This window comes from Chiloscyllium punctatum, chromosome 33, assembly GCF_047496795.1.
Source record: "Chiloscyllium punctatum isolate Juve2018m chromosome 33, sChiPun1.3, whole genome shotgun sequence".
In the NCBI taxonomy this organism is placed as follows: domain Eukaryota; kingdom Metazoa; phylum Chordata; class Chondrichthyes; order Orectolobiformes; family Hemiscylliidae; genus Chiloscyllium; species Chiloscyllium punctatum.
This window is the reverse complement of record NC_092771.1, coordinates 53,406,844-53,478,932: the sequence shown is the minus strand read 5'-3', so window position 1 is coordinate 53,478,932 and position 72,089 is coordinate 53,406,844.

Genomic DNA, 72,089 nt, shown 5'->3' with positions numbered 1-72,089 from the left:
AATGTTCCTCATTGTAAATCATGCCTTCTAATTTAGTGTCATCTGCAAACTTACTAACCTTGCACTGTGCACTCTGGTCCAAATCATAGATAACAAACAGTAATAGGCCCAGGAACGACCACTGAGGCACTCCACTGGTCACAGGTCTCCAGTCCGACAAGCATACCTCCACCATAGCCATTTGCTTCATAACGTCAAGACAATTGTGTCGCCAATTTGCCAGTTTACATTGGAGTCCATGCTATCTGACCTTCCAGAGCGGCTTCCATGTGGAACCTGATCAAAGACCGTACTGAAATCCATATAGACTATGTCCACCACCATGCCCTCTTCAACCTTCCCGGTCACTTCCTTAAAAACTCTAACAAAATTTGTAAGGCATGATCTGCCACGCACAAATCAATGCTGACTGCTCCAAGTCAAACTCTATCTTTCCAAATGCATGCATATCTTATATATCCGAACCTTCTCAAGTGTTTTCCGAAACAGACGTGAAGCTTACTGGTCTATATTTCCCAGGTTTTTCATGGCAGCCCTTCTTGAATAAGGGCACATTTGTTACCGCCCAGTCTTCTGGGTCCTTGGCCCATGAACTCTCTTCTCTCGCCTCTTGCAGTGCTGTTGGATATATCTCTCAGGCCCAAGAGATTTACCTGACTTTATGCATTCTAATATGTGCATCAGCAAATCTACTGTGATATGGACTGTACCAAGATATCACAAATAACCTCCCAAAGGTCACAGGCCTACATGTCTTTCTTCATGGTAAAGACAGAGTGGAAACTGAGTCCTTCACCCATCTCTTGACGTTTTACAAATGCGAGCCAATATTGTTTTTTAAGACGTCCTATTCTCTCTCTGGTTGTTCTTTTTCTTTCCTATACTGAATTTGGATTAACACTATTCTGCTCAGCCAATGCTATCTCATACCTCCTTTTCGCCTTGCTGATTTCCTTCTTCAGTCAACTCCTGTATCCCCTGTGTACCTCCATGGATTCCCTTTGTCCCAGCTGCCTGCACCTGAGCCACGCCTACTTTTTTTTCTGCTCAGAGCCGCAATATCTCTTGTCATCCAGGGTTCTCTCTTCCAGCCTCACGTCCCCTTCATCCTCACAGGAACATATAGACCTTGAACTCGAGCTATCTCACTTTTGAAGCTCTCCAAATTCCCCGGGATCCTTATACCTCTAAACAAACTACTTCCATGAACCCCTGCAATCCTCTGTCTAATTCCAACAAAATACGTCTTGCCCCAGTTTAGAACTTGAGACTGTGGAATAATTTTCTCCCTACCATAACTATCTTAAAATTAATACAGCTCTAGTCCCTTCCCGAGTAGAACCCTCCACATGCTGCTTGTGGATGCTTTCCTGAACACACTTATCAAATAACGTTCCATCTAAATTCTTAATCATCTGGAAGTCCCAGTCTATGTTAGGAAAATTAAAATCACCAATTATGACAACCCTATTGCTCCTGCAAGTCTCGCCAGTCTCCATGCATATTTGTTTCTCTAATTCCCATTGATTATTTGGAAGCTTATAGTGCAACCACTATAACATCACCATCCCCCTCTTACTATTTTTCACCGTTCACAAAACCTCATTGGATATTAACTCAGTTATTTCAACTTTAAATACTTGAGTGATATGCGCCTTAATCAGAACTATTGGTATTTAAATTGTTTCCATTTACATCTCTGCCTCGCAGTGATTTTCATATTCGCAGCACCCCTTGTCAAGGTACAGTGGAGATATGGAGCTGTAAATGGTTGTGAACTGCACATCCTGTCACTTTCAGCATTGGTTACATGTTTCCCCACACTGGGAAGCGATCTAATACAGTGTTACTGAACAATGCAATAGCCTGGGTTTATATATGAATGAACCAGTGCGGACTGCATAGCTCCACACGCTGGACATTTCGCCCAGGATTATAGATCCAGCTTTGGTGTGGGCTGCACAGAGTTGCATTCTGGATATTGCTGTTTGCATTCAGCTATACGCTCGCCGGATCTACACCGTGCTCCATCCTGAACGTATAATGGATGGGGTGGTTTTGTGAGTTGGATTGAGAATGTGAGCGAACTAAACATCTGGCAATACCCTTATTTTGTGTTTTCATTCTTGTGATTGGACCCTTCAAATGCTGACTCATCCCTAGACCTGACCCTCCGGATGAGTCGTGGTGACTGTTGTTACAGCATCTGTGTCGACAACATGACCAACAAATGGAGCAGAGGCTGCAGAGAGGGGAGTATCCGTATAATGGAATAACGAAATCACAATCAGATCAGCCGTGGTCTTAGTGAATGGTGGGGCAGGATTGAATGGACCACTAATGCAACTAATTCAAATATTTCTGTTTTTTCTAAGCAAACTCTCCTTCTCTCCAAGTATCCCATACTGATGGGGAGTGAGTCACCTCCTGCTGTCCTTGCATAACAGGATGCTGGGCCTCACTAACCTCCAGATTTCCCTGTGCCCCAGTTTCGAGCTCTGAGTGACTCCCTCCTGTCCCTGTGCCCCAATCTCAAGCAGGTGAATGACTGCGTCATGTTATGTGTCCCAATCTTGGGCAGCTGAGTGACTGCCTCCTGATCCAAGCTTTGCGATAGTAGATGTCCTCCTCCTGCTACTGACTAACAGGCTCCTATAGCTCTGTGCTCACCTGCTGCTCCTGTGGAATGGAGTTGAGGGCCTGAATGGCCTCTTCACAATCCTTTCAGCTTCTTTTGACTAAAAGCCTTTCTCCTGTTTCTGTGAAACACCATCAAAATCTGAATGATGTATTTTTGTATTTTACTCTCAGTAATTGATTAATTCAGAAGCTGAATAGCCTCCTCCTGTTAACATGTGTTATACACTCAAGAGGCAATCGAGTCTCAGAGATGTACAGCACGGAAAAAGACTTTACGGTCTGTACGTCCATACCGGCCAAATATCCTAAATAAAACTCGTCCCCCTTGCCAGCACTTGGCCCATCTCCCTCTAAACACTTCCCATGCATGTATCCATCCAAATGCCTTTTAAATGGTGTAACTGTACCTGCCTCCACCACCTCTTTTGGCTGTTCAATCCATACACACAGCAGTCTCTGTGTGAGAATGTTGTCGCTCATTTCCCTTTTTTAAATCTTTTCCCTCTCACCTTAAACCTTTGTCTTCTAATTTTGGACTCGCCTATCTTGGGAAAAGACGTTGACTGTTTACCTTATCTATGCCCTCATGATTTTATATACCTCTTTAAGGTCCCCCCTCAGCCTCAACACTTGAAAATAGCCCCAGCCTATTCACACTGTCCACACTATTCACACTATTCTAACCCTCCAACACCTGCGACATTCTTTTAAATCTCTTCCGCACCTTTTCAAGTTTGACAACATCTTTCCGACAGCAGGGAGACGAGGAATAAAGACAATATAACAAAAGTGGCCAAACCAATGTCCTGTACAGATGCAACATGTCATGCAAACTTTGGGAGAAGATTTGTAGCTCGGGTGCACATTGTTGTGGTTCTGTTCGTTGAGCTGGGAATTTGTCTTGCAAACATTTCGTCCCCTGTCTAGGTGACAGCCTCAGTGCTTGGGAGTCTCCTGTGAAGCGCTTCTGCGATGTTTCCTCCAGCATTTATAGTGGCATGTCTCTGCCGCTTCCGGTTGTCAGTTCCAGCTGTCCGCTGTCGTGGCAGGTATATTGGGTCCAGGTCGATGTGTTTGTTGATAGAATCTGTGGATGAGTGCCATACCTCGAGGAATTCCCTGGCTGTTCTCTGTTTGGCTTGCCCTATAATTGTCGTTTTGTCCCAGTCGAATTCATGTTGCTTGTCATCTGCGTGTGTGGCTACAAAGGATAGCTGGTCGTGTCGTTTCGTGGCTAGTTGGTGTTCATGTATACGGATCGTTAGCTGTCTTCCTGTTTGTCCTATGTAGTGTTTTGTGCAGTCCTTGCATGGGATTTTGTACACTACATTAGTTTTGCTCATGTTGGGTATCGGGTCCTTCATTCTGCTGTGTTGTTATCTGAGAGTGGCTGTTGGTTTGTGTGCTGTTATGAGTCCTCGTGGTCGCAGTAGTCTGGCTGTCAGTTCAGAAATGCTCCTGATGCATGGACAACCGGAAGCGGCAGAGACAGGCCACTATAAATGCCGGAGGAAACATCACAGAAGCGCTTCACAGGAGGTTCCCAAGCACTGAGGATATCATCTAGACAGGGGGAGGAAACGTTTGCAAGACAAATTCCAAGCTTGGCGAACAGAACTACAACAATGTCATGCAAATGCTTAGACTCAAACCATGTACCAATAAAGGGAAGATCACCAAGTGCCTTCTTCACTGCAATGTCTACCTGTGACGGCAAATTCAAGGAACGGAGAACCTGCACCACCAGGTGACACAGTAGCTCAGTGACTAGCATTGATGTTTCAGAGCGCAGCGATCTGGGTTTAATTCCGTCCTTGAATGACTGCCTGTGTGGTGTTTGCACATTCTTCCCGTGTCTGCATGAGTCTCCTCCGGATGTTACGTTTTCGTCGGACAATATAAAGATATACAGATAAGGGTAGATCGGCCATGCTAAATTGCGTATAATACCCAGGAATATGTAGGCGAGGTGGATTTGCCATGGAAAATGCAGGCTCAGAGGGATAGGGGATACTGTTTAGAGGTTCGGTGTGGCCTCGATGGGCCGAATAGGCTGTTTCCTCACTGTAGGGATTCGATACTTTCTGTGGAGTTCTCCTTGATTGGCAACTTTCGACAGGACCCTACCTACATGTATTGCCTTGATTTTTCTTGCCAAAATGGAATACCGAACATTTAACTAAAATAAACTCCATCTGCCACTCCTCGGTTCACCTAAGCAAAGTCCCATTATAGTCTGAGAGATCATTCTTCACTGTCGACTACACCCACCGATTTGGTATTATCTACAAACTTACTGACCATACTTCATATACTCAAATATAAATGATTTGTATCAGTGACAAAAGGCATCGGACTCACTATTGATCTTTGCGGCACGTCACTGGTCACAGGTCTCCAAGTTCAATGAACAAATGTCATCGTCACACCTTGTCTCCAATATTCAAGAAAATTTTGGATCTAAATGGCGAGCTCTTCCTGGATTCCAGGCAGTCTTACGTTGCTAACCAGTCTACCATGTTTTCTTAAATAATGACACTATGCTATCAGCTCTCCAGTCTTTTGACACCTCACCTGGGAAATCAATGTGACAAATATGTCAGCAAAATGCTGACCAATCTCTTTCCTAGCTTCATGCAAACATCTGGAATACAACCGCTCAGGTCCCAGGGATTTGTTCACCTTTATGTGTTTTAAAATGTCCAACGCCTCCTTGTATTATAAACACTTTCAAGGTATCACTATATATTTCTTCATTCTCTCTGGTAACCTCCTCAACATTATTTACTGAGGAGAAATACTTGTTTAGTATCCCTGCAATCTCCTGTGGTTCGACACATAGGTAGTCTTACTGATCTTTAAGGGGCCCTATTCTCTCCCTAGTTAATCTTTTGCCATTAAAGGATTTGTATAATTTCTTCAATGCCTCGTTAACCCTATTTTTAAAGCCATCCCTTGTCCACATTTTTCTGGCCTGATTACCCCATTGACTATACACTTACTGCCCTTACACACCTCTCGGGATTCACTTGATCTCAGCTCTGTTTACCTGATATATGCCTCCTTCCTTACCTTGATCCGAGCATCAATATATCTAGCCATCTAGCACTCCCTGCACCCACCAGCCTTGCCCCTCTCACTAATGGTAACACGTCGGCTCTGGAGTCACTGAAACCAAGTTTTGAAGGCCTTGCGTTTTCCCACCATCCCTTTACCTGTGAATAGGGTACCCCAATTAGCCTTTCACAGGGCTCACCTAACACTTTCAAAATTGGCCTTGTTCAAAGTTAGAACTTTAATGTTTACATCAGGTCTTTCCTATTCCAAAACTAATTTAAAACTAATATCTATGCGTAACAGACTTGGAAGTTAAATAAACACTTCCTGCCCCTCTGTAACAGGCTCGAGAGACTGAATGGGCTCCTCGTGGCCCTCTGTAATAGACTGGAAAGGCTGAATGGCCTCCTTCTGTCCCTGTGTAACAGACCCAAGACATTAAATGACACAGCAACCCGTGGATTACGAGCAGCCATTAAACTGTAGCTGATGGAGTTCCATCCTTTCTCAGTTACAGAAACACAAACAATAAAATTTACTCCAGGTGCCCTCTCAGTAACACTTCATACAGCTACAGCGACACATCCCTTTTTCCACATATTTCCACAACATCTTTTCAGTTAATTAACTGTCTGTTTCTGTCATTAATGTGATTCTCTCTGCCCCTTTGTATCTTTCCCTGGCCTTCGGTTTTGGCTCCCCAGTGTATCGAGTGCTGGCATTGTGTAGCTCAGAAATAATGAAATGGTGTGTGTCAGGCTGTTGTTCACTTCCTGGTATGTCCCATGTGATGGTTCATGGAGAGGCGTGTTTCAGAAGTTATGTGACACATCCTTGTAACTTGGTCTGTACCTGTGGTTGTCCCTCTCAGGTGATCTTGCGATCAGTAACACGAAGTAGCCCACTGAGTAACGGACCAGGCATCTAAATTGCCTGAAAACGCTGTCACGTTTTTTAATAAAAGGTTGTTTTCTTTTATTTAGTAAGAGATCTTAAAGGCCAAACTTCCTACTGAAAACGGCTCAAGCAAATAACTTCCGGGCCTACAGTTTTTTAAAAAATAAATAATAGTAGCAATGGCCAGCTCGCACAGACCTGGCTTTCAAATTTGTTTTATTGTAGCTATAACAATCAATGCCTGGGGTCCCAGAAGGGTCGTAAGTTTTAGTAAATTATCCCTAGCTGCTATTCTCTCTGGAACCTCACTTGATGCTGATTCCTCCTGGATTGGAGAACTGTATGAAGTATGCATGTCTGAATGATCCTTTTTTCCAAGGGGTGTGTATGGGATGTTGGTACATTGGCAGAAGGTTCTGTATCCATTTATCAGTTAAGATTTCCAATAGTCAAGTTATTCTAAATTCATCTTCATTTTGTATGGATTTTCATTAGAGTGTTTAAATATATTGTGTTTTGCTTAATGGTGAGTGGTTTGACTAGTAGAATCACATCGAGAACACCCAACTCACATCTACCTTTAAAATAAGGAAAGGTTGGCATCCAAGCTACCTTCTTAAACTTGTTTGAGGCAGTCTGGTTGGTCTATAGCAAACTGGGGACTCTTGTCTGGTTCTAAATCGATAATACCAAATTGGGTTTAGAATTTGCAAACAGGCCATTCGACCCAACAAGTCCACACCGACCCTCCGAGGAGTAACCTACCCAGACCCGTTCTTGTCCCCTATTATTACACATTTACCCCGACTAAGGCACCTAACCCACACATCCCTGAAAACTATGAACAACTTATCATGGCAAATTCACCTGACATGCACATCTTTGGATTGTGGGATGAAACCAAAGCATCCAGAATAAACTCATGCAGACACTGGAGATTATACGCCAGGAGGCTATTGGGTTCAAAGGTCGCGTATGATAGTCGTTAGTGTCTTTTATTCCGGATGTTGAATTTGCTTGGTTTAAACAGTGTTTTGTGTATAAAGATTCAGTCACTAAGTGCTCTCTGGGTGTGCAAAAGTGAAGGTGGGGTTTTACAAAAGGTAATGAAGGCAAATCTTTAGGAACTGACAGACAAGCTGGAGTTGGGGTTGCGATTGTCTGTGAGAAAATGAGAGGTAATTACAGCTATAGCTCGGCAATTACATTTGGTAGATCCGCCATCAGACTCTTTGGAAATGGCTGGAAGTCAATTTCAAATGAGGCACTTTGAACATGAGAAGGAATTGAAAGAGCTTGAATTATGATTAAAAGTAGAAATAAAAGAAAGGGAAATGAAGAAGCAAGAGAGAAAAAGAGAGAAGAAGAGCACCGAGTTTCAACTTAAAAAGTTAGCAATTAGAGAAGAAAGTTGACATAGAAGGCGGAGATGAAGGTAGACGGTCGACCGGTTGAGGAGTGTAGTGAGGTTGAACAACCCTATTATACCCAATGGTCTAATTGGGTTCTGTTTAAATACATCCAGGCATTATCTAAATTTTATGAGAAGGATGGGGCAGCCTTTTGTATTTCATTTGAGAGAGTGGCTAAACAAATGCAGTGATCAGTGACCATGTCGATTTAATTTATCCAAACAAAGCTGGTAGTTATTTGCATCCCTATCGGAGGAGGTATCTGGGGAGTATGAGGATGTGAAGAAAGCCATCTGAAGTGTATATGAGCTTGTGCCAGAAGCTGACAGACAGCGTTTCAGGAATCTAAAAAAGGGTCCCTGGTTAAACGCCACATTGAGTTTGAAAGGATCAAACAAAGTAATTTTGAAAAGTGGGGAAGAGTATTAAAAACAGAGCAAACCTATGGCACTCTTAGAAAGATTCTTATTTTGGGGAAGTTCAATAATTCACTTCCTGTAGTCGTGAGAACTCGTGTAGATGAGCAGAGTGTTAAAACGGCATGATTGGAAAATGAAATGGCTTATGATGATGATTGTGTTCAGAAATTAAAGATTCTGTGATAGATTGAGAAGAATGTACGAGATTTTCTTAAAACATTGACCTGTGAGAGTAAGGTTTACTGGCATAGGCCAGGAGTAGCAGGTAAAGAGGTTACAGCATTAAGAGGTAGAGAAGCATGTAATTCTTTTATGCTGAGACATGAGGAGCTATGTCTTTCAGAGGGACTATTGGAGAGATGAGAAGTGCTCCATTATGTAACGTGTGGTTGGAGTGTCCTGTGAAAACATCAACAGATTTATTCCACAATGGGGAAGGAGGCCTTGAGTTTGGTGTTGGTGTTAGAACATTGCAGCATTTAAATTGCGAATAACGTGCCTGAGACAAATCTCAGAGAGACAGATCTCCGAGTCACTGATCGTGATTCCTTAAAGTTTTTGGAGAAGTTTAGGAAGAAAAATACCAGTCTGTTTCGATTGAGCTTGATATTGCTGCCAATCAATTAGAAAATATACAGGTGACAGGAAAAGAAAAAGTAAGTTTTGACACGTTGTGGAGACTTGGATGAAGAAAGACAAAGGCATTCTGTGGCAGGAGTAAAATGACTGAAATCGAAACTGCTTGTGAGCATTTGTATGCTCAGAGTAAATGTAATATATATGCATTTCAGTCTACTAATAGAGGAAGGTTGGGAGGTCGAAAGTGAATCCACTGTTTAAACCAAGTGAAGAGAAGTTTTCAAGGCAGAGGTGCAGAACTGCTGTCTAAAAACCTTTAAGTAAATAACTGAGAAAGTCTTTAGATTTCATTAAAGCGGTGGTAACAATGGAAGGGCAGTGGCCAGCTCTCCCAGACCAGAGTTTCTCATTTTGTTTTTAGCTGCAGCATTCAAAAGCAGCTTCCTCCTAGATTGGAAAACTGCTGTGAGGATCTGTATTTGAATTTATCTTTGGGCAAAGCGGTGTAAACCAAGAAGGTACGGTATCTATTGTTTGTGTAATTGTTCCAACATATAAGCTCTCCCAAAATATTCTTTTCTTTGATTGTATTTTAAATAAAGCATTTGAATAGATTACATTTTGCTTTATTTCGAGTGGTTTGACCAGTCACAACATATCTGCAAGGCACACTTCACATCTTTATTCAATATAAGGAAAGGTTTGGGTCCATGCAGCCATCTTAAAATATTTTGCGGGGATCTGGTCTGGTCCATAACACTTGTAGCCGAGAAGTCTGTGACTGACTCATGTTATTGAAAAGTTAGTGAAGGGGCTGGGGATGGTTTGCTGGAGGTTGTGCTGTAAGTTGCCTCAGACATTCAGGGAGACCTGAAGATTTGTTGACCCAACTCTGGATGGAACATGGGGACTGTAGTTACAGCATCTGGGTCTGCAACATGAACAACAAATGGAGCAGAGGCTGCAGAGAGTGGAAGCTCTGGATCACCACTGTGAGTAAGTGATGGGAAAGGGATCTGCTGTTTCCATCCAGGGATTTCCAGGCACAGCTTCCCAAGCTCCACTTAATTCAGGAACAGAATGTGAAGAGATCCTCATTGAACAAGTAGCTGGTAACAGAATGGTGTCACGTCATTCAACATGACCTGCAGCTTCATATCAGAGGGAGGACAGTGCTGCCAGTGGCCGTTAGGTTCACAGTTTCATTCAGCTTCTATGATCCGGAACTTTCCAGGCAGATGTGGGTGAGATATCCATCATCTCCCTGTATCTCAACATCAATGTCACCATTCAGTGATGGAGGATTTTTATGGTGGATGAGGTAAATACATTGTTTCTCCCACAGCAGGGAGCTGCTGGTTGTATCCTTATTTTCCCAGTACAGTGGGCTTCCAGTTGGTGTATATGGCATCATCAGAGTATGCATGTCAATGGGGAGAGGTAAAGGAACTGAAGGAGCTCTCTCTCCATTAATGTTATAGTGTGCCCAAGTACAGTACATCATGTTGGTGAATACCCCTGTCCTGAAAGCAGCCACAGTTCCTTCATTCAGAAGCAGGCAGCCATTCCCATCGTCCATTTAGAAAGGAATGAATGCATCTTGGAGGAAGACCGTCCCTTTGATACACATTTCAAAACATCATCGCATCACGAACCAACCACATCAAAATATTGCATGGCGTCACTTGGCGCACCAAGGAGCAGACGATCAAGGATGGAGCAAAACCTCCCATGTCTGAACGGGTCTTAGTGAACCCCCGAGTACACAGCATCATTAAGTCCTGTAATACCTCTCTATTTCAGTAACATACTGCCTTCCATTATTTTTGTAAATGAAATTAAAGTTTATATCATGTTATATTCCACCTGTTTATGTTAAACGATTATCCATTACTTTTGCCATTCTGTATATATTTGCAGACTCTCCACCCTCTCTTGATAATATAATCGCTTCCTTATCACAGCGAAATCACCAAACTCAGTATCAGTACATCTGTTCCATCCCACTGAACATTATTATAGATTGTAGATAGTTGAAGACCCAGCAGTGGTCGCTATATGACTCACTAGTTGACGACCTGCCCAACTGATTAAGACTGGCTTATCTGGAGTGTCTGATTCCTGTTTGATAACGAGTCCTCCCCATTCCTGTGTAACACATTAAAAGGGCTGAATAAGAACGAGGAGCATCAGTCGGCTATTCAGCTCCTAGAGACTGCTCCACTATTGAATACAATCATGGCTGATGTCATCTCTGCTCCACCATTGAATACAAACACGGCTGATGTCATCTCTTCTCCGCCATTGAATACAATCATGGCTGATGTCATTTCTGTTGTGCTATTGAATACAAAGTTTGGGAGAAGATTTGTAGCTCAGGTGGTCGTTGTTGTGGTTCTGTTTGCCGAGCTGGGAATTTGTGTTGCAGACGTTTCGTCCCCTGTCTAGGTGACATCCTCAGTGCTTGGGAGCCTCCTGTGAAGCGCTTCTGTGATCTTTCCTCCAGCATTTACGGTGGTTTGTATCTGCCGCCTCCGGTTGTCAGTTCCAGCTGCCCGCTGTAGTGGCTGGTATATTGGGTCCAGGTCGATGTGCTTATTGATTGAATCTGTGGATGAATGCCATGCCTCTTGGAATTACCTGGCTGTTCTCTGTTTGGCTTATCCTATAATAGTCGTGTTGTTCCAGTTGAACTCATGTTGCTTGTCATCTGCGTGTGTGCCGACTAAGGATGTCGTTTCGTGGCTATTTGGTGTTCATGGATGCGGATCGTTAGCTGTCTTTCACTTTGTCCTATGTAGTGTTTTGTGCAGTCCTTGCATGGAATTTTGTACAAGACATTGGTTTTGCTGGGTATCTGGTCCTTCGTTCTGGTGAGTTGTTGTCTGAGAGTGGCTGTTGGTCTGTTTGCTGTCGTGAGTCCTAATGGTCGCAATAGTCTGGCTGTCAGTTCAGAAATGTTTTTGATGAATGGTAGTGTGGCTAGTCCTTTGAGTTGTGGCATGTCCTCGTTCCGTTGTCTTTCCCTTAGGCATCTTTTGATGAAATTGCGTGGGTATCCTTTTTTGGCGAATATATTGTATAGGTGTTCTTCTTCTTCTTTTTGCAGTTCTGGTGTGCTGCAGTGTGTTGTGGCCATTTTGAGCAGTGTCTTGATGCAACTTCTTTTGTGTGTGATGGGGTGGTTGCTTTCGTAGTTCAGGACTTGGTCTGTGTGTGTGGCTTTCCTGTATACCTTTGTGGTGAATTCTCCATAAGGTGTTCTCTGTACCATCATGTCTAGGAATGGGAGTTGGTTGTCCTTTTCTTCCTCTCTAGTGAATCGGATTCCTGTGAGTGCGGCGTTGATGATCTGGTGTGTGTTCTCTATTTCTGTGTATTTAATGATTACAAAGGTGTCACCCACATATCTGACCCAGAGTTTGGGTTGAATTTGCGGTCAGACTGTTTGTTATAATCTTTGCATTACAGCTTCTGCTATGGGTCCAGAGATGGGTGAGCCCATGGGTGTGCCTTTGATTTGTTCATATATTTGGTTGTTGAATGTGAAGTGTGTTGTGAGGCACAGGTCCAGTAGTTTGAGTATGCCGTATTTTTTGATAGGTTCACAGTCTTGTTGTCTGTTCTGTATGTCCAGCAGGTTGGCTATTGTTTCTCTGGCTAGGATTTTGTCGATAGAGGTGAACAGTGCCGTTACATCGAATGAGACCATGGTTTCTTCCTTGTCTAGGTGTATATTTCTGATGATGTCCAAGAATTCCCGTGTTGACTGTGTAGAGTGTCTGGATCCGCTGATCAGGTGTTTCAGTTTCTGCTGTAGTTTTTTTATCCAGTTTGTGTGATGGTATCCCTGGTAGTGATACTATGTGTCTGAGTGGGATGTCTCGTTTGTGCACTTTATGTATTCCACAGAATCTGGGGGTGTTGTTGCTTTCAGGTTTCATTCTTTGTAGGTCAAACCTGGTTATCGCTCTGTGTTTTTGTAGGTTCCTCAGTGTGTTGTTTAGCCTATTGGTGTGCTGTGGGATGGGGTCAAACTCCCTCTTTTGGTAGGTGCTGGTATCTGCAAGTAGTTGTTGCGCTTTTTGAATGTACTCTGCTTTGTCCATGATGACCGTCATTCTGACTTTGTCTGCTGGTAGTATGATTTCGTTCTTATCGTTTCTTAGCGCTTTTAGCGCTTCCCTCTCCTTGGTGTTGAGGTTAAGTGATTGTCTTTTCCTTGTTATCAGGGGTACGATACTTTGTCTCACTGTTTGCTGTGTCTTTTCTGTCAGTCCATTTTTCCTGACTGTGCATTCTCGTGCTGTTAGGACGTCTGCTGTCTAGGCGTCCCTGTGGTTGTCGTTGAGCCCATTGGCCAGTATTGTTTTTTCCGTGTCTGGGAGCTGTCTGTGGGAGAGGTTTCTAACCCAGGAGTGTGTTGTGGTGTCCTCTCTGTTGTGTGTTATTTTGGCCATTTTTTTAAGTGCCGATTTTAAGCACATCGACCTGAACCCAATATACCGACCACTGCAGCTGACTGACAACCAGAAGTGGCAGATAGAAACCACTATAAATGCCGGAGGAAACATCACAGAACCGCTTCACAGGAGGATCCCAAGCGTTGAGGATGTCAACTAGACAGGGGATGAAACGTCTGCAACACAAATTTTCAGCTCAGCGAACAGAACCACAACAACTATTGAATACAATCATGGCTGATGTCATCTCTGCTCCGCCATTGAATATAATCATGGCTCATGTCATCGCGGCCTCTGTTCCACTTTCCTGCCATCTCTCAATCCTAAAACTCTGGTTTCTTGCTATAGATTGCGCCACTGTTAATGTCCTCTGAAAATAGCATTTTCTATCCCGTGAACCGAGTAATAATATCGAACGCAAATAATTGAGGCATGAGTACTGAAATCTATGGCACCCCACAAGTTGCATTTGCCAAAAGAAAATGTCAGATTTATTCCATCTGACTGAATTTTATTGGTTAACCAATCCTCCATCCAAGCTAATAAATTACTCTTAAACCGATGTTGTCTGATCTTGCCACTTACTCTTTGGAGAAGCGACATATCCAATGCTTTCAGAAAGACGAGACATTTCATCTCCAGGAATCCTACTATCCACGTTGTTAGTCACATCCTTAAGTAACTCAAGCAAACAGTTCATACTCGGTTTATCCTTGTAAAACCACATTGACTCTGATTGATTGTGGTTTAACATTGCAAATGTCCTCAACAACGGATTCCAATAATATGCCTTAAATTACAATATTTTTATCGTTACGTTTTACTCACTAATGTATACAGTTATTACAAGTTCTTCCCTTTTGAGACCCTTTACGTTTTCTTTGAATTCCTGTTTAATGGGCATGCGTTTTTAAGAGATCTGCTCCAATTGCTGGGTAAGAACCATGTGTGGCTGAATGGACTCATCATTCTGCTGGTGTACAAACTCGAGGTGCTGACGTCTTTCTGGTTTTCCAATAACCTCATCTCTATGGCCAGAATGACCTCCTCCTGTTGATGTGTGAGAGGGTTGGGAAGTTATGGAATTTTCCTGTTGCTGTGTAACATTTTGAGGGGATGATGGGTCTTCTCATACATCTCCATAACAGGCTGGAGGTACTGAACAGTCTCCTCATGCATCCCTGAGATGGGAATGAGGGAGTGATTGGTTTTCTTCTGTTCTCGCACAACAGACAAGTATCTGAATTACCTCCAACTTTCTTATTAAAAACTGCCTCAGATCCAATTCCCCTACAAAGGATCAGAGGGGCGGAATGACCTCCTGTTATCCCAGTGTAACAAATCTCCAGTCACTGTGTGGCTTCTTCCAGTTCCTGTGTAAGAGACTTGAGGAGGCTGAACGGACTGATCCTCTTGCTGTGTAACAGGAAACTGGTGCAGCATGGCCTATTCTGAGTCCAGTGTTTTGACTCGAGAGGCTGATTCGCCTCCTCCTGTAACCTTACATCAGGCTCCAGGGCTGAATACCCTTGTCCTGTTCTGGTGTAAAAGGGTCAAAGGCGTGAATATCCTTCTGCTGTTCCTGTGTATCAAGCTGGAGAAGTGGAATGGATTCCTCCATTTATTGTGTAATTGGCTTCTATTGCTGACTCCTTCCGGTGTTCGATGTAAGAATATGATCATCTTTCATTCTTCTAAACTGAACCTGATCATCCTTTCCTTATGGGTTAATACCTTCATTACAGGAATCAGTTCAGGGAACCATCTCTGAGCAGCTTCCAATGTAACAATATCCTTTCGTCAGTGAGGAGATTAAATCTGTACACACTACTCGAGATGTGATCTCACTAAAACCCTGTACAGCAGCAGCAACACTTCATCAGCCTGCTGTATTGTTCCCACCTAGGTTAGAGCATTCTCAGGTGAAATACACAGCATTGTTGAAAGATCATTGTCCTCCTCTACAGCATAACAGAAGATCTGAAGAATCGCTTAAATGATGTGGCGAGATGATTTAACATTAATTTACCCAGATCCCACGTCGCTCAAATTCTACAGAATCTGATAAGGTGGAGCTCAGAAACAGCAAGGAGAAGCAAACATTGATGGGAGTTATATATCAATGTGAAAGTTGCAATACAAATGCTGGATATGTTATAAAACAGGAAAATAAGATATTATACACGTCTGTGGCTACTGCAGGAATAATGTACTGTTTAAATTATATCTAAGCTGTGTTAACCCAACTGAATGCTAATGCTGGGAAAAATGGATTTCATGAGTATGTGTTAGATGGCTTGTATTAACAGTATGTCAGTCACCAAGTTCGAGATCAGGCTATTTAGGAATTGTTGTTGAATGATCAGGAGAGCTCATTGAAAACTTTGCTGTAAAGGACATTTTGGAAACAGGGACCACAATACATTTGTTTTCTTTTATGATGTTTGAGTGCACGACAATTTTTGTTTTATTTGAAGTAACCGTTATAAATCTGAGTCATGCAAGCCATGAAGGTGTGAGGAGGAAGTGGAGACTACAGATGCTGGAGATCAGAGTCGAAAAGAATGGTGCTGGAAAAGCATAGACAGGCAGCATACTAGGAGCAGGAGCATAGATGTTTTGGGCATAAGCCCTTCGTCAGGAATGAGGCTTGTGGCCCAAGGGGGCGGAGAGATAAATGAGAAGGGAGTGTGGTAGGGGAGAGATAGCTGGGAATGTGATAGGTAGATGAAGGTGGGCTGAAAGTGAAAGGTGATGAACGGAGACAGAATGCCTCATCTACTGCACCCATTACACCCAATGTGGTCTTCTCTAATTTGAAGAGACAGGACGCTAAATTGTGCATCATCTCAGAGAATGTCCCTCGGGCAACCACATTGACCAACTCCACAGTCTTGTGGCTGAGCACTTTAACTCCCCTTCCCACTCTGCCAAGGACATGAGGGTTCTGTGCCTGCTCCATCTCCACTCCCTAACCACCAGAAGTCTGGAGGAAGAAAGCCTCATAGTTTGTGAGAAGATTTGTAGCTCGGGTGCTCGTTTTTGTGGTTCTGTTCGCCGAGCTGGGAAGCTTCTGCCTTGGGATCCTCCAACCACAGGGGTCAATGTGGATTTCACCAGTTTCCCCACTTCCCCAATCTCCACCTTATCCCAGTCTAAACCTCCAACTCAGCACCGCCCTGTTTAACGTTCCTCTGTGTCCACCTTCCATTCCATCAGCCCCGCTTTCATCTACTTATTAGATCAAAGGAGGCAGCTTAGAAAAATGCCAAGTGTTGTAGTAAGCCAGTGGATTCAGAGAGATGTAAGGCCCAGTACAGGATGACCAAGAAACTGAGAAGAAAATCAAAAATGTGAAGCATGCAAATAAAAGAACATAAAGACTGCAAAGAAGCTTCTATCAATGAATGAAATAAAAACAAAAACAAGGTCAAATGTGGGGCAGTGAGTGTGCAGACAGGATCATTTATTGTAGACATCAGAGAAATCACAAGGAAAAGAAGCAGTAATTTTTGTGTCCATCTTCAAGGAAAAATATCCAGAAATTCTCCCAGAAATACCAAGAGACCGTGGGACTTGTGTAAGTAAAGTCTAAGGTCATTCATATCAGTGATGAGTTCGTCATTGAAAAGACAGCTGGATTGAGTAATGATAAATCTGACAGACCAGATGTAGTTCATACAAGAATTTCCGACGAAGCAGCAATGGACATATTGATTGCATTGCGGATTTTCATGTTATTTTCCTACACATTACTGAAAGGTATTTAGCCAATCTGAATAAGGTGAAGGTAATAAATATTATCGACAGTTTAAGAAAGGATGAAGATGGAGAGCGGTGAACTACAGACCGGCGAACATGTCATCCGTGGTTAGGTGTCTGTTGGACTCGAAAGAACGTGCTGCTAGATATGGAGAAAGTAATGGCAAAACTTGAAAGTATGATAACACATCGCTGAAATGAAAGCCATAAGTGGCAAATACTTTTTGTAATGGTTTGAATATGATTCTTGTAGAAATAGGCAATGAAGAACCAATGGATAACGCATAGTTGGATATTCAGGAGCAATTTCTTTTGAGTACTGACACGTAAGCTCATAAGAAAAAATAAAGCGCAAGGTATTGGGAAGAATATATGCAAATGGGACGGTATAAATTAGGTTTACATTCATGTGAATGTAATTGCAATGTAGAAGATGTCGTGCACCAGTTGCATAGAGTGTTGGTGAGACTAAACTTAAAGTATTGTGTACTGTTTGGAGTCCCAATCTAAGACAGAATACACTGACTACACAGGAACTGCAAAAGGTATTATCCAGATTAATCCATAAAACGGCAAGATTGTCTGATGGGGAAACTCAACCTGCGATCTGGAGTTTCATGTGGTGAAACTTAGAAACAACGAGGGGACTGAATAACAGACGAACATGGAGAAGTGCAAACAGGCGAATTTAGCGAGAACCGCACGATATTCTGCACGTACAAGTAGAACAGAATTATCAGCCAACAGTTAGTGTCCATTAGAAACCCAAGGAGACAATCTGTGTGTGAAGCTGGTGAACACTGATGAATTGTTACATGAGACATTCAAATCTGTTTTACTTGGGAGAAGGAGGATGCAGGTATAGAATTCTAGAAGATGGACTGGAAAGCTCTTGAACAGATTGATGTAAAATACGAGCAGGGGTTTGAGGCTTTGCCCGGTATAAAATTGGACCAATCCCCGGTCTGGATGAGTTGTGTCACAGGCTGTTGTCGGGGTCAAAGGAGGAAAGACCCTGACTGAAAATTTTAATTAGAATCTGACCATAGTGGAGGTGCCAGAGGACTGGCGAACAGCTAATGTGATTCCACTTTACAGTAAGGGTGGTAGAGATAGACCAGGGAACTAAAGACAAGCGAGTGCCAGATCATTGTTAGGGAAACTACTGGAGAAAATAGCAAAGAAGAAAATTGAATTCCAATCAGAGTTGCAAGGTTTGATCAGGTATATTCATCATGACGTTATAAGAGGGAAGTCACATCTAATGAATTTGATTGAATTTGAGGAGGTCGCTGATTAATCTTGCATCAATGTCTTTGACAATGTTCCACATGGGAAATTGAAAAATAAAGTACAATCTCACAGTATCAAGGATAACTTGACAAGTTATAACTAAAGTTGTCTTAGTGTCAGGAGATAGAGGGTGGTTGGAGAAGGCTGCTTGTGTGACTTGAGACCAGTGTCCCCTGGTGTACCACAGAGATCAGTGCTGTGTCCATTATTGTTTGTGTTTATTCATAAATGGTGTAGATGTGAATCTGCAGGGGGTGAATAGAGGAAGTGGGAGTTGTGATTAGTAAGTTTGCGTTTGATACCATGATTGGCCGGGTGGTTGGCAGTGAGGAGGAAGGCCTTATATTACAGGTAGATACTGATGGAATGGTCAGATGGGTGGATCAAAGGCAGATGGAATGTAAACCTGATAAATATGAGGTGATGCACTTTGGAGGAAGAAACGAGACAGGGGAGTACTCAGTGAATGGCAGCACACTAGGAAGCTCAGAGTGTGCTCCTCCACACATCCCTGAATGTGACTGGACAGGGTAATGGACTAGTTAAGATTGGACCTTGGGTGTAGCGTTTATTAAACAGTGCGTAGATTATAAGAGCTAGACAGAGCTTTGGTTAGTTCAAGATGGAATAGTGTGTGGAGTTCTGGGAGCCACATTACAGGAAGGATGTGATTGCACTGGAGGGTCTGCATAGGAGATTCACCAGGATGTTCCCTGGGATAGAGCATATCAGCTATGGAGAGAAGCTTGGTAAGCTCGGGTTGTTTACATTGAAGCAGAGAAGGCTTAGGGGGAGTGATTCAGAAGGATGAGATAATTAGGGACATGGACAGGGTGGATAGACAGCAGCTGTTCCTTTTAGTCAGAGGGTCAAGAACAAGGGAGCACACTTTTAAAGTGAAGGGTTTGAGGCACACAGAGGATTTTTGTTTTACACACAGATGGTGTTGGGGTCTGGAATGCACTTGCTAGGAAGGGAGTTAGCATGGGTAACCACACAACCGTTAAAAAGTGCTTGCACAAGCACTTATAAGTGTCATAGCATTCCTGGCTATGCGCCTGGTGTTGGAAAGTGGGACTAATATAGATCGTGCTGTATTTCTTTTGGCACAGAGTCTCTCCTCCTGTGAGAGTATGGTGGGGAAGGTCAATTCTTGAGCATCTAAAGGCAGAAATTGATCGGTTTCTGAAGAGGATATTCACAATGGTTATAAGAGTGAACTGTAATAGCTTGTTAAATCATGTCAATGTGAGAAGTATGAGAAAATAAGTGCAGCTTCCTTACAATCTGAAACCAGAGAATGGGCAATGGGGAACAGGGAAATGGCAGAACTATGAAGCCATTACTTCAGTTCTGTCTTCACAGAACTTTCTAACAATACTAGGAAAACCAAGTCTGGTGTGGGAAAATGACATAGTACACAGAACATAGAACAGAGTAAGTAAATAGTTCAGGAGAAATTATTGGGAGTGAAAATAATAGGCATAGACAACATTAACATAGGTTTATGAAGTGGGAATTATGATTGAGAAACAGACTGGGAGACGAATGAAAGAGACGTGATGGAGGTGATACATTTGGATTTTCAGAAAAACTTTGGAAAATCGCCAACCCTAGTTTGCAAAATCAAATCTTATTGGATTGAGGCTAATATATGGCCATGTTTCTAGAATGGGACAGCTGGCAGGAAACAGTGAATAGAAATAAACAGACTCGGCATGCAACAGCCTGGCATTATATGTAAGGTATGATTCTGTGAAAATGGCTATGTCCCAGACTCCCCATCACCTTCCCCGGATATCACTTGTCTCACCAGCAGGACAGACACAGCAGAGGTGGCGGCACAGTGGGCTACAGTTGGAAGGGAAATGCTCTTGGAGTCCTCAATAGTGACTCTGTATCCCATGAAGTCTCATGGCGTTAGTTTACGCATGGGAAAGGAAACCCTCTGCTGATTACCATGCACCAACCTCTCTCAACTAATGAATCAGTACTCCTCCATGCTGACCAACACTTGAAGGAAATACTCATGGTGGTAAGTTCGCAAAATGTACTCTGGGTGAGGGATTTCAATGTCCACCATCAAGAGTGTCTCTGCAGCAGCATTACTGATCGAGCTGGTCGGATCCTAAATGATGTAACAGCTCGACTGGGTCTGTCGCAGGTGGTGAAGGAACCAACTAGAGGAAAATATATACTTGACCACAGCCTTACTATTCTGCCAATTGCAGAAGTATCTGCCCATGACAATATTGGTAAGAGTGACTGCCGCGTAGTAATTGTGGAGACAAGTCACACCTTCACATTGAGAATAAACTCCATCATTTTGAATGACACTATTAAGACAGACTTCGAACAGATCTAGCAGCTCAAGTCTGGGTTTCCATAAGGTGCTGTGGGTCAGCAATAGCAGCAGAATTGTACTCCTGCACAATCACATGGCCTGGCACATACCCCCTCAACAATTACCATCAAGCCAGAGGATCAACCTTGGTTCAATGGAGAGTGCAGGAGGGCAGGAGGAGCACTGGGCGCATTGACATTGAGATGTCAGCCTGGTGACACCATCAAGCAATACTATATTTGTGCTAAACAGCAGAAGCAGTAAGTGATAGACAGAGCTAAGTGATCCCACAAACAACAGTTCAAATTTAAGCTCTGTAGTCTTTCCACTTCTCGTCGAAAAACGCTGCGGACAATTAAACAATTCACTGGAGGAAGAGTTCCACAAATATCCCCATCCTTCATGGTGGAAGAGCTCAGCACTTCAGTGTAAAAGATAAGGCTGATGCATTTCAACAATCTTCATTCAGAAATGCTGAGGGGATGATCCATATCAGCCTGTTCCAGTGTTCCTCAGTAATTCAGTTACCAGTAATCAACCAATTCGATTCACTCCACGTGCTATCCAGATGCAGTTGGAGACATTGGATACTCCAAAGGGGACATATCCTGACAACATTCTGGCAATAGTACTGAAAACTTGTGCAACAGAAGTTGTCACTGCCCTTGCCAAGCTGTTGCAATATCATTACAACAACGACATTTACCCGATGATGTGGAAAATTACCCAAGTATCTCCCATACATAAAATGTAGAACAAATCCAATCCGGCCAATTACCACCCCATTAGTCTACTTTCGATCATCAGTAAAGTGATGGAAGGTGTCAGTGCTTTTAAGCAGCACCTGCTCAGGAATAACCTGATCAATGACGCTCAGTTTGGACTCCAGCAGGGTCATTCAGCTCCTGATCTCATTTCCTTGGTTCAAATATGGACAAAAGAGCTGAATTCCAGAGGTGGTGTGAGAGTGACAGCGCTTTAAAACAAGACTCCTTCGACCAAGTGTGGTATCAAAGACCCTTAGCAAAATTGGATTCAATGGGCATCAGGAGCAACCCCCCCCCCCTCCCCATTTATAATCATACCTGACACTTCGGAAGAAGGTCATGGTTGATGAAGGTCAGTCAACTCAGCTCCAGGACAAGTCTATAGGAGTCCCTCAGGCAGTGGCCTAGGCCCAAGCGCCTTCAGGATTGCTTCATCAATGATTTTCCCACTATTATAAGATCAGAATTGGGGAGGTTTGCAAATGATTGCACAATGTTCAGCAACATTTGTGGCTCCTCAGATACTGAATCGGGCCATATCCAAAGGCGACAAGATCTGGACAGTATCCAGGCTGACACGTGGCAAGTAATATTCATGCCACACAAATGCCAGACCGTCATCATCACCACTAAAATAGAATCTAATCATTTCCCCTTGGCATTCAATGGTGGTACCACTACTGGATTCCCCAGTATCAAAATTCTGGGGGGTAATCATTGCTCAGAAACTCACTGGACTCGCTACATAAACACAGTAACTACAAGAGCAGGTCAGAAGCTAGGAGTACTGCGGCGAGTAATTCACATTCTGACTTCCAAAAGCCTGTACATTATCTACAATGCATAAGACAGAAGTGTGATCGGTACTCCCTTTTTCCCTGGATAATTGCATCTCCAACAACACTCAAAAAGCTTGATATCATCCTGGACAAAGCAGCCAGTTTGACTGTCCCTTCATCAACAATGCTCCACCATCAACGCTTAGCAGCAGCAGCAGTGTTTTACTATCTACATGCTGCAATGAAATGATTCGCCAAAGATCCTCAGACACCTTCTTCCCAACACACAACCACGTCTATTCAGAAGGACTAGGGCAGCAGATGTGTGGGAACCTCACCATCTTCAAGCTCCCCTCCAAGCCATTAACCATCCTGACTTGAAAATATATCACTGTACTTTCACAGTCGCTGTGTCAGAATCCTGGGATTCCCTCCCGAATGGCATTGTAGGTCAACTGCACAGGTGGACTACAGCGGTACAACAAGGCCACCACCACCTTCTCAAGGGCAACAAGGAATAGGCAACAAATGCTGGCCCAGCCAGAGACACGCAGATTCACGAAATAAATAAATTGGAAAAAACATTTAACAGAGGAAGGTTGTTGAGGTATCGCAGGGTTCGGTGGTCAGGCGCCAGCTGTTCACAATACCCATTAAACATTTGGTTGCAGGGATCAAATACAATATATTGTAACCTGCTGAATGCACTAAAGGATGTTGGGTTGTGAGTGGGTAAAAAGATTGCAAAAAAGCTCCAAGGTTACTAGGACAAGTGGAGTGAATGGGCAAATACGCAGCAGATGGAGAGCAAGGTGGGTAGAGGTGATGGTATGCCCTTTGGGGGGAACATGAGATTGGCAGCCTATGTTTGAAAAGGGATTGTTTGAACCATGTTGATCTACAAAACGATGTATGCTCGTTTTTGTTGTTTCCTTCTGAGCAACCCTCCTAGGTCCCTGCAGCGCAGTGAGTTCTCAAGTCAGAGGTCAATACTGGGAATAGCATTGTCACGCTGACCAGTGTACACAGACCCACCAAGACGGGAGCGGTAACATTGAAAAGGTTCCGGATCTTCCTGTACACCAGTCACTGAAAGCAATATTGCTGGAACAAAAAGCAGTTAGGAAGTTAAATGGTGCGTTGACATTCATTTCAGGAGTATTTGAGTCCAGGAGTAAGGGTGTCTTACTACAGCTGTACAGGCCCTTGGAGAGGATCAGTTTCGAACATTGTGCAGTATTGTGTGCAGTTTTGGTCTCCTTACCTTATAAAGGACAGACCTGACATTGAGGGAGAGCAGCGAAGGATGACCAGACTGATCTCTGGGATGACAGGCTTGTTGTGGGAGCAGAGTTTGGGGCGACTGGGCCTGTATTCCATGGGCTTTAGGAAAATGAGTGAAGATCTCAGTGAGTGGAGATGTATCAAACTCCGACAGGGTGTGACAGATTGGAAGCAGGGATGATAATTCCCCAGGCTAGGACGTCTAAAACAAGGGGCCACAGTATTAGGTACTAGCAGGCCACTCTGCATTGAGATGAGAATAAATGTCTACACTCCGACACTGGTGACCCGGGGGAATTCGCTCACACCTGGAAGCCAAGGCACTGAATATAAATAAGGATTTAGAGGAACTAAAGGGATGAGGGAGGAGCAAGAGTACGATGTGGGAATAAGAGGCCAGCCATCATTCTGCTGAATTGGGTAGCAAACTCGATGGACCAAAGGAAGTACTGTATTTCCTATTTATAGCTTCCCAAGGTTAATCACACGAACGGATATATTCATTGTGTGGGATAGGTGCATTGAGGAGATGTTTGAACATGAACTCGAATGGGGGAAGCTCAATGTGACCTCCTCCTTTACTGGTGTTTCTGTGTAGTCTGTGGGAAAGTTGTCACAACCTCTCAGATTTTAGGTAGGACGTCTCTGCAGGGTCGACAGGATTGTGTTTACCGTTCCATTTTCAGATACCGAGGTTGGTGCCGGGTGTTCTGTCTGGTTTTATCCTTGAAGAGCTCGGAACAGTTTGAAACAATTGACTGCCTTGCTTGGCCGATTCAGGTACCATTGAAGAGTTGATCACATGGCTATGTGTCTGGAGTCACCTTTAGGCCAGACCAGGAAAGCACGGGAGATTCACATCCTGAAAGTACATTGGGGAAGGAGATTGGTGTTTACAATCAACATTGGCTTCAAGGTCACTGTTACTGACACCAGATTTTGCATCTTAATATTTTATTATTTATTTTTAACTTCCACAAGCTGCCAGAGCATTAGCCTGGTCTGGATTAGTAATCCAGTGACATTTCCACAAGAGCACCATTTCCACATGGGGACCGATCAGAAACCACACTGAGCAGGTTATTTCTGTGCTGCTTGACAGCTCTGTCAGAAATAACTCACACCAATTTGAGTATCGTGATTGTACTGAGGGAGTGATAATTGACCAGATTGTAATTATTCCGGTTTTAGGGAACTGGACATAGCTGAGTAATTTTCGACTTTGCCAGGGAGATGTCAGAGTTGGAGTTGGAATGAAACAGCTTCCCCAGGGACACGGCTTGTTGTGTCGCACAAGTCTTCAGTCCTATTACAGGAATGGGGTCAGGGTCATTGCGGTTGTCATATCTACTGTGTTCAGCTGTTTCCTCATGTCACGTGCAGTGAATCGAATTGGTTGAAGGCTGGCATCTGTGATTCTATGGGGATCATGATGAGGGTGAGGTGGATCATCCACTCAACACTTCTGGCTCAGGATGGTACAGATACTACATCTTTGTCTTTTACTCTGATGTGTATTACTCTGTTCGATTATTTAGAATGGGGATGTTTGTGGAGCCCTTTCCTCCAGTTATTTGTTTAAACATCTATCACCATTTATGACTGAATGTGTCAGGACTGCAGGGCTTCGATCAAGTGCGGTACCTTTAATGAGTTAGCATCAGGTTTAGGTTTTCAGGTTCTGACCCTGACATGTTCACCCACACTCGTCACTGAGCCATAGATTGTGTTGATGGTAGTGGCAGACTGAGGAGATTATCCCGGGCAAAATGTTACAGTTTTTCTTGAATGCTGTTCTGCTTCTTCTGCTGCTGTGGTCTACAGCACTACATGAATACGCAGTTTCGAGCTGCAATATCTGCAATGCAATTCTGCTGTCTGTTCCCCAATTCTCACTGAGACCCATTTACCCATCAGCCCTGCACTCAGTGACATACTCGGGTTTATGACGTGGAAATATTTCCATTTTCATATTTCAATTCTGCTGAGATCATGCTTCCAATCTGACACATTCCATATAAAAAACATTTAACTCATTTTAATTCAATTGTTTAATTCATCTAAATCTTTTGCCTTGAGTAATACCATCTTCTGTGTTTAAAGAGGATGTCTTTCCCTCTGTTTCTCTCCCTGACCATGATTAAGAGCTCTGTAATATCAGTGATGTCAGCCTTATGTAGTTTCAGAGCCAATGAATTCTCTGGATTCCCAATCATCTTCACCACTTTTATGTTTCCTCTTTTGGTTTGATGCCTTATCACTCATGGCTGCCTTGTTCTCCCATGAGTATGTTTCATCTCCTTTGGGATGAATTTCTGATATCCTCCGAATTATCCACAGACATTCCTGCCTTTGCAGCTCCATGGTCTTTCCTGCTCGGTTCCCCTTCCAATTGAGTCTGGCCAGCTCCTCCCGTATGTCTTTGTAGTTACATTGCTCAATTACAATCACATTACATCAAGAAGACAGCAATAAATATAAACCAAAAGGAGTTTTGAGAGATGGGATATAAAGAATAATTGGCAGATTTCTTAACTAGATACAAAGAGAGAGCGGGAGAGATGATATTGATGAGGAAATGTGAAAAATGAGAAAACTAGATATTTGAAATAAGTAGATGCACATCCCTCAATGTTTTGTCAATTCCTATGTGCTGTGGTCCTTTGTACAGTGCGCATACAACAGATTAATGTGTTCAAATGCTGGGTCTGAAGCCAGATATTTAACCTCCAGTAATATGATAGACAATAGCTTTGGAAAGAGCTCAGCAGGTCAATATATTGAATTCCCGGTCGAAAGGGGATTAACTGAAATAAGTTGGGATACCAGAAACAAGAATCTATAACATACATCCTGATAAGAATAAGAGATTGGAGTAGAGAATTCCAGAAAAGGAGGGAACATTGAGAGAAGGGGAACATATCACTTTAGATGAGCATCAAACAATGTTTATAAATTTTATACATCATATGCATTATTTTCGATAACTGTGTCTTTGTTATTTATTTAGAATGTATTGTGCAGATATGAAAAATATCTGCACACACACATTGATTAAACAATGTATACAAAATCATTTTTCCGCCATTGAAATGGTCCTGATGTCGTGTTACCAGATACATGAACACCAACTGCCCCCAAAAAGACATGACCCACTATCAGTATGTTCCATACGTACAGACAAAGAAGGGCACTACTTTGACTGGAACAACATATGCATATATTAAGACACATAAGAACGTTCTTAGAGGAATGGCATTCTAACCAGAAATCCATCAATAAACACATCAATTTAGATCCTATATATCTTCCCTTGTAATAAAAATCCCTGGAAATGACATCACCTGCCTTAAGAAACCAAGTCCTATAAATAGAGAGACGGGACATACCACCAGCACTTCAGCGGAGACTCTCACTGATGATGTCACCTAGTCATGGTGAGGAAATGTCTGAAAACACACCTTCATGTTCAGTGAGCCACCTTGCATAAATATAAATTGTAATTTTTTGTCAATTAGTGGAATGTAGGAGTTCTCTGTCATCCACGTTTTAACAGATTATGATTGGAGGTGAGCTTTCCTAGGTGTGCGGTTTTAATTAACAGAGGGTTTTGATATTGATGTCATTACAGTTTGCGGCCTTGCTGTATGGGATTTGGATAGATTAGGATATAAAAGGTCCCAACAGATTCCAACACGCAGCAATTAGTGACCTAGATCTTCAAATAAACCCGATGGGAAAATTCATTTAAATTTGTTAATTTGTGGTTGGTTAAATTAAAAGTGAGAGAAATGTTTTTTAACGTTACTAAAGGGGTTCCCAAATGTGCCAAGGAAGGTTACAAAGACAGAAGAAGGAATATTGTTAGAATTAGCAAATAGGTTGGAATTGGGTTTAACCAGGTACAAAAGGAAAGATGAAATTGTAATGGAGATGGCCAAGCACTTTGGTGTGTCAGAGAAACAGGCAACTACAGTAGAGTTAGAAATAACTTAAATTACAAATATGGCAACTGGAGTTAGGAGGTGCAAATAAGGATGGAAATAGAGAGAGAACAGAGAGAAAGGAAAAGAGAGGAAAAAGAGAGAGAAAATTTAAAATTCCGAAGTTGGGAATTAGACAAGAAAGTTAAATTAACAGAATAGAAATGAAGGGAGAACGTCGGGATATATACGGCTATGTTAATACATTGCCATATTTCGGTGAGAAAAATGTCAAAATCTGTTTTTATTTCATTTGAAAAAAAGGGCTCAGTAGATGGTGTGTCCAGTGAAATTGTGGGTAATGCTCCTTCAGACTAAGCGGGTGGGCACAGTTGGTGAGGTATGTGCAGCGCTGTCAGATGAAGGGTCAAGGGATTATCAAGATGTGAAAATGGCTATTTTGAGTGGTTATGCATTGGTACGAGAAGAATAGAGACAGTGGATCAGAAATATAGAGACGAAACCAGGTCAGACTTATGTTGCATTTGAAAGAGTTAACCACAGTCATTTTGATAGTTGGGTACTGGCCTTAAAAATGGATAAGACCTGTGAGGCTCGAAGGGAGATTATTCTGCTGGAGGAGTTTAGACACTCACTTCCAGAGATAGTAAGAATTCATGTGAATGAACAGAAAGTTCAAGTGTTGAGAAGTGCTGCAGAAATGGCAGATAAATATGCATTGGTGCATGCGATGAAGTGTCGCTTCTGGGAGGATTTTATTCCTGTGAGTGATAAAAATTGGGAGAAGGTGAGATCCTACACTACAAACTTTAGCACAGGTAAAAAAATAAGCCCAAGGGGGTTGAAAGGAGGAGAAAGACCTCAGGTGTTCTCACTATAAAGGAGTGAAACACATAAAATTACAGTGCCGATGGTTTAAGAAGGGCACATAGAGAAAGGTATTTTCATTGCAGTAAGCTGGGACACACAGTGTTGGGCAATGGAGGAAGACACTTTGGGAAAAGGTGTGGTAAAAGACGCTAAGCCAGTGGCATGAGTGAAACTGGTAAAGGAGACTCCAAGTGGTGCCATGGAGCTGCAGCCGAGGCAGGGGCTAGGTATGTAGTTAGTACCTTATCTCTGTAAAGAATTTGCCGCTGTGGATAAACTTTACTCAGAAAAGGCGGGGAGGGGGGAGGTGGGGATGGGGGGAGGGGGGATTGGGAGGGGTTAAGAGGAAGGATTAGAAATTATAATTTTGTGAGATGCGAGATCTGCTCAGTCTCTAATTGTTGAGAAGTGAGGCGCCCGAAAAGCACAACAGATAAGGCAGCATCTGAAGAGCAAGACAATCGACATACCAGGCATAAACCCATGATCAGGAATGTAACGGGGGGACAAGAGGGCTGAAAGATAAATAGGAGGGTAGGAGCTGGGCTGGCGGGAGGGTCACTGGGAAGGCTATAGGAATATGTAGGTGGAAGTGATAGTGAGATGTCCGAGGGGAGGGTGGAGTCGATAGGTGCGAAGGAAGATGGACAATTAAGACAATTCAAGAGGGCGGTGCTAATTTGAACGGTTGGATCTGGGATGAGGTTGGGAGAGGGCAAATTTGGAAATTGGTGAAGTCGATGTTGATGCTGTATATGTTCAGGGGTCCAGCTGTCCGAACACCTATCCACTTCACCCTCCTCTCCGACCTATTACCACCACACCCCACCTGCTTATACTTATCACCTTCCAAACTCTCTTCTACCCAGCTCCACCCGCACCGTCCTACATATTTCTCAGCCCTCTTCCCCCTCCCTTACTCCCCCGCCCCACTTTCCTGATGAAGAACCTGTACCTGAAACGTCAACTCTCCTGCCTCCCGGATACTGCCTGACCTGCTGTGCTTTTACAGCCCCACAGTTTCCAACTCTGATCTCCAGTATCTGCAGCCCTCACTATCTCTCATCCCCTAATAGTAAGAGATGGAAGTATTTTCACTCTTTCTGACATGTTACTCAAGAGTGTAATAATTTGTAGAAAGGGGACAGAAATTAAGTTTGGAGAACAGCAACATCAGGTTGGAGTGCCAAATCAAGTTTGGAGAAGTAACAGTGAGCGTGAGTGACAGACTGTCAGTTCCAGGAATACAGTTTGTTCTTGGGAAAGATTTAGCAGGATCCAAGGTGGAAAACGCACCCCTAGTGGTGGAGAAGTTAAAGGAAGATGAGGGAACTGGGGAGTTTAAAGAAAATAAACCAGGAATTTTTCCAGACTGTGTAGTAACAAGATCTCACTGTCATAAGTTACAGCAGGAAGGAAAAACGAAATAAAAAGACAAAGGAGTTGATGTTAAATGAACTAACACCCTGTTTGATGTGACGGAGCAGGAAAAATCTGAACAAGCAGAGGGTCAGGCAGAAGTGTTTAGTCCCGAAAGGCTAATGGACTTACAACAGATACACATACACACACATATACAGAGAGAGAGTGAGAGAGAGAGAGGGAGGGAGAGAAGGAATAAGCATGTATTGTCGAACGTTATTAACTTCAAGATAGAATCCTAAAATTAAAATGGAGACCACGATAGGTCAGTGCAGAAGGGAAATGGACTGAAGTGCACCAGATTGTGTTACCAGTAGCATACAGTATTACGGGTAGCACAAGAACTAACTGCAGGTGGTCACCAAAGTGTACAGAAGACTCAGACTAAAGTACAGAAGCATGTTTAGTGGCCTGGAATGCACAAGGACGTGGTTATTTTTTGTCCTACATCATGCATGCCAAATGGTAGGTAAGTCACAGGCAGTAATAAAACCAGCAACTTTGTTACCAATTCTTGCATTTGAAGAACCTTTCCCATGGGGTATGATTAATTGTGTCACTCTCCTTTCTAAAATAAAAGTGGAAACCAATATTTGCTGACCATAATGGATGTGTCCACCAGATTGCCAGGGGCAATTCCATTATTGGAGTGTTGGGGCAAAAGGGGAGGTGGAGGATTTGGAAGCTCTCTTAACTCACTGTGGGATACCCAGAGAGATTCAGTCAGAACAAGAGCCTCATTTTACTGCTGAGCTGTTCAAGGAAGTCATGGATAGTTTAGGCAGACAGCACTTCAAATCAAAGGCGTCCCATCCTGAATCCCAGGGAGCCTTGGAAATGTAGCATCAGAATCTGAAGACTACATCAACAACGTACTGTCACGATTGCCTGAATGATTGGGATAATGGTGTCCCATTAAATTGCTTGCCAAGGGAGATGACCCAAATAAATTTATTCAGTTTACTTCATTTGAGTTAATATTTGTACATGAAGTGAGAGGTCCTTTGAAATTAATCAAATATAAATTGACAGGACCAAAGTCAGAGATCTCACACTTGGATTATGTTTGTGTGGTGAGGGAGAGATTAGATGGAGTAGGTGAGTTAGCTAAATCGCACCTGAAGGGGACACAGCAGAGAATGAAGCAGGGGACAGATACAAACACTGAAATTTGGACTATTTCATGTGGGGATGAAATATTAGTATTGCCACCAGTGGTAGGAAATCCCTTTAAAGCCAGGTTTAGTGGACGCTTTCAAATTAAAAAAAAAATGTTGAGTCAGTTAAACTATCTGGTGAAGATACCCGTTATGACAAAATCGTTATTGAGTATATCATGTGAATGAATAATGCACCAGCAACATTTAAGAATCAGGAACAGAGTTATGGCCTGATGTACAAATTCTGCAGTTTATCTGTACGATGTAGTGATCTTTAGCAATGATTAAAAGCTCACGTGTTACAGTTGGCAGAGCATGTTGAACGATTACAAGAAGCAAACTTGGTAATAAACTTAAAGAAAACAGAATTTGCGAAGGCAGAGGTGACGTTCTTGGGACATTACATTGAATATGGAAGGTTGACCCCATGGAACACAAAAACGAAGGGCTTTGAGGAATTTCCACGACCATCCTCGAAGAAAGTGCTTCGATTTTTGGAACTGAGTGGATTCTATCAGAAGTTTATTCCAAACTTCATCAGCGTATTGGCACTGCTGATGGATTTATTAAAGAAGAACACAAAATTTTGGTGGACAGAACAATGCCAGGAGGAATTTGAGAATTTAAAATCAGTATTAAGCATTGCACCAGTTTTATCTGCACCAAATATTTTGAAACCCTTTGAAAATTGTGTATGATGCTCGGGATATAGGGCTCGGAGATGTATTGATACAGAAACATGATGATGGAATTGAACAGCCAATTGTCCACTTGTTGAAAAAAACTCAATATCCACCAGAAAATAAAGCAACATCTCCATTATTGAAAAAGAATGATTGAGTTTGGTACTGACCTGACAGCATTTTAATGATTATATGACAAACAAATTTCTGGAGACTGTTGTGGACATCAACGACAATTCTCTCGCATTTTTTGGAATATTTGAAGAGCAGAATATGAGACTATTTCATTGGAGTCTTATGTTACCAACTTTAAACTTACAAAATGTACATGCTGTGTGTCCAAAAAATATGATAGCAGATGTGTTATCATGGATTTAAAAGAAAAAGTGTAGATAAGATCTGACTTATTCCAGTGTTATATATGTATGCAGAATTAATATGAATGGTATAACTGAAATTAATACTTTTGGATTTCATAATACTTGGATTAAGAATTAGAGGAAAAGAAATGAAACCATCTTTTCGTTCTGATGGTTCATTTTATTTTCTGAAGGAGGGAGGTGTTATGAAATCGAAAACATGTCTGGTCACTTTAAGACAGAATGTGTTTTGCTGAATAGAAAGTACAGCCACAGATGCCAGCTAAAGTTCAAACTGTTCCACATGTCGCCATTACCTGGGTATTGGATTTTGGTTCCTGTTTTGGCAGCAATTCAAATACAACCAAATAGTTTCAATATGTTTCAGGATACCAGAAGCCAACAGGATTTGAATATTATTGTTTGGACACCTGGAAAGCAATCCAATTATTAGAATTACTATATAATGGGGTGTATATAAACCCAACATTTGAACACTAGAGGGAGAGCCACTGCCATCCATCAGCAGGAGTGCTAACTCGCCATCTCATACACTCTCTGTCAGCGATACATGCTCATTTAAAACTTCCGTGCAGTAAAACAACACATGACCCAGGGAGATCAGCAGCTGGAAGAGTGAACATAGCGGGGAAGATAGAGACTGTGTGGTCTTGAGATTGCAAAGTTTAATGTATGGAATAGCATATTTTTACAGAGTTGGAGTCAGATAGTAAGTAGCTAAGAAAAGAGGGGCTAGTATTTGGGAATAGTTGTTGTTTAGTGTTCACTCTTAAAGTTAAGAAACAAACTTATTAAATTTTGTTTAAATAGTGCAATGTAGGAGGTCTGTGTCGCTCATATTTTAACAGATTACGATGTGAGGCGAGCTTTTCTGGGTGTTTGGGTTTAATTAACAGAGGGGTTCGACTCCACCTTGTAAATGTCCATCCACGTTAACCCCATTTCCATGCAGTTGGCCCATATCCTTCTAGTCCTTTCCTATCCATATAGTTATCCAAATGCTTTTGAAACGTTGCTAATGCACCACCTTCAACCACATCTGCTGGAAGCTTATCCGTGTACTATCCTCTCTGTAAAGAAGTGGCCCCTCAGGTTCTCTTTTATTCCTTCCCTTCTCAACGTAAACTGATCCCCTCTAGTCCTCGATTCTCTAAACCGTGGAAAACGACTGAGAGTATTAACCCTATTCATACCCCTCATGATCTTATACAGCTCTATAAGGTCCCTGCTCAGTCTCTTACACACAAAAGAAAAGGTCCTAGCTTATCTAACCTCTCCCTATAACTCAGACCATTGGTTCCTTGTAAATTTCTTCTGCACTCTTTCTAAATTCATAACATCCTCCCTCTAACAAGGTGACAAAAACTGAACACAATACTTCAAGTGCAAACTTAGCAAAGTCCTGTGTAACTGCAACATAACTTCCCAACTTCCATACTCAATGCCTGATTGACGGAGGTCAGTGTGCCAAAAGCCTTCTTCACTGCCCTGTCCACCTGTGACTCCACTCTCAGGGAACCATGCACCTGAACGCCAAGGTCCCTCTGCCCACTACACCCCTTAAGGCCCTCCCATTCATCGTGGAACTCCTACCTTGATTTGAGTTTCCAAAATGCAAGACCTCACACATTTATATTAAATTCTATTTGACATTTCTCGGCCAACTTCCCCATCTGATTAAGGTCCTGCTGCAATTTCTGATAATCTTCCTCACTGATCACACTACCACTTAATTTAGTGTCATCTGCAAACTTACTAATCATGCCCTTTACATTCTCAACCAAATCATAGATAACAAACAGCAATGGACCCAGCCTCCAGTCTGACAAGCATCCTTCTACTCAATCCTCTGCTTCCTACCATCAATCCAACTGTGTATCTAATTGGCCAGTACCCCCAGCATTCCACGCGATGTAACCTTCCAGAGCAGCCTGCCATGTGGAACTTTATCCAAGGCCTTACTGAAATCCATAGAGACTACATCTATCACTCTGCACTCATCAAGCTTCTTGTTTGCTTCATCAAAGAACTCCAACAAATTATGGAAGCATGATCTCCCACTCACAAAACTATGCTGACTGCTCCGAATCAAACCCTGTATACGTAATGGGTGCAGACAATGGTATGCTGTCCTTCATTGTAAGATGATTCGAGTACATAAGTAAAGCCATCTTCCTGCTGTTGTAGAGCCTTGCTGAGAGAGCATTTTGGGCACTCTCTACAGATTTGATCTCCTTTGTAAAGAATGATCTCCTTACCACAGACACGGGTGATGGTAACATGAGGATAGAGTAAAGAACCTGAGTGTTTAATATGTACAGCTGTGAGAGATGAAGAAATGATGATGCTGAAACACGAGGAGTGGCAGCGATCACTTATTTCCAAATCAGACATTGATAGGGAGAGAAATTCCATACTTTACCCAGGATTGATTGGTTTGATTTATTGTCACGTGTACCTCAGTACAGAGAAACACTTTATTTATGAGCAGTGGAGGCAGATCATAGTAAGCATGGCCAGACAGATCATAGGGTGGAAGTAGACTTGGACAGAGTAAGGCACACAGGTTACACTGAACAGGACATGCACGAGAAAAGATCAACATGAACAAGATCAGCATTATTTGAACTTAGAGAGTCCATTCATCAGTCTAACGTGGCTTTGCTAATAGTTTATATGCCTTAATTAACTCTCCCCACATTATTGTGCAGTCGGCGTGTGAACCCGTACTGAACGCCATGTTGTTCAAAAATCCCAGGCAGCAGCCACAATACCTTCCTTCTGAAACAGGTAGCCATTCCTACCAGCTTCCGCCCTACATAGAGAACACCAGGCTGACTTCTCGGAGATAAAAGATGCCTTCTTGACACTTCACAGAAGTCATATGGCTTCCCTCCTCACTGCAAGAAAACCACGTTAGACTCCAACGTGCGTATCATGAGCAACGGAACCACGAGGAATAACGTGGGGCAGTCTGTCTGTGCAGCCTCTGCTCCAGTTGTTCATCATGTTAGAGCATCAATTAGGAGACAGTGAGGACTGATGATGCTGGAGATCAGAGCAGAGAATGGATTGCTGGAAAAGCATACCAGGTCAGCAGCATCCGAGGAGCAGGATAATTGATGTTTCAGGCATAAGCCATTCATCAGTAATCAGCAACAATTATCGCATTCTACCCCTGTGTATGTGCGTTGTGGGGGAATGGCCTCCTCCTGTTCCTGTATAAGTGGCTCAAGGGGCTGAATGGCTTCCTCTAATTCCAGTGTAATTGACTCAAGGGGCTGAATGGCCTCATGCTATTGTTGTGTCAGTGACTCAACAGACTGACTGGCTTCTTCCTCGTCCAATTAGACAGGGCCAAGGGCCTGATTGGGTTACTCCTGGTTCCTGTCTGATTGCTCGATGTGATGATGCTGCAGCTTTAAGAGGTTATTTCGTTCTGGATTTTTTAAGAGAGAGATTGAACAATCGTTACCAAGCTGGCTAGTTAAGACCACTTGGGTAAACAGCTAGCGAGGCCTTGGGTTTATTTTAATTTTGTGAGTCATTGCCTGATGAGGTATGTGGGCTGTATTCTCAATGAATTTGGGTCTACAATATGACCAACAATTGAAGCACAAGTTGCAGAGAGGGGAAGCTCTGTGAAGAGAGATGAGGGGCCTCATTCATACCTGTGGGATGTGGGAAAAATAGTGTTCCTTCTGCAATTCCATTTACTTATACAAAGTAAATGAACTCTCACCAGTGTGTAATTGTTTCAGCCAAGATTCTGGATTAGTGGTGCTGGAAGAGCACAGCAGGTCAGGCAGCATCCAAGTAGCTTCGTAATCGACGTTTCGGGCAAAAGCCCTTCATTTCAGCCAAGAGCTGAGTCAACAAGAATGGAAACGATGTGGAGGAAATACATAATTGTTTTTGCATTATCAAAAATTGTATGCCAGAATGAAACTTGACTGCAAAACAATGGTAGATATTACAGGCGAATAGATAAGAAGCTGTGAGGGGAGGAAGTTAAGCTAGATACGCCTGTACAAACAGTGGGTATAAACATGTATTTCCCACTTTTACAGAAACACAGGAACAAACCCCAATTATAAGGGTCATAAGGATCAGGGAAAGGCACAGATGGAGGGGGTAGATAATGGTGAAGAAAGAATATGCCTAACAATGACCCACAGCGGGATGTGGTCAAACGGCCTGAGGCCAGAAATAAGCATTTTGTCACAGACAAGGCCCAATAAGGTAAGAGGTAAGCAGGAGTAATGGGTGCCAGTCTTAGTGAAGTGGAGGATGTAAACAGGGGAGGAGCAACGGTGGCACAGTGGTTAGTGCCAGAGACCCAGGTTCAATTCCTGCCTCAGGTGACTGACTGTGTGGAGTTTGCACATTCTCCCCGTGTCTGTGTGGGTTTCCTCCGGGTGCTCCGGTTTCCTCCCACATTCCAAAAATGTGCAGGCCAGGTGAATTGGCCATGCTAAATTGCCTGTAGTTTTAGGTAAGGGGTAAATGTAGGGGTATGGGTGGGTTGCGCTTTGGCGGGATGGTGTGGACATGTTGGGCTGAAGGGCCTGTTTCCACACTGCAAGTAATCTAATCAATGTAAAATAACAGAAACCAAATTATATAAATGTTGTGTATTAATTGAATTTGGGGTCTGTATGTCCCCTGCCTTATAGACACTGGACATCATACCCTCTTGCAAGTGTAAAATAAAGGACACTACTGATTCAGATTTTGTCTCGGACTGCAATTATTGAAGTGTGTGAGCTTTGTTTCTCACAATACCCGTGCCTGGATATTCCAATTACATTTCCCAAATGACTTCAAAGCGTGTGTGACAGTCTTGAGAGCCTGAATGGTCTCCTCTGTTTCTGTGCACCAGTTTATAGGAGTATGTGACCTCCAACTGTTCCTGTCTAGAAGGTTTGAGCGGCTGAATGGAACACAGAAACATGGGACTGAGGAACAGGAACGGGTCATTAGATACTTTGAGCCTTCTCCACCAGGCACTAAGATTGTAGCTGATCAGGTTGGGGTCTCAGCTTCACTTTCCTGTCCATATCCCATTTTGCATGACTCACTTCTCTGTCAAGTATTTAACTAATGCAGCTTTCAATCAATATAAACATAGATTGATAAATTTCCAGTGAAGAGAATTTCGACTTGAAAGGTCCTTTCAGAATTTTTCATCACCCTTTTTATAGAATCAGAGAGTCATGCAGAATAGAAACAGACCCATTAGTCCAACCTGTTCACTCCGATCAGATATCAAATCTGATCTCGTCCCATTTGCCAGCATTTGGCCAATATCCCTGCTCTTTCAGATACTTTTTAAATGTGCAATTGTAACCTCCTTCACTACTTCCTCTGACAGCACTTTTGTACACACACCACTCTCTGTGTGAAATATTTACCTTCAGGTTCCTTCTAAATCATTCACCCTCTCCCCTTCAACCTATGCCCTCCTGTTCTGGGACCCGCTATCCTGGTGGAGCAGAGCGTGTCTGTTCAGAATATCCATGCCCCTGATGGTTTTATAAACCTCTCTAATGTCACCCTTCAGCCTCTGACACTCCAGGGAGAAACACCTCAACCTAATCAACCTCTCCCGACAGCTCAAGCCTCCAGTCCTGGAACATCCGGGTAAGTCATTTCTGCAGAAAACCGAGTTGTACGCAGTATTCTTAAAGTGGCCTCACCAACATCCTGTACAGATACAACATGCCACCACAACTCCTTTACTCAATGTTCTGACTGACTAAGGCAAATGTGACAAATGTGTTCTGCACCACATTGTCTAACTGCGACTCCACTTTCAAGGAACAATGCACCTGCAGCTCTATGTCCTTTTGTTTCACGACATTCCCCAGGACCTTACCATTAAGTGTATAATTTCTGCCCTGATTTGCCTTCCCAAAATGGAAAGCCTCGTATTTATCTAAATTAAACTTCATCTGTCACTCCTTGCCTCTTTGTCCCATCTAATTGTGGTCTTGTTGTACTCTGAGATAATCTACTACACCACCTTCCTGATGTCATCTGTATACTTACTAACTATGGCCCCAATGTTCACTTCAAAATCCTTCACATAAATGATGAAATGCAGTGAACTCAGTACTGATTCTTATAGCACACTGCTGGTCACAAGCCTCCAGTCTGAAAAATACGCCTCTTCCTTCAAGATAATTGCGACTAGCTGCTTCTGTATCTCATGTGACTGAAACTTACTAATCTGTCTACCAATCAGAATGAAATACTAGCGATGAAGAGAGGCTGAGTAGGTTAGGTTTATTTTCACTAGAAAAAAGGGAGATTGAGAGGGGACCTGATTGAGGTTTGCAAATGCATTAAGGGTATAGACAGGGTGGATAGAGACAAGCTTTTTCCCAGGGTGAAGGATTCAATAACGAGAGGTCGTGCTTTCAAAATGAGAGGTGGGAAGTTTAAGGGGGATACACGCGGTAAGTACTTCACACAGAGGGTGGTGGGCGTTTGGAACGCGTTGCCAGCAGAGGTGGGAGAGGCAGGCACGGTCGATTCATTTAAGATGTGTCTGAACAGATGCATGAGTAGGTGGGTAGCAGAGCGATACAGATGTTTGGGAATTGACCGACAGATTTAGACAGTACATTTGGATCGGCTCAGGCTTGGAGGGTGAAGGGCCTGCTCCTGTGCTGTAAATTTTCTTTGCTCTTTGTTCTTTAATTGAACATCTTGCTGAAGTCCATGTCTACCAAATTGCCTTCATCAATCTCCTTTGTCACCTCTTCAAAAAACTCAACCAAATTAATGAGACATGATTTCCCATGCAGAAAGTCATGTTGTCTACCCCGATCAGCCCTTGCCTTCTCAAATGTATGCTTTCCCTCAGAATCCCCTCCAACAACTTACCCATGACTGACATCAGGCTCACCGATCGATAGTTCCCCGACTTTTTGGGTCACTGTTTCCTTTCTAGTCCCACTGCTCCACTGCTCACAACAAGTGTTAAATGTTCCCAGATTGGTGAGATGGCCGATGATATCGGTCCTCGACTGGGTCAGGGTCAGCTTTAGGAATAAGTCAGGTTAGTTTCTTTAATCTGATAAAACAGCACGTTTATGATCCAGAGCAATGTTACTCAAACTATGATGGAAAGAAGAATTGCAAAGTATTTGGGTATTGCAAATATATAATCCATATTTCCCTTTCTAAAAACACTGACACACATACACACACATAAACAAAATCTCTGCAATTTTAACTTGAAAAAACTTTGTCCACGTATTAGTGTAACTCATGACACAATGAAAAATGGAGAGATTGTCCAAAATGTTATTCGGCTTCTGAAGATATTCTACTCACACAGCTGCTAGCAATGGGATTTCATCCTGGGACAGTTGGATTTGGTTGATTTCCCTTTGCATTAGGCAGTGAGGAGATTCCAAACAGTGTGGATCAGGGATCTCCCAAGCATAGTCGCTCAGTGGTTAGCATTGCTGCCTCACAGCACCAGGGACTTGGGTTCGATTCCAGCCTTGGGTGACTGTCTGCCTGGAGTTTGTACATTTTCCCCTGTCTGTGTGAGCTTCTAACGGGTGCTCCAGTTTCCTCGCACAGCTCAAACTGTGAAGGCTAGGTGGATTGGTCATGCTAAATTATGCATAGTGTTTGAAGGTTTCTAGGTTAGATACATTAGTCAGGGGTAAATGTTGGGGAACGGGTCTGGGAAGGTTACTCTTTGGAAGGTTGGTATAGACTTGTTGTGCCGAAGGGCCTGTTTCAACCCTGCAGGGATTCTATAAAAATAAGAATGGTAATGATGACTGTAGAACTTTTGTTTTAGCTTGCACACATTGCTGTGATGAGGAACAATGAAAGAGAGAGAGTGCAATAGGCCGTTCCTTCTCGAGCAGATTACATTTTCTCCCTCTCTGAGCTGAATCACACAGTAATGTCATCCTCTCCCAAACTGGACCATGTGAGGTCTCCTTGTACATTGTCCAAACTATGTCCCCATCACACTCCCTGTTCCATGTAGGCGTATCATTGCAGCTGTCATGCACAGAGCCATACCATTAGCAGAAAATGATCTCGGCCGATTTGAAATATGTTTACATGGCACTGTGTCATTAAAAAATAAAATGTCTAATTTAATCAGAATACCTTTGTTAAAATGAATGCATTTTTGAAAGAAATACTGAAATTGTTGGAAAAGCTTGACAGGCCTGTCAGCATCCAGATGCCTTTTACATGGTGTCGTTGTACCAGCCTCCACCACTTCCTCTGGCAGCTCATTCCATATGCACACAATCCTCTGTGTGAAAATATGCCCCTTCGGCCTCTTCAAAACCTTTCCCCCTTCACTTTCAACCAATGCCCACTAGTTTTGGATGTCCCTAACCTAGAGAAAAACCCTGACTACTCACCCTATCCATGAGCATTTTGATTTTATATACCTTTACTGCGGCGAAATCGGACTCCAATCACGAATAGCTGTAATTTCAATTATCCCAGGCCTAAATTCTGAAATTCAATACTGATACCTCTTCCTTCTCCATCAAATCGCAATTCTAAATCCATTTTAATCAGTTTGTTCAGATATATCATGAGACATGTCTGTGGGATTTACAACTAGATATTTGTGCCTGGAGGTTGGGATACTAGCACCACTCCGCAATACCCATAAAGCTGTAACATTATTCTCCTGTGCGTTTGTTCATCAGCCTGTTCCGACATGCTGGGACATACCTCTGCAACAGGCAGGACTTGAATTCAGGACTTAGAGTCCAGAGCTAGGAACACGACCACACATATTCTGGAATTGGAATCAAATCCAGAGCTCTGGCTCAGAGACAGGGACACTACCTACTACACCTACTACACCCAGATTTTGGGTCATATTTTAAGTGTCAGCTTTCAGCTCATTGTGGATTTATTATACTCAGGTTACCATTACTGAACTACACAAAACCCTTTGTATTGTTAACCAAATGCAAGATATTTGTCTCAACTGTCGGATGTTGAGTGTAAGTGCTGTGCCATCAAAATTAACTATGAACATCTTTAATCGCTATTATCTGTAGTCTGCAATATTAGGGAAGGAAATCCTGCAGAGACACTCTGCACAATGAAGTGTCTCGAATAGAACACCAGAGACGGAGAAAGACCATAATTTCTGGCCCCAAAACACAGATCAGTATTAACCAACACTCACGTGCGACTGCACTCTTCCTAAAACCATGAAATGACACCTGACCGGTGATTACTGTCCAGCCTCTCCTCCCCACTGACTGTGTCTTCAATCTGTCCCTCCTCTCCCAAACCACACAAGGCAAACCAAGCTCAGGGTCTTTGTGAAAATCAAGGCTGAATTGCGCAGGCCTCCTGGAGAGGGGGAGGGCATTTTAAAATTGAAGGGGAGGGGGAGGTGGCAGTAATATCACACACTGGGCTGAGGGGTGGCGGATGGAGTTTAGTTTGGATTCATGCGAGGTATTGGATTTGGTAAATCAAACAACAGCAGGACCTATACAATTAAAGGTAGGGTGGTATTGTAGAACAGAGACCTAGGCCGTCAGGTATAATTCTTTAAAAATTGCATCTCATACAGATAGTGTGGTTAAGAAGGTGTTTAACACATTTGTCTTCATTGGTCAGACCTTTGAGTATCGGAATTAGTATGTCATGTTAAGGTTGTACAGGACATTGGTGTGACCTTTTCTGGAAGACTGTGTCCAGCCTGGTCATCCTGCCCGCTCATTCCAAAGGCACACCACCCTCTGGGTGTAAAAGCTGCTCCTGAGTTCACTTTTAAATGTTTCCACTCTCACCTTAAAACTATGTCCTCTCGTTTTGGACTCCCCGTACCCTTAGAAAATACCTTGACTATTCACTTTAATATTATTGACCTTGATATTATTACGCCGGAGAGGGTTCAGAAGAGATTAACCTGATGTTGCTGGGAATGGAGTGAGTGAGCTCTAAGGAGAGGCTGGATAGGCTGGGACTTTTTTCACTGGAGAGTATGAGATTAAGGGGTAACGTTACAGAGGTTTACAAAATAATGAGGGGTACAGATAAGCTGATGTCTTTTCCAGAGAGTTGGGGATTCAAAACTGAGGGATATTTTAAGGTGCGAGGAAAATGATTTACAAAAGTCATGAGAGAGGGGTAATTATTTTAGACAGAAGCTGGCTTGGGTGTGGAATGAACTTCCAGTGGAAGTGGTGAAATCAGGGACAGTTACACCATTTAAATGACATTTTGATCAGTTAGACCTAGACACAGTATTCCAGAAGAGGTCTCACAAATGTCCTGTACAACCTCAACATGACATTTCGAGCAGAGAGCCCTGGCTGTATACGAGCACAGATTGTTGATGATATCAGAACAAGTGGGTAGAGCAGTAACTCTCACAGATTAGTTTCAGTATCTGAGCTGTTTACAGGGGGAGGTGTAGGAGGGAGTCTCCGTGCTCCCTTCCTGGGAGGTGGCGGTGACGATGTGTTGTGAGCCCACCCTCCTGCCCACAGAGACCGTGGGGATTCCATTTGTACCAGCTCGACACAAAAGGGAGATGGCATCAGGGCCACGGGTTCTAAGTTCTGCCGGGGGGAAACAGAGCTGCCAGTGGGTTGAAAGTGAGAATTGCCCTTCACTGAACATTGCTCCTTACTCGGTCAGTGGGACGTGGATGTTTCAGAATCTCCACACGAGGTGTCCCGAACTTCTCCGGCTCGTACCAGGGTCCTCCCCACATGGCGGGGGGAGGCGGGGGGGGGGGGGGGGGATGGTGAGGGAACGGATATCGGGCACTCCAAAACCCGGCTTGGCCCTTTCTGACCTATTCCAGACTGTTTCTCCTGGAATGGGATAAAGCGAGGGAGGGAGGGAGGTGGGGGTGGGTGGCCCTACTGTTAGTGCTGGTGTAGGTGGGGGATAGGTTCATGGTGAGGTGTCCAGAGGGAGTCAGTCCACAGTGTTGTATCCATGCAGTGTTATTAGTAGGGAGGGGGTGGGGTAAACTGGCAGGAGAGAGGGGGCTGAAGAAAGAGACAGAGAGAGACAGAGGGAGAGACAGAGAGAAGGTGCAGCATGAGGCAGTGAGAGTGGTGGACCATATGCCTTGTTCGGGGTCCGTGCTATAACAGATATACAGTGAGTGTGAGGGAGCAGAGACAATACAGTGACCCTTATCCTGACAGAGCGGGGAAGGTTATTGATGCTTGTCCTTTATTGCTGGACATTTCCTTAGACCACAGATACTGCACTGAGCTGGGTGGGGAGCTCAGACCCTGCTCGAAGGGTCTGCTGGCGTGGCCCCCTCTGGGAAGAGAATGGTCCCCCTCTGTACTAGTGGTGCTGCAAGAGAAAGGGCAAAAATGTCATCCCGTATTCCCAATTCCTCCGCCTCCGCTGTATCTGCTCCCAGGAGGACCAATTCCACCATAGAACACACCAGATGGCCTCCTTCTTTCGAGACCGCAATTTCCCTTCCCACATGGTTAAAGATGCCCTCCAACGCATCTCGTCAACATCCCGCAAATCCGCCCTCAGACCCCACCCCTCCAACCGTAACAAGGACAGAACGCCCCGGTGCTCACCTTCCACCTTCCAACCTTCGCATAAACCAAATCATCCGCCAACATTTCCGCCACCTCCAAAAAGACCCCCCCTACCAGTGATATATTTCCCTCCCCACCCCTTTCCACCTTCTGCAAAGACCGTTCCCTCCGCAACTACCTGGTCAGGTCCACGCCCCCCTACCACCGACCCTCCCATCCTGGCACCTTCCCCTGCCACCACAGGAACTATAAAACCTGCGCCCACACTTCCTACCTCACCTCTATCCAAGGCCCTAAAGAAGCCTTCCACATCCATCAAAGTTTTATCTGTACATCCAAAAATATCATTTATTGTATCCGTTGCTCCCGATGTGGTCTCCTCTACATTGGGGAGACTGGGAGCCTCCTAGCAGAGCGCTTTAGGGAACATCTCCGAGACACCCGCACCAATCACCCAAACCGCCCTGTGGCCCAACATTTCAACTCCCCCTCCCACTCTGCCGAGGACATGGAGGTCCTGGGCCTCCTTCACCGCAGCTCCCTCACCACCAGACGCCTGGAGGAAGAACGCCTCATCTTCCACCTCGGAACACTTCGACCCCAGGGCATCAATGTGGACTTCAACAGCTTCCTCATTTCCCCTTCCCCCACCTCATCCTAGTTTCAAACTTCCAGCTCAGCCCTGTCCCCTCGACTTGTCTGGACTTGTCCGACCTGCCTAGCTCCTTTTCCACCTATCCACTCGACCCTCTCCTCCCTGACCTATCACCTTCATCTCCTCCCCCACTCACCCATTGTACTCTATGCTGCTTTCTCCCCACCCCCACCCTCTTCTAGCTTATCTATCCACGCTTCAGGCTCACTGCCTTTATTCCTGATGACGGGCTTTTGCCTGAAACGTCGATTTAGCTGCTCGTTGGATGCTGCCTGAATTGCTGTGCTCTTCCAGCACCACTGATCCAGAATTTGTTTTCCAACATCTGCAGTTATTGTTTATACCCCTCTGTACTAGCCCATTCACCAGGACTTCCATGCCCTTGTCGACAAACCATGCCTTTTATCTGCCATGCTCAGGGTAAACTGTTCAGGGCAGCTTCAAACTGAGAAAGCTCAACCATGTGCCAATGGCCTTTTAAAGATGTCACCAGTGCCAGGGATCATGAAACATCCAGGGGAACCCGGGTGATAGTGAGTGCCTCCAGCAATGATGGGTGACAGAATCGGGCTGGTATTGAATGAGAGGGACACCATGGGGTGGGCTGAGTCGTTCATGAGGTGAGTTCGATGTGATAGCACCAGGAAACTAGCTCAGCCTCGTGCAGATAATCCCTCTGTCACACTCAAGGAAAATCAAGCAAAGATAAATTACATTAGATTACTTACAGTGCGGAAACAGGCCCTTTGGCCCAACAAGTCCACACCGACCCGCCGAAACGCAACCCACCCATACCCTACATTTGCCCCTTACCTAACACTACGGGCAATTTAACTTGGCAATTCACCTAACCTGCACATTTTTGGACTTTGGGAGGAAACCGGAGCACCTGGAGGAAACCCACGCAGACACGGGGAGAACGTGCAAACCCCACACAGTCAGTCGCCTGAGGTGGGAATTGAACCCGATCTCTGGGTTCAAATTATTGTTAGAATCTGCCCAATGAGTCATAGATTCTGTTGAAACCAATTCCAGTTACAAAAATGCAGAACAAATGCTCATCTGACCTGACACCAATATCCCTTTTTCCCATCTTTCCTGGGAAGACTGCCTCATGTTACAAGATGCTATCGAAGTGTCCACATTTCAGCATTCTGCAACCTGGGAACACATCCTTCCATGACACTGTCTCTCAGTCTCTCTCTCTCTGTCTATACCCCAAACCCCTCTCATGTGGTGATATTTAAATATTTTCCCACGCCATCTCTCTCTGGCAGTGATGTTCACACCCACAGCACACCCTTGTCATGGCACAATGGATATATGGATCTGTAAATGGGTGGGAGCTGCACATCCTGTCACTTCCAGCATGGGCTACAAGTTTCCACACACTGGGCAGGGATCTAACACAGTGTTACTGAGAAATGCACTGGGGTGGTGTACACAGTCCTACATGCTGGGAGGGTAACTGCTCTTGGGTTGCAGATCAATGCACTCGGGAGTGGTACATAGTCCTACATGCTGGGAGGGTAACTGCACCTGGGTTACAGGTCAATGCACTGGGGTGATGTACACAGTCCTACATTCTGGGAGGTAACTGCTCCTGGGTTACAGATCAATTCACAAGTGATCACTGCATAGATTGCTGTGGTGGTCAGACTGTACGGTTGAGGTTTATAGATAATGCAATGATTTGGTTTGTGTAGCTCCTTATGCTGGATGGATATTTGTTTCAGGTTCACACATTAGTGCCCTGCTGTGGTCTGCACAGCTCCGGTGCTGGACAGATATCTAGTCTGGGTTTATAGATCAATGCACTGCTGTGTTCCGCACAGCTCCCAGTGCTGGACAGATATCTAGTCTGGGTTTATAGATCAATGCACTGCTGTGGTCTGCACAGCTCCCCGTCCTGGACAGATATCTAGTCTGGGTTTATCGATCAATGCCACTGCTGTGGTCTGCACAGCTCCCCGTCCTGGACAGATATCTAGTCTGGCCTTTTTGATCAATGCATCGGTGTGGTCTGCATTGCTTCCCATGCTGAATACTTGCTGGAGGAACACCGCAATCCAGGCAGCATCAGGAGGTGTAGAATTTGATGTTTCAGGTGTAGCCCTCCTTCAGGATTCTTACAGAACGGTAACACCCGAAATCTCGACATCTCCACGCCCTGATGGTGTCTGAATTGCTGTGTTCTCCCACCTTCCTGCCTGTCTACTTTGAACTCTAGCATCTTCAGCTTTTCTGTCTCTATCCCAGCTTCCCAAACTGGACAGATGTCTAGTCTGCATTTGAAGATAAGTGCTGTGACATGATCTGTGCAGTTTTTCACTCCGGACAGATTGCCTGGATTCTATTGACCAGTGCAATAGATGGATCTGGACAGATTGCTGGGTTGTAATGACCAGTACACTGGTCTGGTCTGCACAGTGTTCCATGGTGAACAGATATCTCCCCTGAGTTTACAGTGTTTGGACTGGGTCTGTGTGGTGGATTGACAATGTAGTATTTCTAACCCTTTCAGCTGATCTGGCAATGCCTTTAGTTCCCAATCCTGTGATTGGACCCTCAATCTCTTTCCCCATTTACGTTACAGTGTGTCCAATACAGTTGGTGGGGTGGGTAGGAGGGAAAGGTGATGGACAGGTCAAGGAGTTCTATAACTGACCTTCCCGGGAAAGTTCTGTCCCTGACATTTATAACTGATATTCCCCGGAATGTTCTGTCCCCAACATTCTATAACAGACACTCCCTGGAACGTTCTGTCCCCAACATTTTATAACTGACATTCCCCAGAACGTTCTGTCACCAACATTCTATAATTGACATTCCCCGGAACGTCCGGTCCCCCACATTCGAGAACTGACACTCCCCGGAATGTTCTATCCCTGACATTCTATAACTGACATTCCTCGGAACGTTCTGTCCCTGACATTGTTAAAGTGACATTCCCCGGAACGTGCTGCCCCCAACATTCTATAACTGCCATTCCCCGGAACGTTCTGTCCCCGACATTCTATAACTGACATTCCACGGAACGTTCTGTCCCTGACATTGTAAACGTGATGTTCCCTGGAACGTTCTGTCCCCAACATCCTATAACTGACATTCCCCGGAACGTTCTGTCCCCAACATTCTATAACTGCCATTCCACGGAACGTTCTGTCACCAACATTCTATAATTGACATTCCCCGGAACGTATGTCCCCCACATTCGAAAACTGACACTCCCCGGAACGTGCTGTCCCTGATATTCTATAACTGACATTCCCCAGAACGTTCTGTCCCTGACATTGTAAAAGTGACATTCCCTGGAACGTGCTGCCCCCAATATTCTATAACTGACATTCCCCGGAACGTGCTGCCCCCAACATTCTATAACTGCCATTCCAAGGAACGTTCTGTCCCCAACATTCTATAACTGCCATTCCATGGAATGTTCTGTCACCAACATTCTATAATTGACATTCCCCGGAACGTATGTCCCCCACATTCGAAAACTGACACTCCCCGGAACGTGCTGTCCCTGATATTCTATAACTGACATTCCCCGGAACGTTCTGTCCCTGACATTGTAAAAGTGACATTCCCCGGAACGTGCTGCCCCCAATATTCTATAACTGACATTCCCCGGAACGTGCTGCCCCCAACATTCTATAATTGCCATTCCCCGGAACGTTCTGTCCCCGACATTCTATAACTGACATTCCCCGGAACGTTCTGTCCCCAACATTCTATAACTGACATTCCCCGGAACGTCCTGTCCCCAACATTCTATAACTGACACTCCCCGGAGCGTTCTGTCACCAACATTCTATAATTGACATTCCCCGGAACGTCCTGTTCCCACATTCTATATCTGACACTCCCCGAAACGTTCTGTCCCCAACATTCTATAACTGACATTCCTCGGAACGTTCTGTCCCTGACATTGTAAAAGTGACATTCCCCGGAACGTGCTGCCCCAACATTCTATAACTGCCATTCCCCGGAACGTTCTGTCCCCGACATTCTATAACTGACATTCCCCAGAACGTTCTGTCCCCGACATTCTATAACTGACATTCCCTGGAACATTTTGTCCCTGACATTCCCCGGAACGTTCTGTCCCCGAACATTTTTTGTGAACGGCCGGACGTCAGTGAATTGAACAAACGATAAGATCCCGAGGGAAGAGATCCCGTTCCAGGGAGAAGGAGACATGTTCCGAAGGCCTCTCAGGCAGTTAAAGGGAGTGAATACGTTTGCCCTGCATTTACATTTCTCCATGACACAGGATTGAACACAATTTAGACCAAAATACAGAAATTCCCAAACTCCATTTGTCTTCAGGAAACTGGGAGAGAATCCTACAGGACAGCAACGTTCCCACCCTCCGTATTAGGAACTGGGAAGGAATGATCTGTGTCTGCTCTCGAGTGTCGAGTGTGTGGGAATGTTCTAGAAACCATCTGTCCTTATGGATGTGTTTCTGTGTGTTTGGGGAGGGAGGGTTTCCTGTGATTTATGTCACATTTTTGTCAGTAATTCCGAATTTCACATTTGTTATTCCAGCTCCAATTATTTTAATAAATCCCTGAATACAAGGACACCGTTGAAAATCTCACTTGGTCCCCAATAAAATGGGTCTCTTTGCCTCCAGGCTGATGGATAATGGGTTTGTTTTCCTTCCTCACAGCTAACGTAGTGACCATCTACGTCCTGCTTTATAAAGATTGTGGATTGTCTCCATGTGTCAGACGTTACCTGGGGGCCATGGCAGCGGCGGATCTCCTGGTCATTATCCTCGACCTGATCCTGAGACACATTCCCATTGTTTATAAGGAACAGTTTTATTTCCTGGAGTACTCCGTCCCCGTGTGTAATATTCACGCCGTCCTGCTTTATGCAGCCACTGACTGCTCTGTCTGGTTCACCGTCACTTTCACCTTTGATCGGTTTGTGGCCATTTGTTGCCAGAAGCTGAAAAGTAAATATTGCAGTGAGAAAACGGCGGCTGTGGTTCTGGGAGCAGTGACTGTGCTGAGCTGTTTAAAGAACATTTCCTGGTATTTTATTAACGCGGCTCGGTATTCGCTGATGAACCGCCCCTATTTTTGTGCGATAAATGTTGCTGCTCTAGTCTCCAGTGCCTGGCTCGCAATTGAGTTCCTCCACTACATTCTAACCCCGTGTGTCCCATTTCTCCTGATTCTGCTGCTCAATGTTCTCACTGTCAGACACATTTTAGTGACCAGCAGAGCCCGCAGGAGACTCCGCGCTCACACCAATGGGGACGCTCAGTCTGACACAGAAATGAGAAACCGAAAAAAATCCATCATTTTATTGTTTGTGATCTCGGCCAATTTCATCCTGTTATGGTCAACGTTCATGCTGTATTCTTTATGGTTCCGGATGGTGTGGATTGTATATACCCCTGTGTCTCTCGATCACTTTGTGCAGGAATTGGGCTTCATGTTGCAGCTCCTCAGTTGCTGCACAAACACCGCGATTTATGCCGTGACCCAGACTAAGTTTAGGCAGCAGCTGAAGAATGTGCTGAAATATCCCTTCACCCAAATCCATCCATCCATCAAATTCCTTCATTAATCAATCCATCCGGGATTTTCTCATTTCAGTTCAGTGTTTCAGCGATGGAGCAGCCTGTCGCTATGGTAACAGACTGAGGGTAGCGCTGGTTAGTCCATCCTTATCCCACAGAGGGGGTTACAGGGAAACATTTCAATGTTTCTCCCAACTCAGGGGCCAGTGAGAAAAGACACCATCCCACTGACTGTATCCATCACTTCCATTTGTAAACAAAAAAAAATGTTGATTAAAGCGTGCTGAGCAGCAGAGTGACCGATGTTGTTGCGTGTCTTTGTGTTGGAGAAGCTCAGCTGGAGAGAGACAGACTCAGCCCCAAGTCCTGGTCCTCAGGGAAGGGAATGGCACCGCGCCCTGAGCTCAGGGGCTGGGTTTAACTCCCTCTGCACCCCTCCCACTCCAACCTGGCCTCCCCATTTTCTCTCCGCTACTCTTTCTCATCACTTTTCCTCCTCTCCCTCTCTTTCTGCACATTGTCTCTTTCTCACCTCCTCTCCCTTTCACTCTCTCGTCCCCTCTCAGACACGCCTCAACCCCGATTTCTCCACCTGCCTCCACTATTGTTTCTCCCTCCCCCTCCCCCTCTCTCTCTCAAACCCCCAACACGAGATTCTCCACCTGCCTCCACTCTTCACTCTCCCCCTCATCCTTACTCTCTCTCTCCTGCCGTCTCTGTCCCCCTCCCGCAATTCCTTCTCTACCCCATTTTCCCGTCCTCCCATTTCCCCACATCTCTCTATCATCTCACCCCACCCCCACACGCAGACTCACAACTAACCCCAAGTCTCTGGGTTAGAGGGAGAGGGAAGGGTAAGGGAGACAGAGTGTGTCAGAGAGAGAGGGAGGGACAGAAGGAAGAGAGACTCAGTCAAGATAAACGGAGGGAAGTGGGGAGAGAGAGACACCAAGGGAGGGGTATCGGGAGTGAGAGAACGGGGAGAGAGATTGAAGGAGCAGACAGAGAGAACAGGGGGCAAGAGAGAGATAGGGTGAAGTAGGGAGAGAGAGAGAGACAGGGGAGAAGATAATGAGAGGCAGAGGCAAGAGAGAGAGAGAGAGAGAGAGAGAGACAGAGAGGTGCGAGGGAGGGAACGAGAGAAAAAGGGGGCAAGTCTTAGAGAGAGAGGGAAAAGGAGAGAGAAAGTGGAAGAGAGCGATGGGGAGGCGAGAGAGAGAGAAGTGGAGTGAGGGAAGAGAGAAAGAGAATGAGGGCTGAGAGAATGAGAGAAAGGCAGGGGTGAGAGATAGAGGGAGGAGCAAAAAAGCGGGAGGTCGAGAGAGATAGAGGCGGCAAGAGAGAAAGGGTCGAGAAAGAGGGGTCTCGAGAGAGAGAGGAGGGGATCGAGAGAGAGAGGGGCAAGGAAGCAGGCGGGAGAGTGAGTGAGAGGGCGAGTGAGAGAGAGTTTGTGAGGGCGAGAGAGACTGGGCAAGAGAGAGTTAGAGTGGATGAGAAAGTGATGAGGTGAGTGAGAGAGAGAAAACGGGATGAGAGAGACATAGAGGTGAGAGAGAGGGAGTGAGAGAGGGGAGGGCAAGACAGAGAGAAGGAGGGGGAAGGAGAGAGGGGGTGAGAGAAAGAAGAAGCGAGAGAGGGAGGCGTTAAGACATCAAGAAAGAGAGATTGGTAAGAGGTATTGAGGGGCGAGAGAGGGAGAGGGAGTAAGAGAGACAAAAGGAGCAAGAGACAGAAACAGGGTTTGAGAGAGATGGAGTCAAAAGAGTGATAGAGGAGGTAAGAGAGAGGGCGCGAGGGAGAGAGAAAGGGGTTGAGAGAGAGAGCGCGAGGGCAAGAAAGAGAGCGAGGGCAAGAAAGATAGTGAGGGCGAGAGAGAGAGACAGCACGAGAGAGAGAGTGTTGTGTTGGGAGAGAGCGAGCGCGAGAGAGACGAGAGAGAGGGAGAGGAATGTCAAGAAGGAGAGCGAGGGCTCCGTGAGAGGAGGCTTGACAGTGAAAGGGTGGGAGAGAGAAAGGTGTCAGCGAGATGGCAGGGCCAAGACAGGGCGAGATAAAAGAGAGAGAGAGAGAGAGAGAGAGAGTGAGAGAGAGAGAGAGAGAGGGAGAAAAGAAACGGGAGAGAGAGAATAAGGGGACCGAAGAGAGTCAGCGAGAGCAATGTAAAGAGAGAGAGAGAGAGTTAGGGGAGAGATAAAGAGACAGGGTGAGTGAGAGAATGATGGAGCCATGGTGAGAGAGAGGAAAGAGAGAGGATGGGTGAGAAGGAGAGAAGGCTGGGAGAGGGTTCTCGAGAGCGAGCGAGAAGGGACGAGGGGGGCAGCGGAAGACAGAGGGTGAGAGCGAGGGAGCTAAAGAGTGGGGCAAGAGATAGGAGGTGAGAGAGGGAGATAGCGAGAGAGAGAGACATGAGAGGAGAGAGAGAGAGGACAGACAGAGGGCGAGCAGTAGAGAGAGAGAGGGTGAGAAAGAGAATGAGCGAGAGAGAGATTGAGAGAGAGAGGCTGAGCGAGAGAAAGAGAGGAGCTGAGCAATACAGAGAGGGGGATAGAGAGGTAGGGGATGGCGTCAAGAGAAAGCGAGACGGGGGCGATAACGAGAGAGAGAAGGGGAGAGAGGGAGAGAGAGAGACAGAGCAAGGGAGGAGATGGGTCCAGAGAGAGAGAGAGAAAGTGAGAGAGAAAGAAAGAGAGAGTGACAGAGAGAGAAAGAGATAGAGGGAGACAGACAGACAGAGCGACGAGATGGTGGGTAGAGAGCGACAGAGTGAGAGTGGGCGAGAGAGAGAGAATGTGCAGGGAGAGTGAATGAGCAGGGAGAGATAGGGTGAGGGGGAGAGAGAGGGTCGCAAGAGAGAGGGGGCAGAGAGAGAGGTGGGCAAGAGAGAGGGGGATGATAGAGAATGTGGGCGAGAGAGAGAGGGGGCGAGAGAGAGTGGGGGCAAGGAATGGCGAAAGAGACGGGGGTGAAAGAGAGGGAGCAAAAGAGGAAATGGGAAAAGAGAGGGGCGCGAAAGAGGGGGGTGAAAGAGAGGCGGAGTGAAAGAGAGAGTGGGCGAAAGGAGGGGCGAAAGTGGGTGTGGCGAAAGAGAGGGGGCCGAAAGGAGGAGCAAAACAGGGGGATGAAAGAGGGGGGCAAAAGGGGAGCGAAAGTGGGGGGCGAGTGAGAGAGAGTGAGGACGAGAGAGAGAGGGAGTTGAGAGAGAGGGAGACAGGGGTTGGAGAGGGAGAGGGGGTTGAGAGAGAGAGGGAAGCGAGGGGGATTGAGAAAGACAGGGCAAGAGCGAGGGGGGGCGAGCGAGGTGGGTGAGAAAGAGGGGAGTGAGAGAGTGAGAGAGAGAGAGAGGGGAAGAGAGAGAGGGGAGAGTGAGAGGGGGAGAGAGGGGATGGAGAGAGGGGAGATGGAGTGTGAGAAAGGGGTTTGAGGCAGGGGGCGATATTGGATGGGGTTGGCGAGGGTGTGGTGTTGGATGGGGTTGGGGAAGGGGGCAGTTTTGGATTGGGTTGTGTAAGGGGACGGTGTTGGACGGGTTTGGGGAGGGGGCGATATTTAATGGGGTTGGGGGAAGGGGGTGGTGTTGGATGGCGTTGTGGGAGAGGGCGGCGTTGGATGAGTTTGCGGAGGGGGCGATATTTGATGGGGTTGGGGGAAGGGGGTGGAGTTGGACAGGGTTGTGGGAGGGGGCGGTGGTGGACGGGGATGGGAAGTGGATTCGAAACAGGGTAGCAGTGTTGGATGGGAGCAGCAGGCATGGATTTGGGTGTGGGGTGTGGTGCTGAGTGCGGGAGGCGGGGATCATGTTGGACAGCAGTGAGGGTCAGGCTGTGGTGTGTGTGGACGGCGGTGAAAGTCAGGCTGGCGGCAGTGTGTGGACGGCGGTGAGGGTCAGGCTGGGGACGGTATGTGAACGGCAGTGAGGTTCAGGCTGGGGGTTGTTTGTGGACGGCATTGAGTGTCAAGCTGGGGGTGCTGTGTGGACGGTGGTGAGGGTCAGGCTGGGGGCAGTGTGTGGAGGGGCAGTGACGTTCATTCTGTGGATGGTGTTGGATGGCGTTGAAGGTCAGGGTGGGGGTGTTGTGGATAGGGTGGTGAGAGTCAGTTTGGGGGTGGTGTTGTGCGGTGGTGGGGGTCAGGATGGAGGCGGTGAGTGGGCATCAGTCGTGGTCAGGCTGGGAGAGGTGTGTGGACAGCAGTGAGGTTTAGGCTGGGGGCAGAGTGTGGGTGGCGGTGAGGGTCAGGCTGGGGTGGTGTGTGGGCGGTGGTGAGCGTCAGGCTGGAGGCGGTGTTGTGCAGTGGGGAGGGTCAGAATGGATGCAGTGAGTGGACGGCAATGAGGGTCAGGCTGGGGGAAGTGTGTGGGCGGCAGTGACGGTTAGGGTTGGGGCGGTGTTGGACAGTGGTGAGGGTCAGGGTGGGGGCGGTGTATGGATGGTGGTGAGGTTCATTCTGGGGGTGGTGTGTGGATGGCGGTGAGAGTCAGCATGGGGGCAGTGTGTGGATAGCAGTGAGGGTCAGGCTGGAGGTGGTGTGTGGATGGTGATGAGGTTCGTTCTGAGGGTGGTGTGTGGACGGCGGTGAGGGTCAGGCTGGGGGTGGTGTGTGGATGGCGGTGAGGGTCAGGCTGGGGATTTTGTGTGGATGGCGGTGAGGTTCAGGCTGGGGGTGATGTGTGGATGGCGGTGGTGGTCAGGCTGGGGGTGGTGTGTGGACGGCGGTGAGAGTCAGGCTGGGGGTGCTGTGTGAATGGCGGTGAGGGTCAGGCTGGGGATTTTGTGTGGATGGCTGTGAGGGTCAGGCTGGGGGTTGGGTGTGGACGGCGGTGAGAGTCAAGATGGGGACGGTGTTGTGCGGTGGTGAGGGACAGGATGGAGGCTGTGAGTGGGCATTGGTGAGAGATTCAGGCTGTGAGCGGTGTGTGGACGGCAGTGAGGGTCAGGCTGGGGGCAGTGTGTGGGTGGCAGTGACGGTTAGGGTTGGGGCGGTGTTGGACAACAGTGAGGTCAGGCTGGGGGCGGTGTGTGGATGGTGGTGAGGTTCATTCTGGGGCAGTGTGTGGACGGCGATGAGGGTCAGGCTGGGGGCGGTGTGTGGCTGGTAGTGAGGTTCATTCTGGGGGTGGCGTGTGGACGGCAGTGAGAGTCAGGCTGGGGGCAGTGTGTGGATAGCAGTGAGGGTCAGGCTGGAGGCAGTGTGTAGATGGCGATGAGGTTCGTTCTGGGAGTGTTGTGTGGACTGCGGTGAGGGTCAGGCTGTGGGCAGTGTGTGGATGGCAGTGAGGGTCAGGCTGGAGGTGATGTGTGGATGGCGGTGCGGGTCAGGCTGGGGGTGGTGTGTGGACAGTTCTGAGATTCAGGCTGGGGGCACTGTGTGGATGGCGGTGAGGGTCAGGCTGGGGATGTTGTGTGGATGATGGTGAGGGTCAGGATGGGGGTAGTGTTTGGATGGCGGTGAGAGTCAGGCTGTGGGCAGTGTGTGGATAGCAGTGAGGGTCAGGCTGGAGGCGGTGTGTGGATGGTGATGAGGTTCGTTTTGGGATGGTGTGTGGACGGCGGTGAGGGTCAGGCTTGGGGGCGGTGTGTGGATGGCGGTGAGGGTCAGGTTGGGGATTTTGTGTCGATGGCGGTGAGTGTCAGGCTGGGGGTGGTGTGTGGATGGCGGTGGTGTTCAGGCTGGGGGTGATGTGTGGACGGCGGTGAGAGTCAAGCTGGGGGTGGTGTGTGGATGGCGGTGGTGTTCAGGCTGGGGGTGATGTGTGGACTGCGGTGAGAGTCAGGCTGGGGGTGGTGTGTGAATGGCGGTGAGGATCAGGCTGGGGAGATTGTGTGGATGACGGTGAGGGTCAGGCTGGGGGTAGTGTTTGGATGGCGGTGAGAGTCAGGCTGAGGGTGGTGTGTGGATGGTGGTGAGGGTCACGCTGGGGGCTGAGTTTTGTGGTGGTGGGGCTCAGGCTGCGGGCGTCGTTGGAAGACAGTGAGGGTCAGGCTTGGGGTGGAGTTGGACCGCGGTGAGGGTAAGGCTGGGGGCAATGCGTGGATGGCGGTGCAGATCAGGCTGGGGGCAGTATGTGAGCGGTGGTGAGGGTCCGGCTGGGGATGGTGTTGAACAGTGGTAAGTGTCAGTTTCGGGGCGGTGAGCATCAGTCTGGGGGTGGTGTATGGATGGCGGTGAGGATCAGGCTGGGTGCGATGTATGGGCAGTGGTGATGGTCAGGCTGGGGACGGTGTGTGGGTGGTTGTGAGCGTCAGGCTGGGGATGGTGTATGGATGGCGGTGAGGATCAGGCTGGGTGCGGTGTATGGGCAGTGGTGATGGTCAGGCTGGGGATGGTGTGTGGGTGGTTGTGAGGGTCAGGCTGGGGATGGTGTTGAACAGTGCTGAGGGTCAGGCTGTGGGTGGTGTTGTGCAGTGATGGGGTCAGTCTGGAGGCGGTGAGTGGATGGCACTAAGGGTTAGGCTGGGGAAAAGTGTGGGCGGCCGTCAGGGTCAGGCTGGGGACAGTGTGTGGGCAGCAGTGATTGGCAGGCTGGGGGCGGTGTTTTGTGGCAGTGAGGGTCAGGTTGGAGGTGAATTCAGACGACAGTGAGTGTCAGGCTGGGGCGCACTGTTGGACGGCGGTGTGGATCAGACTGGGGGCATTTTGTGGACGGCGTTGAGTTTATGGCTGGGGTCCATGTGCGGGTGGTGGTGAGGGTCAGGCTGAGGGCGGTGTGTGGACAGCAGTGAGGGCAAGGCTGTGGGCGGTGTGTGTATGGGGATGAGTGCAAAGCTGGGGGCAGTGTGTGGGCAGCGGTGGGGGTCAGACTGTGGGCGGTGTTGGACAGTGGTGGGGGTCAGGCTGGGGGCGGTGAGTGGGCGATGGTGAGGGTCAGGCTATGGGTGGTGTTGGACGGCGGTGACTGTCAGGGTTAGGCCAGTGTGAGATGGCGGTGTGGTTCATGCTGGGGCCTGTGTTGTACGGCGGGGAGAGTCTGTCTGGGGTGGTGTGTGGATGGCTGTGAGGGTCAGGCTGGGGATGGTGTTGAACGGTGGTGAGGGTCAGGCTGAGGGCAGTGTTTTGTGGTGGTGGGGGTCAGGCTGAGAGCGTTGTTGGAAGGCGGTGAGGGTCAGGGTGGGGGCAGTGTGTGGATGGCGGTGTGGTTCATGCTGGGGCTGGAGTTGTACGGAGGTGAGCGTCAGGCTGGGGACAGCGTGTGGGCGGTGGTGAGATGCAGGCTGGCGACGGTGTTGAACGGGTGGTGAAGGTCAGGCTGTGCGCAGTGTGTGGTAGGGCGTTGAGGTTCATTCTGGGGACAGTGTTGGACAGTGATTAGTGCCAGGGTGTGGGCGGTGTGTGGATGGCAGTGATGGTCAGGGTGGGGGCGGTGTTGTGCAGTGGTGGGGGTCAGTCTGGGGGTGGTGAGTGGGCGGTGTGTGAACAGCGGTGAGATTAAGGCTGGGTGAGGTGTGTGGACAGCAGTGAGGGTCAGGCTGTGGTGGTGTGTGTGCGTCAGTTAGGATTAGGATTAGGGTGGTGTTGGATGACAGTGAGATTCATGCTGGAGGCGGTGTGCGGATGGCAGTGAGGGTCAGACTAGGGCGGCTGTTGGATGGCGGTGTGGGTCAGGCTGGGGGCGGTGTGAATGGTGGTGAGTATCAGGGTGGAGTGGTGTGTGGACGGCAGTGGGGTCAGGCTGGGGGTGGTGTTGGACGGTGGTGAGGGTCAGGCTGGGGGCAGTGTGTGGGTGGTGGTGAGGACAAGGCTGGGGGAGTTGTTTGGACAGCGGTAAGGGTCAGACAATGGGCGGTGTTGGACGGTGCTGGGGGTCAGGCTGGGGCAGTGAGTGGGTGTCGGTGAGGGTCAGGCAGGGAGCGGTGTTGGACAGCAGTGAGGGACAGGGTGGGGGCGTTGTGTAGGTGGTGGTGATGGTCAGGGTGGGGGTGGTGTTTGGACGGCAGTGTGGTTCATGCTGGGGGCGGTGTTGTACGGCAGTGAGGGTCAGGCTGTGGGTAGTGTGCGGACGGTAGTGAGGGTCAGACTGGGGGCAGTGTGGGGGCGGTGGTGAGGGTCAGGCTGGGGACGGTGTTAAACGGTGTTGAGAGTCAGGTTGGGAGCGGTGAGGGTCAGGCTGGGGGCGGTGAGGTTCATGCTGGAGGCAGTGTTGTACAGCAGTGATGGTCAGGCTGGGGCGGTGTTGGATGGAGGTGTTGGTCAGGCTGGGGGCGTCGTGTGGACAGCGGTGAGTGTCAGGCTGGTGGCGATGTGTGTGCAGTTGTGAGTGTCAGGCTGGGAGTGGTGTGTGCAAGCGGTGAGGTTCAGGCTGGGGGTGGTGTTGGACGGCGGTGGGGGTCAGTCTCGGGGCGGTGTGTGGATGGCGGTGAGGGTCAGGCTGGGGGCAGTGTGTGGATTTCAGAGGGTATCAGGCTGGGGGCGGTGTGTGGACAGCGGTGAGTGCCAGGCTGGGGGCGGTGTGTGGGCAGAGGTGAGGGGCAGGCTGGGGGTGGTGTGTGCATGGCGGTGAGGTTCAGGCTGGGGGCAGTGTTGGATGGCGGTGCGGGTCAGGCTGGGGACTGTGTGTGGATGGCGGTGCGGGACAGGCTGGGGCCGGTGTTGGATGGCAGTGGGGGTCAGTCTCGGGGCGGTGCGTGGATAGCGGTGAGGGTTGGGCTGGGGCGGTGTGTGGATAGCGGTGAGGGTCGGGCTGGGTCGGTGTTAGATGGCGGTGAGGGTCAGGCTGGTGTTGGTTTTAGATGGCAGTGAGGGTCAGGCTGGGGGCGGTGTTAGATGCGGTGAGGGTCAGGCTGGGGGCGGTGTGTGGATGGCAGTGGGTGTCAGGCTGGGGGCTATGTGTGGACGGTGGTGAGGGTCTTGCTGGGGCGGTGTGTGGACAGGGGTGAGGGCCAGGCTCGGGCGGTATTGAATGGTGGTGATGGTCAGGCTGGGTGTGCAGTTGGACGGTGGTGGGGTGCAGGCTGGGTGCGGTGCTGGTTGGCAGTGAGAGTCAGGTTGCGGGTGGTGTGTGGATGGTTGTGAGGGCCAGGCTGGGGGAGGTCTGTGGAAGGCGGTGAAGACAAGTCTGGGTCGGTGTGTGGATGGCAGTGAGGGCAAAATTGGGGGTGGCGTGTGGTAGCGGTAAGGGTTAGACGGGGGGCAGAATTGGACGGTGTTGAGGGTCAGGCTGGGATTGGTGTGGTGCAGTGGTGGGGTTCAGGCTGGGGTGGTGATTGGGCATCAGTGAGGTTCAGGCTGGGGGCGGTGTGTGGACAGCAGTGAGTGTCCGGCTGGGGACAGTTTGTGGATGGTGGTGAGGGTCAGGCTGGGGGGGTGGTGAGAGTCAGGCTGGGGCAGTGTTGGACATGGTGAGGGTCAGGCAAAGTGGGAGAAGGTCGGGTTGGGGGCCGTGAGGGTCAGGTTGGGTGCGGTGAGAGACAGGCTTGGGGCGGCGAGGGTCAGGCTGGGGGCGGTGTGTGGATGGCGGTGGGGTTCAGGGTGTGGGCGGGGTGTGTGTGGGCGGTGGAGGTCAGGCTGAGGGCAGAGTGTGGACTGTGGTTGGGGTCAGGCTAGGGCCGGTTTGTGGGCGGTTGTGAGGGTCAGGCTGGGGGGCGGTGTGTGAGCAGCAGTGTGGGTCATGCTGGGGACAGTGAGGGTCAGGCTCAGGGTCAGGGTCAGGTGTTGGGCGGAGGGGTGGGTCAGCTTGGAGGCAGTGTCTGTGGATGGCAGAGGGAAGGGTCAGGCTGGGGGCAATCTGTGGACAGCGGTGAGGGTTGGCTAGAGGCGGTATTGAATGGTGGTGATGGTCAGGATGGGGCTGCAGTGATGGAAGGTGGTGGGGGCAGGTGGGGGACGGTTTGTTGAAGGCCTGTAAGGTTCATGCTGGAGGCGATGTTGGAGGGCAGTGAGGGTCAGTTTGGGGGCAGTGCATGGACAGCAGTGATGGCCAGGCTGGGGGAGGCGGTGAGGGCAAGTCTTTGGGAGGTGTGTTGATGTCAGTGAGGGCAAAGTTGGGGGCGGTGTGCTGCAGCTGTTAGGGTCAGACTGAGGGCGGTGTTGACAGTGGTGAGGGTCAGGCTGGGGTTGGTGTGTAGATGGCGGCGAGGGTAAGGCTGTGGTTAGTGTGTGGATGACAGTGAGGGTCAGGCTGGGGCGGTGTGTGGACAGCCGTGAGGGTCAGGCTAGGGATGGTGTTTGGGCGGCAGTGAGGGTCAGGCTGGGGGCGGTGGTGAGAGTCAGGCTGGGGCAGTGTTGGACACGGTGAGGGTCAGGCTATGTGGGAGAGGGTCAGGTTGAGTGCAGTGCGAGACAGGATGGGATGGTGAAGGTCAGGCTGGGTGCAGCGTGTGGACGGTGGTGGCGTTCAGGGTGGGGGCCCTGTGTGGACGGCAGTGAGGGTCAGGCTGAGGGCGGTGTGTGAACTGTGTTTGGGGTCTGGCTGGGGGCGGTTTGTGGATGGTGGTGAGGGTCAGGCTGGAGGCAATGAGGGTCAGGCTGGGGGCGGTGTTGGATGGCGGTGAGGGTCAAGCAGAGGGTGGTGTTGGTGGATGGCGGTGAGTGTCAGGCTGTGGGCGGTGTGTGGATGACATTGAGTATCAGGCTGGGTGTGGTGTGTGGATGGCCGTGTGGGTCAGGATGGGGGCAGAGTGTGGGTGGCAGTGGATGTCAGGCTGTGGGCAGTGTGTTGGATGGCAGTGAGGGTCAGGCTGAGATTGGTGTTTGGATGGCGGTGGGGTTCAAGCTGGGGTCGGTGTGTGGTTGGTGGTGGGTGTCAGCCTGAGGGCGGTGTGTGGATGGCAGTGGGGTTCAGGCTGTGGGTGGTGTGTGGGCGGCGGCGGGGGTCAGGCTGGAGGCGGTGTGTGTTCTGACGGGACGGTCAGACTGTGGTCGGTTTGTGAACGATGGTAGGGGTCAGCTTGAGGGCAGTGTGTGGATGGCAGTGAGGGTCAATGAAGGTCAGGCTGGGGGCAGTGTGTAGATGGTGTTGAGGTTCAGGCTGGGGCGTTGTGTGAACAGCGGTGAGGGTCAGTCTGGGGACGTTGTGTGGGTGAAGATAAGGGTCAGGCTGGAGACGGTGTGTGGAAGGTGGTGAGGGTCAGGCTGGGGGTGGTGTGTGGTCGGTGGTAAGGGTCACGCTGATGGTGGTGTGTGATCGATGCTGAGGGTCAGTCTGGGGGCGGTGTGTTGACGGCGGTGAGGGTCCGACTGGGGGTGGTGTGTGGATCTCCGTGAGGGTCATTCTGGGGGCAGTGTGTGGGCAGTGGAGAGGGTCAGGCTGGGTGCGGTGTGTAGTCGGTGGTCAGGGTCATGCTGAGGGTGGTGTGTGATCGATGCTGAGGGTCAGTCTGGGTGCGGTGTGCGTACGGCCGTGGGGGTCAGGCTGGGGGTGGTGTGTGGGTGGAGGGGAGGGTCACGCTGGGGGCGGTGTGTGGGCGGTGGTGAGGTTCAGGCTGGAGCGATGTTGGGTGGTGCTTGGGTTCAGGCTGGGTTCGGCGTGAGAACGAGAGTGGGGGTCAGTTTGGGGGTGTTGTGTGGACAGAGGTGAGGGTCAGGCTGGGGGTGGTGTTGGATAGCACTGAGGGTCAATTTGGGGTCGGTGTGTGGGCAGTGGTGAGGGTCAGGCTGGGGCGGTGTGTGGATGGCAGTGAGGGTCAGACTGTGTGCGGTGTGTGGATGGCAGTGAGGGTCAGGCTGGGGTGGAGTGTGGTTGGCGGTGAGGGTCAGGCTAGGGGCGATGTGTAGTTGACACTGAACGACAGGCTGGGGGTGGCGTGTGGACGACGGTAGGGGTCAGACCTGGTGCAGTGTGTGGACAGCAGTGAGGGTCAGGTTTGTGGCAGTGTTCTACCGCGGTGGGGGTCAGGCTGAGGGAGGTTGGTGAATGGAAGTGGGTGTCAGGCTGTGGGTGGTTGGTGGACGGAGGTGAGGGTCAGACTGTGGACGGTGTGTTGGACGTCGGTTAGGGTCAGGCTGGGGGTGGTGTGTGTGCAGTGGTGAGGGTCAGGCTGGGTCAGTGTTGGTCAGGGATGGGACTCATGCTGGGGGCGGTGTGTGTTTGGAGGGGACGGTCAGGCTGGGGTCTGTGGTGGTGGTCAGGCTCTGGGCAGAAAGTGAACAGTGGTGAGGGTCAGGCTGGGGGCGATGTTGGATGGCAGTGAGGGTCAATTTAGGGATGGTGTTTGGGCGGCGGTGAAGGTCAGGCTGATGGCTGTGTGTGGGCAGCGGTGAAGGTCAGGCTGGGGTGGTGTGTGGGTGGTAATCAGGGTCAGGCTGGGGCGGCGTGTGGTTGGCGGAGAGGGTCAGGCTGGTGGTGGTGTGTGGATGGAGGTGGGTGTCAGGCTGGGGGCGGTTGGTGGACGGCGGTGAAGGTCAGGCTATGGACGGTGTGTTCGACATTAATGAGGGTCAGGCTGAGGGTTGAGTGTGTGCGGTGATGTGGGTCGGGTTGTTGGCGGTTGGTGGCCAGCAGTGAGGGTCAGGTTGGGGGCTGTGTGTTCAACGTCAATATGTCAGGTTTGGGGTGGTGTGTGGATGGCGGTGACGGTCAGGCTGGGGTTGTGCTGGACAGCAGTTAGAGTCAGGCTAGGGACGGTGTGTGGATGGCATTGAGGGGCAGGATGGGGGCGGCATATTGACAGAGGTGAGGGTCAGGTTGGGTACAGTGTGTGTACGGCAGTGAGGGTCAGGCTGGGGGCAATGTGTGGATGGCAGTGAGGGTCAGGTTGGAGGTGGCGTGTGGACAGCAGTGAGGGTCAGGCTGGGGGGCGATGTGTGGATGGCAGTGAGGGACAGGCTGGTGACGGTGTGTGGGTGGTGGTGAGGGTCAGGCTGGTGGCAGTGTTTGGACGGTAGTGAGGGTCATTCTGGGGGCGTTGGGTGGATGGCAGTGGAGGTCAGGCTGGGGTGGTTGGTGGACGGAGGTGAGGGTCAGGCTGTGGACGGTGTGTTCGACGTTAATGAGGGTCAGGCTGGGGGTGGTGTGTTCAATGTCCATATTTCAGGCTGGGGGCGATGTGTGGATGCCAGTGAGGGTCAGGCTGGGGGCGGCGTGTGGACGGCAGTGAGGGTCAGGTTGGGGGAAGTGTGTGGACGACAGTGAGGGTCAGGTTGGGGGCAGTGTGCGGATGGCGGTGAGCTTCAGGCTGAGGCGGTGTTTGGGCAGTAGTAAAGGCCAGTCTAGGGGCGGAGATGTAGTCGGCAGTGAGGGTCAGGCTGGGGGTGGTGTGTGGACGGCGGTCAGGGTCAGGATGGGGCAGTACTGGACGGCGGTGAGGGTCAGGCTTGTGGCAGTGTTGAACAGCGGTAGGGGTCAGGCTGGAGGCAGTTGGTGGGCGGCGGTGAGGGTCACACTGTGAGCGGTGTGTTCGACGTCGATGAGGGTCATGTTGGGCATGGTGCGGGGACATCAGTCAGTGTTAGACTGGGGGCGGCGTGCAGTCGGCAGTGAGGGTCAGGCTGGAGGTGGTGTGTGGAGGGAGGTGGGTGTCAGGCTGGGGGCAGTTGGTGGACGGTGGTGGTTGTCAGTCTGGGGGTGGTGCGTGGGTGGTAGTGAGAGTCAGGCTGGGGGCAGTTGCTGGTGGTATGTGGATGGCAGAGGGGTTCAGGCTTGGGGCAGCGTGTGGACAGCGGTGAGGGTTAGGCTAGGGGCAGTGTGTAGACAGCGGGGAGGGTCAGGCAGGGTGCGGTGTGTGGACGGCAGTGAACGTCAGGGTGGGTGCGGTATGCGGACAACGGCGAGGGTCAGGTTGGGTCAGTGTTGGACGGTGGTGAGCGTCAGGCTTGGGTCAGTGTTGGATGGTATTGAGGGTCAGGCTGGGGGTGGTGCGTGGTCAGCGGTGGAGTTCAAGTTGGGATTGGTGTGTGGACGGTGGTGAACATCAGGCTGGGAGCGGCGTGTGGACGTCATTTGATGGTCAGTCTGTGGACGGTGTGTGGTTGACGGTGTGGATCAGGCTGAGGGCGGTGTGTGGATGACATTGAGGGTCAGGCTGGGTGCAGTGTGTGGGCAGCGATGAGTTTCAGGATATGGGTGGTTTGTGGTCGGCGGTGAGGGTCAGACTGGGGGTGGTGTGTGGACGGTGGTGAGGGTCAGGTTATGGGTGGTGTGTGGATGGCTGTGAGGATCAGCCTGGGGACGGTGTGTGGGCAGTGGTGAGGGTCAGGCTCTGGGTGGTGTGTGGATGGCTGTGAGGGTCAGTCTGGGGACGGTGTGTGGGCAGTGGTGAGGGTCACGCTGTGGGTGGTGTGTGGGCAGTGGTGCGGGTCAGGCTGGGGGCCGTGTGTGGAGGGTGGTGAGGGTCAGGCTGGGGGCGGTGTGTTGACAGCAGTGTGGGTCAGTCTGTGGTGGTATGTAGATGGCAGTGAGAGTCTGTCTGAGGGTGGCGTGTAGATGGCGGTGAGAGTCAGCCTGTGGACGCCGTGTGGACGGCTGTGAGGGTCAGGCTGGGGGCGTGTGAGGATAGCAGTGAGGGTCAGGCAGGGGACGGTGTGTGAACAGCGATAGGGGTCAGGCTTGGTGCGGTGTGTGGATGGCAGTGAGGGACAGGGTGGGGGCGGTGTATGGACGGCTGTGCGGGTCAGCCTGGGGGAGGTTGGTTGACGGCGGTGAGGATCAGGCTGTGAGTGGTGCGTTCGATGTCGATGAGGGTCACGCTGGGGGTGATGAGTGGACGTCAGTGAGTGTCAGGCTGGGGGTGGTATGTGGATGGTGGTGAGGGTCAGGCTGGGGGCAGTTGGTGGACAGAGGTATTTGTCAGGCTGGGGGCGGTAGTGGACTGTGGTGAGGGTCACGCTGTGGACAGTGGGTTTGCCGTCGATGAGGGTCAGGATGGGGGCAGCGTGTGGACAGCGGTGAGGGTCAGACTAGGGGCAGTGTGTAGACAGCAGTGAGGGTCAGGCAGTGTGCAGTGTGTGGACAGCAGTGAAGGTCAGGGTGGGTGCAGTGTGCGGACGGCGGTGAAGGTCAGGCTGGGTCAGTGTTGGATGTCATTGAGGGACAGGCTGGGGGCGGTGTGTAGACGGTGGTGGAGTTCAGGCTGGGCGTGTGTGTGGACGGTGGTGCGCGTCAGGCTGGGGGTGGTGTGTGAATGATGGTGAGGGTCAGGCGGGGGAGTGGTGTGTGGACGGCAGTGAGGGTCAGGCTGGGTGCAGTGTGTGTGCAGCGATGAGGTTCAGGCTATGGGTGGTGTGTGGACAGCAGTGATGGTCAGGCTAGGGGCGGTGTGTAGACAGCAGTGAGGGTCATGCAGGGTGCAGTGTGTGGATGGCATTGAAGGTCAGGTTGGGTGCGGTGTGCGGACGGCGCTGAGGGTCAGGCTGGGTGAGTGTTGGATGGCGTGAGGGTCAGACTGGGGGCAGTGTGTGGACGGTGGTGGAGTTCCGGCTGGGAGTGGTGTGTGGACTGCATTGGACAGTCTATGGACGGTGTGTTGATGATGGTGAGGATCAGGCTGGGGGTGGCGTGTGGACGGCAGTGAGGGTCAGGCTGAGGATAATGTGTGGGCAGTGGTGAGGGTCCCGCTGTGGGCGGTGTGTGGACAGTGGTGAAGGTCAGGCTGGGCGTCATATGTGAACGGTGGAGAGGGTCAGGCTGGGGGTGGTGTGTAGATCGCGGTGAGGGTCAGGCTGGGGTCGGTGTGTAGATGGCGGTGAGGGTCAGACTTGGTCGGTGCTAGACGACCGTGAGAGATAGGCTGGGGATGGGTGTGGACGGCTGTGAGGGTCAGGCTGTGGACATGTGAGGATAGCAGTGCGGGACAGGCTGGGGCGGCGTGTGGATGGCGGTAGGGGTCAGGCTTGGTGCGGTGTGTGGATGGCAGTGAGGGACAGGCTGGGGGAGGTGTGGGACAGCAGTAGGGGTCAGGCTGGGGGTGGTGTATCGACGGCGGTGAGGGTCAGGTTTGTGGTAGTGTTTGACGGCGGTTGTGGTCAGGCTGGGGGAGATGGGTGGACGGTGGTTGGGGTCAGCCAGGGGACAGTTGGTGGACGGCGGTGAGGGTCAGGCTGTGAGCAGTGTGTTCGACGTCGATGAGGGTCTTGCTGGGGATGGTGCGTGGACATCAGTGAGTGTCAGGCCGGGGGTGGTGAGTGGATGGTGGTGAGGGTCAGGCTGGGGGTGGTGTGTGGATGGTGGTGAGGGTCAGCCTGGGGGCAGTTGGTGTACAGAGGTGGATGTCAGGCTGAGGCGGTGGTGGACGGCGGTGAGGGTCACGCTGGGGCGGTGTGTTGACGTTGGTGAGGGTCAGGCTGTGGGTGGTGTGTTGATGGTGGTGAGGGTCAGGCTGGGAGCAGTGTGTGGACAGTGGTGAGGGTCATTCTGGGGGCATTGCATGGGCGGCGGTGAGGGTCAGGCTGGGGGCATTGTGTGGTAGATGGTGAGGGTCAGGCTGGGTGCTAATTTTGGACGTCAGTCAGAGTCAGGCTGGGGGTGTGTTCGACGTCAATGAGAGTCAGTATGGAGATGGCGTGTGGGCGTTTGGGAGGGTAAGGCTGGGGGCAGTGTGTGGACGGTGGTGAGGGTCAGGATGGGGGCGGTGTGTGGGCGGTGGTGAGGGTCAGGCTGGGGGCGGTGTGTGGGCAGTGGTGAGGGTCAGGCTGGGGGCAGTGTGTGGGTGATGTTGAGGGTCAGGCTAGGGGTGGTGTGTATACTGTGGTAAGGGTCAGGCTGGGGTCATTGTTGGCCGGCGGTGATGGTCAGGCTGGGAGCCGTGTGTGGGCAGTAGTGAGGTTCAGCCTTGGGGTGGTGTGTACGGCGGTGAGTGTCAGGCTGGTGGCAGTGTGTGGATGGTAGTGAGGGTCATTCTGGGGGTGGTGTGTGGGCGGTGGTGAGGGTCAGGCTAGGGGCAGTGTGTTGGCGGTGGTAAGGTTCAGGCTGGGGATGGTGTGTGTAAGGTGGAGAATGTCAGGCTGGGGGCGGTGTGTAGATGGCAGTGAGGTTCAGGCTGGGGACGGTGTGTGGACAGCGGTGAGGGTCAGCCTTGCAGTGGTGTGTGGGCGGTAGTGAGGGTCATTCTGGGGTTGGTGCGTGGGCGGCTGAGAGGGTCAGGATGGAGACGGTGTGATGGTGGCGGTGAAGGTCAGGCTGGGGGCGGTGTGTGGACGGCGGTGAGGGTCAGGCAGTTGGTGGTGTGTGGACGGTAGTGAGGGTCATTCTGGGGTGGTATGTGGGTGGCGGTGATGGTCAGGCTGGGGGTGGTGTGTGGGCGGTGGTGTGGGTCACCTTGGGGGTGGTGTGTGTGAATTGGCCATGCTAAATTGCATTTATTGTTAGGTAAGGGTTAAATGTAGGGGTATGGGTGGGTTGCCCTTCGGCGGGGCGGTGTGGACTTGTTGGGCCGAAGGGTCTGTTTCCACACTGTAATGTAATCTAATCTGTAATGCAATCTAAACACTGTGACACTCTCAAAGACAGACTGTGACACTTTCTGACTCTCTCTAACTCTCTCTGAGACACACTGTGACACTCTCTGACAGACCGTGACACACTGAGACACTCTCCAAGACAGACTGTGACACTTTTAGAATCTCTCTGACACTCTTTGAGGCACACTGTGACACTCGCTGACAGACTATGGCAAACTGAGGCACTCTCAAAGACAGACTGTGACATTTTTTGACTCTGTCTGACTCTCTCTGAAATATACTGTAACCTTCTCTGACAGACTGTGACACACTGTGACGCACTCTGACTCTCTCCGACTCACTCTGACACTCTCTGAGACACACTGTGACACTCTCTGACAGACTGTGACCCTCTCTGAGACAAACTCTGACCATCTCTGACACTCTCTGAGGCACACTGTGACACTTTCTGACTCCCTCTGACTCTCTGAGATGCAATGTGACACTCTTGGAGACACACTGTGAGACTCTCTGAGACAGATTTTGACACTTTCTGACTCTCCCTGACTCTCTGAGACACACTGTGTCACTCATTGAGACACACTGTGACAGTCTCTGATCCTATCTGACACCCTCTGAGACACACTGTGACACACTCTGACTCATGCTAAATTGCGCGTATTGTTAGGTAAGGGTTAAATGGCTCACTCTGAAATATACTGTAACCTTCTCTGACAGACTGTGACCCACTATGACACTCCCTGAGACAGACTGCGACAAACACTGAGACACACTGTGACACTCTCTGAGACACACTGTGACACACTCTGACTCATGCTAAATTGCACGTATTGTTAGGTAAGGGTTAAATGACTCACTCTGAAATATACTGTAACCTTCTCTGACAGACTGTGACCCACTATGACACTCACTGAGACAGACTGTGACAAAGTCTGACTCTCTCTGACGCTCTCTGAGGCACAGTATGACACACTATGACACTCTCTGAGAGACTGTGACACTCAGACATTTACTTAGACAAACTGTAACACTCTCTGACTCTCTCTGAAAAACACTGTGACACTCTCTGACAGACTGTGACTAACTGTGACACGCTCTGACAATTTCTGAGATACTCTGTGACACTCTCTGACGCACTCTGTTACACTCTCTGACAGACTGTGACACACTGAGACACTCTCAAAGTCAGACTGTGACACTTTCTGCCTCTCTCTGACTCTCTGAGACACACCGTGACACTCTCTGACTCTCTGAGACACGATGTGATATGCTCTGACTCTCTCTGACACACTGGAAAACACTGGGACACTCTCTGTCCCTCTCTGACACTGTCTGAGACACACTGTGACATTTATGACTCTCTCTCTCACCCTCCCTGAGACATACTGTGACACTCTCTGACACTCTCTGAGACAAACTGTGACTCTCTCTGACACTGTGAAATACCCTGTGATGCTCTCTCACACTCTCTGAGAAACGCTGTAACACTCTCCGACAGACAGTGACACTTTCTGTGACACACGATGACACTCTCTGATGGATGGTGACACTCTCTGACTCTGGGTGACATTTTCTGAGACACTGTGACACTCTCTGAGACACACTGTGACACTATCAGACTCTCTCTGAGGCACACTGTGCCATGCTCTGACTAACGGTGACACACTGTGACACTTTCTGACACTCTCTGAGACACACTATGACACTCTCTGACACTGTGACACATTGAGACACTCTCTGAGACAGACTGTGACAATGTCTGACTCTCTCTGAATCTCTGAGACACACTGTGGCACTGCCTGACACTCTCTGAGATACACTGTGACATTCGGTGACAGACTGTGACACGCTGTGGTACTCTCAGAGACAGACTGTGACACTTTCTGACTCTCCCTGTGTCTCTGACACACACTGTGAAAATCTCTGATCCTATCGGACACTCTCTGAGGCACTCAGTGACACTCTCTGACAAACTGTGACACACTGTGACACTCTCTGACACTCTCTTAGACACACTGTGACACACACTATTCTTATCTAACACTCTCTGAGACGCACTGCAATACTCTCTGATCTATCTGACACTCTCTGAGACACACTGTGACATTCTCTCACAGACTGTGAGACTCTCTGAGCCAAATGCTGAAACTCTCTGACACTCTCTGAGACAGAGTATGTCACACTGTGACACTTTCTGAATCTCTCTGAGACACTCTGCAATACACTGTAAGATTCTCTGACAGACTGTGTCTCACAGTGACACTCTCTGAGAAATATTGTGACACTTTCTGACTCTTTCTGACTCTTTGAAACACACTGTGATACTCTCTTAGACACATTGTGACCGTCTCTGACACTCTCTTAAACACACTGTGACATTCTCTGACTCTCTCTGACTCTCTCTAAGACACACTGTGATACTCTCTGACAGGCTGTGACACACTGGGACACTCTAAAAGACAGACTGCGACATTTTCTGACTCTCTCTGACACTCTTTGAGGCACACTGTGACACTCGCTGACACACTATGACAAACTGAGGCACTCTCAAAGACAGACTGCGACAGTTTCTGACTCCCTCTGACTCACTCTGAAATATACTGTAACCTTCTCTGACAGACTGTGAAACTCTCTGAGACAGGCTGTGACACGTTCCAACTCTCTCTGACTCTCTGAGATACACCGTGACACTCTCTGACTCTCTCTGAAGCACACTGTGACACTTTTTGACTCGCTCTGATTCTCTGAGACACACTGTGACATTCTCTGAGACACACTGTGACACTGCATGATCTTATCAGACACATTCTGAGACAGACTGTGAATGTCTCTGATCCTATCTGACACTCTCTGAGACACACTGTGACACTCTCTGACTCTCTCTGACACTTTGAGACGCACTAGGACACTCTCCGAGCCTATCTGACACTCTCTGAGGCACACTATGACACTCTCTGACACACTGTGATACATTGTGACATTCTCTGAGACAGACTGTGATACTTTCTGACTCTCTATGAATCTCTGAAGAACACTGTGACACTTTCTAAACCTCTCTGAGACACTCTGCCATACACTGTAAGATTCTCTGACAGATTGTGTCTCACAGTGACACTCTCTGAGAAATATTGTGACACTTTCTGACTCTTTCTGACTCTCTGAGACACACTGTGACACTCTCTTAGACATACTATGACCCTCTCTGACACTCTCTTAAACACACTGTGACGTTCTCTGACTCTCTCTGACTCTTTCTAAGGCACACTGTGATACACTCTGACAGACTGTGACACACTGAGACACTCTCAAAGAGAGGCTGTGACACTTTCTGACACTCTTTGATGCACACTGTGACACTCTGACAGACTGTGACAAACTGAGGCACTCTGAAAGACAGACTGTGACACTTTCTGACTCTCTCTGAAATATGCTGTAACCTTCTCTGATAGAATATGACAGACTGTGACACTCTCTGAGACAGACTGTGACACGTTCTAACTCTCTCTGACTCTCTGAGACACACTGTGACACTCTCTGACTCTCTCTGAGGCACACTGTGAAACTTTCTGACACACTGTGACACTCTCTGACAGACTGTGACACTTTCTGACTCTCTCTGACTCTCTGAGACACACTGTGACACTCTTGACAGACTGTGACACTCTTTGACACCCTCATAGACACACTTTGATACTCTCTGATTCTATATGACACTCTCTAAGACACACTGTGACACTCTCTGACAGACTATGACACACTGTGACACTCTCTGATCCTATCTGACACTCTATGAGGCGCATTGTGACACTCTTTGATCCTACCTGATACTCTCTGAGACATACTGTGACACTCTCTGACACTCTTAAACACACTGTGAAACTTTCTGACTCTCTCTCACTGAGACACACTGTGACACTCTCTTAGACACACTGTGACCCTCTCTGACACTCTCTTAAACGCACTGTGACATTCTCTGACTCTCTTTGACTCTCTCTAAGGCACACTTTGATACTCTCTGACAGACTGTGGCACACTGAGACACTCTCAAAGACAGACTGTGACATTTTCTGACTCTCTCTGACACTCTTTGAGGCACACTGTGACACTCGCTGACAGACTATGGCAAACTGAGGCACTCTCAAAGACAGACTGTGACATTTTCTGACTCTCTCTGACTCTCTCTGAAATATACTGTAACCTTCTCTGACAAACTGTGACACACTGTGACGCACTCTGACTCTCTCTGACTCACTCTGACACTCTCTGAGACACACTGTGACACTCTCTGACAGACTGTGACCCTCTCTGAGACAAACTCTGACCATCTCTGACACTCTCTGAGACACACTGACACGCTCTGACAGACTGTGACACTCTCTGACTCTCTCTGAAACACACTGTGACACTTCCTCACTCTCTCTGACTCTCTGAGAGACACTGTGACACTCTGTGACTCTCTCTGATACTCTGAAAAACACTGTGACACTCTCTGTCCCTCTCTGACACTCTCTGAGACACACTATGACATTTTTGACTCTCTCACACTCTTTGAGACAGACTGTGACTCTCTCTGACTCTCTCTGAGACACACTGTGAATCTCTCTGACACTCTGAGATATCCTGTGACGCTCTCTCACACGCTCTGAGAAACACAGTAATGCTCTCTAACGGACTGTGACAGACTGTGACACTTTCTGTGACACACGATGACACTCTCTGACAGACGGTGACACTCTCTGACATTGGCTGACATTTTCTGAGACACTGTGACACACTCTGAGACAAACTGTGAAACTTTATGTCTCTCTCTGACTCCCTGAGACACACTGTCACACTCTCTGAGACACATTGGGTCCCTCTCTGACA